The sequence below is a fragment of the Culex pipiens genome, chromosome 2, assembly GCF_016801865.2.
Source record: "Culex pipiens pallens isolate TS chromosome 2, TS_CPP_V2, whole genome shotgun sequence".
Taxonomy (NCBI): Eukaryota; Metazoa; Arthropoda; class Insecta; order Diptera; family Culicidae; genus Culex; species Culex pipiens.
The window spans coordinates 45,740,967-45,813,055 of record NC_068938.1 but is presented as its reverse complement, the minus strand read 5'-3'; the positions used below and the strand labels follow the sequence as shown (position 1 = coordinate 45,813,055).

General features: G+C 38.7%; 2 protein-coding genes across 2 annotated transcripts; one reads left to right on the top strand and one right to left on the bottom strand.

Moving 5' to 3' along the window:
* Window positions 1–23,903: 23,903 nt before the first annotated feature.
* Window positions 23,904–49,038, top strand: LOC120416783 (uncharacterized). The gene is made up of 5 exons (XM_039578651.1): window positions 23,904–24,700; window positions 41,384–41,557; window positions 47,036–47,145; window positions 47,221–47,367; window positions 47,864–49,038. Exons 2-5 carry the CDS (start codon window positions 41,384–41,386, stop codon window positions 48,825–48,827), a joined length of 1,395 nt encoding a protein of 464 aa, XP_039434585.1. The 5' UTR covers window positions 23,904–24,700; the 3' UTR covers window positions 48,828–49,038.
* A 16,636-nt stretch (window positions 49,039–65,674) lies between these two features.
* LOC120416803 (uncharacterized) lies at window positions 65,675–67,014 on the bottom strand. Its single transcript, XM_039578679.1, has 2 exons — window positions 66,138–67,014; window positions 65,675–66,076 (listed from the first exon to the last, which is right to left on the bottom strand). Exons 1-2 carry the CDS (start codon window positions 66,951–66,953, stop codon window positions 65,813–65,815), a joined length of 1,080 nt encoding a protein of 359 aa, XP_039434613.1. The 5' UTR covers window positions 66,954–67,014; the 3' UTR covers window positions 65,675–65,812.
* Window positions 67,015–72,089: the final 5,075 nt, after the last annotated feature.

Sequence of the window (72,089 nt, the reverse complement as noted above, 5' to 3'; positions counted from 1 at the left end):
TATCAACTTATTATATTAATTAAATGTTTCATATACAGGAGAATGATTTTACAGAAAACTTATTTGAAATTCCCTATTCGATTGAGCACTAAACTGATTATAAAACAAATTGAAAACTAAACCCCGCAATGAAGCTTTTAAATGGCGTTTTCAGGTGAAATCAGGTAATAAATTATTTGGAAAATTGCGAATTGGTTGGGAGTAAAACCAAGTTCTTAACCAAAGTTGAAAGGTGGCAAAAAATTAAAAATACATCAATAAATTTAAAATACAAACCATGGTTTCAAAATTTGGATAAACTAAGTGTTTTAAAATGCATGGTACTCCAGTCCAGTTGTATTGCATTCATTGGTTTTCAAAATATCTAAGTATTCGAGGAATTTCACAAAATTTTCACACTCGAAATGTTTTCAACAAGCCCAAACATGATAAATATAATTATAAACGCTGGAAAACGCATTTTAAATCGTTTTATGATGATTGAACCTTTAATTCTATTAAAATTTGAAATATTTTAGAAAAAATATTTGTTTTTCCCTCTAATTTTCTGGCCGATTTTGAAAGGGGGTGACATAAATTTTGAAAAATATACGCAACGGCTTTAATTAAATTCTACCTTTTTTTATCTCAACAATTTTAATATTCTAAGTTTAAGTCTAAATATGCATAATTCCAAATTGTTTCGCAAAACGTATCAATCAATGCATTTAAAACAAAAAGCATTCCAGCCCGAAAATTAGGAACAAAAAACTGTAAAGAGGAAAACCAAAACAAGATCATCGCTCAAACACATTTTAAAGTTCGTTTAGCGTTTGCACAAAAAAAGGATGAAGCCAATCGTATAGTGCTTCTTGCTTTTGCATATTTGAACAGAAATGAGACTCGGTAGACAGACACAGAGGGAAGAAAAACAAAAACAAATTAAGCATTGCACGGCCATTATCACCCGCACACTCCCGCGCGCACAATTTGTCTTCTTCTTTTTTTGGGTATGTTTGCCTTTGTTTCAGCGGTTGAAAAAAATGCCAAATGTGTAGTTATGCGGACAATGTGTAGAAGGGCTTGGTTATTGTCTAAATGTTAGTTTTGTGTTTGTTTTTAAGGTTTGGCGTGGGTGCGTGTAAGTGTGTGTGCGCGTACGCGTAAAGTAGAAGAAATGTGAGTTGAGTAGAATGTGTGTTTCTGCCTCTGGTGATGATGTTTGTTGAAGGTACTGTTTCGTACTACTTTGCCTTGATTGGATGCGTCCGGTAGATTTACTTGGAACAGAGAAAGAGATCTTCTTGTTGTTGTAGTTGATGGATTTGACTTTAAACCTTAATGGATGGTTTCTTGATGATCTATTAGGCTGCTGAAAAATAATATTCGGAGAAAATTGGGGCACACGTGTATTCTTCAGAAACGAAAAGAGTCCATTTCTTCTGAATACTGAATATATCAAAATAAAGGGAGAGAATCAGCATATAGGAGGAAAATAAGGACCGAATCCTTAGCCTGCCAAACATACGAGAATTTCCCCTTAGTTTATCTAACAGTCCTAGAATTTGTAACTTTATCAGTTTATGAAAAAACGAGCGATGATCATTTCAGTAACCTTTTCAGGGTAAAACCAACGTAGGCTCTCCGCTTATATCTGTTAACGCATCTACGTAACGTGTCCAACCAACGCATCAACGCCACGTGTCGACCTTACAATTACCGTTTCCTTTGGAAGTTCACTTACCCGCAGAGACAACCGGAAAAATACATAAAAACAATCCTCAATCAACGCAGCCTACACCCAGCTTTATCTGAGGGCTGAAGTCTGCAGTCTGAGAAGTCTGTGACGGCTAAATTTGCGACAACGATCAATCGAAGTGCCTGGAACTCGTAGGCTGACTCCACAACTCCACATGGCTCTGGCGACAACATAATTGTACTGAACAACTCAACGCAGACCAGACTTCTTTTTTTGTTGTTGTGGCCGTTGTGGGGTCCCCATAAAACGGCCCCAGAAACGCCCTCACAAAGTGTCACGCCGAGCGGGTTGCGGAAGGTTCGGCAATGATCACCGTCAACCCCCGCTCCGCTCACTCATGATCACTCTTTCTGGAAGGTCTCATAACCACTGTTCTGTTTTTTTCACAACTCTGTTTTATATTTTCACCACCATTATTAATGAAAGCGTCATTTTCGTCGCCATAAATAATGTGGCAATAAAATGTATTAGAGACCGCCATCAGCGCGGCGGCGGCATCTCTCTTAGTTTGTTGTTGTTTTGATGCGCGCTCACACATAGACACAGTTTTGGATGAAAAAGTTTTGCTTTTAGCGCACTCCCACACGTGAGAGCACAACGCCAGAGAGCGCACGTGGTCGTTTTATTGATATGTTTTGGTGTTGCGGAAGTGATCACGAGGTTGTCTGTGGAGGAAGGAGTCGTAAATTGATCTCAGAGTTATAAATTGATCTCAGAGTTATAAATTTAACGATTTTTTGATTTTATTGAATAACTTTTAAAAAAATTGGTATCTTTGAAAATAGAGAGAATATATTTTTAATTTTTTGTGTATTATGAGTTTTTTCTTTTTTGTATTTTGTTTATCTGTATGAAACATTCTTTTTCTTTGTCACAACAAACATTTTTTTTCATGCAAGTTTCCATACGATTTTAAAGTCATAAGCACTTGTAAGAGAAAATTATCGAAAAAAGTGTTTTTATTTTTGTGATTTACAGACATTAAATGATGAACAGCAATATTGCAAAAAAAAAAACAGTTATTCAAAATACAGAGAAACCTCTTTTTACGCGGTGGCGTTACGCTTTTTATTCCGTCGATTTCTCATAAACCATACAATATTTTTGCCACCTTCATAAAGCGTTTTGTAGATCTGAACAAAACCTACAATTTTTTTTAAAATTAAAAGATTGCAAAAATGTTGCGTCGTTCCAGAGAAATCGACAAATTAGAAAAACGTAACGCGTCGCGTAAAAAGAGGTTTCACTGTAACTTAAAAATTGCTACAATTATCTTTTTATTAAAATGGTCTTTTACTAAATTTTTTATTTCCCAGTGTTACAAAATTAGTATTCATTTCTAAACAAACAATATCACGGCAAATTATTGTAAAAAAAAAATTCGGATTAATTGAAAACAATATTTTAATTAATATATTTTCAGTTTTCTTTTCATAAAAGGTTATATCAGCTGTTCAAATTGTTTTTCCTATGGTTGTTTTTCTTTCAACAATATTTAAAAAAAAAATCCAAAAAATAACTTATAAAAGTGCCTAAACAGTAAAAAATTTCAGCAATTTTAACAAATTTCAAGTTAGCTTCAATTACGACAACTACATATTGCATCAAAACTTTGATACTTAATTTAATAAAAATGAGTTAGAATCGGAAAACAATGTGCATTTTTTAATTCTTTAGAAGTTACACTAGGACAACTAAGAAAACATTATATTATATTATATTTTTATTTGGTATTCTTATGAAAAATCTGTTTCTGATGAATTCTCAGCAAAGAGTAAACTTACCGATTACAAAATTATCAAAAAGTTTTAGAAGTTCTGAAAGAATTCTTCAAGATAACTTCAGCTTAGCAGTTATCCAATAATTCAATACCTCTGTGCTCTCTTGTACTAAGCTTGCTGTGATTGCCACCAGTTAGCATAAGAGAACACAGAGGCATCGAATTGTTCACACAAAAGAAAAAATATTTTGTATGGAACTTGGAAAATCGCTTGAGTTCAGGACAGTGCAAAACTGGTCCCAGAGTTTCGAATTTTGAAAAATTGTGATTTTAGAAAAAAATAAAACAAACGTTCAGAAATCATTTTCAGCTTTCAAAATTTAGAGATATTACCAAAAAAAATTCAAAATACATTACAAAGTGTTTTCGTCCTTTTTATTCAGAAATTTCAAAATATTTTTTTTTTGGAAGTGCAGAAAATTTCACAAAAGCTTAATTTTTAACATTGCATATCAAATTTATAGTTTCCAAGATATCAGAAGTTAAAAAATTAGAGCTTTTTAGATAATAGTGATAAAATCTAATTTTTCACCAAATTTAAGCTTTACATAAGGCCGTTGCAAATTTTTTTCAAAATAGATGTCGCTACCCTCTTCAAAATCAGCCCCAAAAAAAAGGAAACAAAATATTGTTTTTTTAACTTCTAATTTTTATGGAATTATAGTAAAAATAGAGTAGTAGAGTAGTAGCTTAAAAACAATCTGCGTTAAAAATCATATTTTGCATGTTTGGGCTCGATAAACAATATTTTGAATTCATGTGAAATTTCGATGTACAGTAGCGCAAAAAGTTTTTTTGTCGCGAGGAATACTTTTTCATTGTACTTAAAATATTTTGAAAGCTACTGATTGCAAAACATTTGGCCAGCTATAATATGCATTTCAAAATATTTTTTTATTTAAATGTTAATAATATGCCTTGTAAATCAAATTATTATATATTTTTTAATTTCATCTGTTCAAATTTGACTTAAGTGGGGTCGCAATTCGAATTTGATGTTAAGAGTCAAAAAATAAAAAATAAAATATATTATAAATTTTTTTTTCATAATTCGATTATTTGAAGTCCCATATAAACCTTCGGATAAGGCTGGTACAAATATTTTTAAAAGTTGTTGTCACCTTTCGACCCCTTCCAGAGCCGAATGAAAAAAACACTTGAAAATTTTTTGCTTTGGCCTACAATCGAACTTCGAATAATCGAAACTTCGGATAATCGAATCTGGACATTGCAAATTTATGTTTTAGTGATTTAAAGTCAAATAAAAAAAATCATGATTCTTTTTTCCAGGTCCTTTTCGAGAAAAGTGCTAATCATAACTTACAATTTTGCCAAAGTCACCAAATCGATCAGAAAATCCTTTTCTTAAGATACAGATTTTCGAATATTCACAAATGATGGCTTCGTTTAACAAAAGAAAGGCATGGACAAAGGTTGATCTTAAATTTAAATCTCGAATAAATTTACAAAATTGTATAGAAAAACTATGTTGAGAAAATTAAAAATTGTAAATCTCATTCATTTTGTAGTGTTCATTATTTCTCTAGCGACATTAGAAAAGGGCGCATAAGCATTCTAAACAAACTTTAAAAAATATTTGCAAAGGCCTAAAATATAGAAAAAAATATAACATTTTCACCATGAACCCAACCCCAATATCACATGATCCAATTTCCTGACCCCTCCAACTAGCTTTATAAATCATCTTCTGCTTAAGCCCGAACCCCGTCGTTGCGCGTCGACCTGCACAACGTTTCGTAACCTTCCACCGGCAGACCCTCATTAAACCGATGGCCACCGCCAAAAACTTCATCTGGTTTAGGTTGAACTGAACCAGCCAGCAGCAGTGCGTTTTCAAAAGATCACCCCGACAATTTATCTTATAGCCAACGCAACTCCACGCAACACTGTTGATGCTGCTGTTGGTGCCCTCTAATCCGGCCGCCAAAACAATCCGCGCGACTTTGGAGTTGCTCGATAGAGAGGCGCACCGAATCGGAAATGTCGTCACTTTGGGGGTTTTTTGCTGATGTTACACTCAGTTTTTAGTTTAATTTTGGGTTTTAATTTGAAACTTTTGATTTCCTATATTTTTACTGAGTGTACGTTAAAGCAGATCTTCACGGTTTCATGAATGAAACCAGACCAGCTATAGTAGTCTACGTAGGAAGCACCTCTTCGAGCCGCGCATTACCTTAGCAGGGGCTTCGAGTGGGTCGTTGAAGTCGCGCGCGGGGGAGGCCTATGCTCAGAGTTGGCGCCTGTTCGTGAATTGCTAGTTAGTAATGCGAAGAAAAAATCGGTCCACCAACGCTGTCTACTGATCGATAACTAGGGTCTAACAGCAATTATGATTGATTTGCCCTACCGTCTGTGTTGGAGTTGACCTTGAAGGTCTCAAGTTAATTATTTAATCATCGGTTTTTCGGGGGAGGCTCTCAACGAGCTCTCGGTATGGAAGTTAGGTAGAGTAGGTGGTGTTTGCGTTGGTTGGTGATCCCACGATTGACCAGATTTCGCGCCAAAATGATTGAGCCTACCGATCACCATATGTGTGCGGTTTGTTGTATGCAAATGAAGTTAGTCCAAGTGCCGACACGTAGGTGGTCACACGGTGTGGGTTTCGTTCTTGAATGGAGCGGTTCTTGAAAAAAGACTTAATAAATTAGGCTGTATTATGTCATTCCAATTGTCGGGGTGATGAACTGAGATTTCAAAAATTGAGTTGAGATTCCTTGAGAAATTGAGTAATTCTCTAGAATCTTGCATTTTTGTATAATTTTAAATTTTGTGATTTTGCGAACATGTCATACAAAATAGGTTTTTGAAGATTCGAATATCTGTATCTTGAAAAAGGATTTCCTGATCGATTAGGTGTCTTCGGCAAAGTTGTAGGTTATGATTAGGATTAAAAAAAGGTGCAAAAATCATTTTTTTTTTATTTTACTTTTTATCACTAACAGTTGAATTGCCATAATACTTGTTTTTTCTTTGTTTTTTTTTCGATGGTGATGGAACCATAACTCAGCATTCATGAATCCAATTTTAATTTTTGTTGTGAAATTTTCCGATTTTTGATCTATTTTAAAATCAACCCCTAATGTTTGATATGGTTAAAAACGAATGTATTGGGTCTTTTCTAACAATGAGATTGATTTGAAAATTAAAAAAAAATCGAAAAATCGACAAAATTTCTCGATATTTTTATAACTTTGCATTCAAATGCTTTTTAAGATAATTTAATGGACATTTTCTGACCTTTTCAAATAAAATATATTCAGAGGTGGTCAAGCTTGGTCATGACTACTATAGAAAAAAAGTTACGTTTCCAACAAAAAAAATAATTGAATTAATTTTAGGTGGCTATAACTTTAAAACTGTTAGCAGTATAAAAATGTATGTAAAGTATTTTCCATTGTAAGTTCGATTATACATATAAATAACAAAAAAAATATTGAAAATTTTAACATCAAAACATCTATAACAACTCACGGAAAAATTATGCAATATGAAAATTAATTTCAAATTTTAAAATATTAATATACAATATCCAATGTTCTACATAGACATATACCTAAAATTACGGAAACTTATTTAAAGAGCTTGATTTGTACACTAATATTTCAACTATTTTCCTTAATTAGTCAAATTAATGCTTATATAACCAAATAAATTTTGCTTTAAATTCGCTTACAATTGATAAGCATTTTACTGTTTCAATGTTTTTTTACAACCAAATCTGTATTTCCAGATTAAAATTTTGTTTTTTTTTTCGGTTTTGGGAAAACTGGGACAACATTTAAAGAAATCCTACAATTCGGAAATTCCCGAAAATTCTGTCCCGGGAAATCCCGTAAGGGACGCACTAGTCATCTAACACATATCCAAAAGTAAGATTTCACGCAATACAATTTTTGTGAAAATTGTTGTATCAAGACTTGCTAGAACAGTGTTTCTCAACCGGTGAGGAATTCCCCCCTGGGGGGGAATTTTGACTTTCTTGGATGGGAATGAGGATGCAAATAAAATTCAAAGTTATTGACGTGTTTGCAAAAATAAATCATGTTCTGATATCAGAGAGAAGGGATACTTTATAAGCAATCTTTCATGTTTTCATTAAAAAATATCAGCTCTTATATTTTTCAAAAAGATTTATTTTTTACAGAAATCTGAAATTTTTCTTGCAGTTTGTCGATCATTAACATTTATATTAATAAATTTCATTTTGCAGTCGTTTCATCTCAGCTGCTCTTAAAAAAAACTGTAGAATTTTTTTTAGAGTTCTCGAATTTATTTTTTTAAGAGCTTTGGTGTAATTTTATGTTGAAACAAGAACAGTAAAAAGTTTTCTCATTCAAATAAAACCATAAAATTATATTTTTGTTGACAAACAGTTTTTTATTAAAAAATAAAAATGAAAATTTGAATATCTAAAAATAATTTATGTAAGATTGGATCCTGCAAAATCTGAATTTTTTTTTTAAATATATGTGATCGTTGTTGTGGTCTTTCTATTAACAAAGACTTTTTTAGTCTCGCAAATAAAATAACCAATCTCTTATTTTTTCCGTTCAGCTCTTTTTTAAATTATAATGTCGTTAATTTCTTCTACAGATATCTTCTTTTTCAATTATTTTAGGTTGAATCAGACAAATTGAAAAGAAAAAAAAATTTATTTCGCGATCACAAGTTCAAAATATTCTGAAAATATGATGAAAACATGATTTTAAAACATCAATCTTTTATCGAACAGTAAATCTAAAGTTATGCTATATATAATTTTTACCAAAATTAGTTTAAGATAAGGGAGGTGGAATCAAGGTCTTGCAAATACACCAAGGGGGAATGCAACGTAAAAGGTTGAGAACCACTGTGCTAGAATAACCAATGATGTAGAATGACTTCTTTGGTCGTAAAAAAAGTGCACACAAATAAGAAAAAAATACAAAAACTATTTGCTCCATAGTGAATCATCATTCAGTTATTTATGAACAAGCAATTTTGTAAAATGACGCAAAAACGATATCGTTTATTTTTTTATTACTAGTGACGTAACGTCAAAAACCCTTATCATCAGGTCACAACTCAACCCCCAACATTGCTCACTTTTGGTCCACATCATAAAACCGTTACTTTCATCCTACGTCACACACATCATGCCCGAACGAACATTGTTCAGTAACCCAGCCATAAAAGTACACGTCTCCTTCCAGTGCAGTAAACAATCACTTTTGGCAAAAACCTTTTTTGTTCGTTTTGCTGTTATGTTTTTCTATGCTAATTTGCATGAAAGTCCCTTTTTTCGTACGAGGTCGCTCCTCGGGCAGCAAAGCACACAAAACTATAAATCTCGTTCAGGCCGTTTACTCCCTCGACAAAGTTCAACCAACCATAGGAAGAAGACAAAAAAAGATGATGATGATGATCGTTTGTAGACCTCTTGTAAAGTTCGGTCATCCCTTGGATAAGGCCGCTGACTTGCGCTTGTTCCCCCACATAGTGAGAGGAATTTGATTTATGGTCAACCCCAGCACAGCACAGCACTGTGTATCGCAAATTTCTTATTCATCGTTTTTATCACATTCTTGCGTCATACAAAAACATGAACAAAACGTCCCGACATGAATCGACGTTGTCCAGACAATCTATGCAGTCTGACTAAGTGTACACAGTTTATGCAAAAGCAATGCAACACATGCCGAACAAGCTGCCATATTAAGTCGAGGAAGAGTGATATCATCTCCTCTCTTCTCCGATATGGTGAGGGAGGCAAGAATGAGGAATGTTCTGGCTGAACTTTATAGCCCAGGCAATTTCTTAAATCTTTAACGACTTGAACCAGATAATAGGAACGCGATTAGTGGCTGCAACTAGCCACATCGACAAGTGGTTTAAAGACTTGGGGAGGCGATCTGTTCCGAGTTCCAATTGTGTCATAAATCTTCCGGGCTGTGAATTATGTATTCGCGGTGTGGTGAACTCCAGACCCTATCTGAAAAAACTTATCTTCATAACAAAACTTTATCCAAGAAAATCATCAACTTGAGCCCAACGAACCGTATTGGCCACATGATACGAGCTGGGATAGCTTCTGGCGGCCTCTTCGGAGGCCACACGCTAATGGGGCTCGAATTGCTTGCTCTTCCCCCTTAAAGTCCTTCTCTCGGAGGAGTCGGAGTCGGTTCCACATGGTGCTCCAAGAAGTTGAAGGGTGATGAATTACCTTATGGTGAACCGTGGCCAATTCGGAAACTGCCACTGGTTGGTACTTCTGATACGTTGTGGAGTCACTGTTTTCCGTGTTCTGGAAAAAAGCTTATGGGTAAATAAACGTGTATTTTAGGTGCATTTTAAATGATTTTAATTTTGAAAAACGTCTTAATTAGCTGCAAGAGTTTATTATAAGAAGAGTTAACATTATTTTTTTGTCAGTTCTAAAAACACATCCATAATCGAAAACAAAATTAAAAAAAAACTAAAATGTAGATTCTACTCGAGACAAACTGCCAAATTTCGTCATATTAACGAGTATTTTGATATTTTTCTGAAAAAAGAGCATTTTCATCTATTTGTATATATATTCAATGAATGTGAATATTTCAAAAAAGGATGGAAGTTGTTTCAAATCGAACTAAAAAGATTGCTCAATATGATAAAAAAGATTTTTAGAAAAAAAACAATGAGCTAAAGTTAATACATTTAAACCGATGCAAATATTTTTTTAAGGTGTCCCTTGACTCTGGCCACATAATCGCACAAAAAACATAAAAATTTAAAAATTTAAATTATAAGTCATGGGTTGATCATTTCAATGCAAAAAGTATTGCATACTTAGTTTTATACAAATAATGCAAAAAGTCTTGACGAACATTAGTTTTGCTAAAAAATCAAACTTTTTAAGGTACTGTGCTTTGGAATTCCACAAAAAAATATGGAGTTTTTAATCGATTCAACAGTGCTAAAAATAATGTATTGAATATTGTTGAAAATTGTGTTTAGCTGATTGCACGTCTAGTATTCGAATTTTGAGATTTTTTTGCATTAAAATTGTGTTTCTCCTTGGTTTTCCCGAGCAATAAACTTAAAGCAACTAAAATATTCGCTAAATAGCAGTTCTCTACGGAATCGGTCTCCTTCCTTCGGTATGCCCAAAGAAGCCATTTTGCATCATTAGTTCGTCCATATAATTTTCCATACAAATTTCACAGCTGTCCATACAAAAATGATATGTGAAAATTCAAAAATCTGTATCTTTTGAAGGAATTTTTTGATCGATTTGGTGTCTTGGGCAAAGTTGTAGGTATGGATATGGACTACACTGAAAAAAAAATGATACACGGTAAAAAAAATTTGGTGATTTTAAATTTAACTTTTTGTCACTAAAATTTGATTTGCAAAAAAACACTATTTTTCATTTTTTTTATTTTTTGATATGTTTTAGAGGACATAAAATGCCAACTTTTCAGAAATTTTCAGAATGGGCAAAAAATCTTTGACCGAGTTATGATTTTTTGAATCAATACAGAATTTTTCAAAAAAATCGAAATATTGGTCGCAAAAAATTTTCAACTTCATTTTTCGATGTAAAATCGAATTTGTAATCAATAAGTATATTAGTAAACTTCTGATAAAGTGCACCGTTTTCAAGTTATAACCATTTTAAGGCAACTTTTTTGAAAATAGTTGCAATTTTTATTTTTTTTAGATTAGTGCCCATGTTTGCCCACCAGGAAAATTGATATTTTCGAAGTCTCACCCAAACAATCCACCATTTTCTAATGTCTATATCTCAGCAACTATAGGTCCGATTTAAAATGTTAAAATATGAAACATTTGTGAAATTTTCCGATCTTTTCGAAAAAAATATTTTGAAAAATTTCAAATCAAGACTAACATTTCAAACGGGCCAAACATTCACTATTACGCCCATTTGAAATGTTAGTCTTGATTTTAAATCTTTGAAATTTTTTTTTCGAAAAGATCGGAAATTCACGTACGTTTCATATTTTATCATTGTAAATCGGAACTATAGTTACTGAGATATAGACATTAGAAAATGGTGGGTTGTTTGGGTGAGACTTAGAAAACATCAATTTTCCTGTTTTTTAACCTTTGCATGGCAATATCCCAGCAACTAAGGGTCGTTTTAACAAAGTTTAATAAAGCAAAATATAGAGAATTTTCTCAGCTTTTCAAAAATATTTTTTCCAAAGGTGGGCAAACATGGGCACTAATTTAAAAAAAATTAAAACTGCGACTATTTTCAAAAAAGTTGCCTGAAAATGGTAATAACTTGAAAACGGTGCACTTTATCAGAAATTCACTAAAGTACTTTTTGATTGCAAATTCGATTTCACATCGAAAAATGAAGTTAAAAAATTTTTGCGACCAATATTTCGATTTTTTGATAAAATCTGTATTGATTCAAGAATTCATAACTCGGTCAAAGAATTTTTGCCCATTCTGAAAATTTCTGAAAAGTTGGCATTTTATGTCCTCTAAAACATATCAAAAAAAAAAAAAAAAAAATAGTGTTTTTTTTGCAAATTAAGTTTTAGTGACAAAAAGTTAAATTAAAAATCACCAAAAAAAATTTACCGTGTATCATTTTTTTTCAGTGTAGTCCATATCCATACCTACAACTTTGCCGAAGACACCGAATCGATCAAAAAATTCTTTCAAAAGATACAGATTTTTGAATTTTCACATATCATTTTTGTATGGACAGCTGCGAAATTTGTATGAAAATTATATGGACGAACTAATGATGCAAAATGGCTTCTTTGGGCATACCGAAGGCACCAAAAAAGTTTCAGCTGGATTAAAAAATACAAAAAAAAAATCGGATGACCGAAATCTCAGAGAATTGCTCTAAAGTATCACTTACAGGAAAAAATTATAACTTTTTCAATTGATAAATTCTGTAGAATTCACTAAAATCCGCAAATTTTCAGCCAGTAAAAGTAAGCTAAAATTTTAGCAAAACGTTCCAGAAGTTTAATGAAAAGTGTTCTGTAACAGAGAATAAAATCTTATTTTTGTATTTTGTCATGCTCTGAAAACAAAATTTCAAATTGATATGAACAATTCTCCTGACAATATTTTTTTTTAGAAATATTCTAAAATCTATTTATTGAGAATGGAAATTTGTGTAGTCTTGTAAACTCAGTTTCACTCAAAAATGCAGATATTTTGCTTTTCAAATGATTTACACAAGTTTCGCCGTAATTTTTTTTGAAAATTGTATTAATAGTTTAAACCATAGTGTATATTTAAAAATGTGGACTGAAACATTCATTTGAAATGTATTCTGTACTGGGTTTGTACACGAAAAGCAATCAGTTCTTTGTTGCATTATTTATCACTTAAAGTTGAATTCCCAAAATATGTACACTTTTGTTTTTTTATCACTTAAGTAGCCTCAATCTATTATTTTAATAAGCAATTTCTTAGCCATTATTATTTTTAAAACGAAACTAATATGATTTTTAGTTTTTGTTCAATTAAAATGCATCAATATCATAAAAATCAAGCAAACAATTAGTTTCAAACATTTTTAAATTGCAGTCTTCAGTAAAAAAAACAATAAAATATCATTGGTGAATTGAACATTCTCTTGATGCAAAATTAGTCTAAGCTACTTTCAAAAGACACTTATGAGAAATTTAATAAACATTCCATTTCTAAAATGAGATTAATGGCCCATCGAAAAATGTCTAAGGTATCGCTTTTTTAATGTTGTACTTGAAATTCCTATTTTTTGTAACAAAATTTCTAATAAAAATTCTGAAAATTTGGCAACTTATTTGTATTGTTCCAAGTTTATTTTCAAGTACCGAGATTTTTATGTCCCAATCTCACCCATAACTACAGATTTTTTTCATTCAGCAATAAAAATCCTTAAGGAGCTATTACACTATCGCAAACAAACTCGCACTTTTTCGTATTTAACAGTTTACCAAGCTCACAAACTTGTTTGCGACAAACTCAGGCAAAATGTATGCAGGCTGACGTTTGAACAAACAAATCCAGGCAAACAAATAAAGCAGGCAAACTGTCAAAAAGTAAGAGTTTGTGTGTTTGTTTGCTGTAGTGTAATAGCTACTTTAAATTGTTTTAAAACATAATTTAATTGAAACTAAATACTCAGCATTTCGTCGCTATTGTCACGAGATAGCACATTTACGATTCAACAAATAATCTGATCTATTATATAGAATTACACTGCAAATATTTTTTTAGAAAATCAACTTTTGCGATTTTAAAGAAATTATTAAAAAGATCATTTCGCTTTTTGAAGCATTGGAAAGCTGTGGAAATTTCCAATAAGTTACCTTTGAAATTAGCTGTGACTGTTTTTTTTTTTTTTTTTTCATCCAAAAGTTGACTACACTGAAATAAAAAAAAGTATCAAATTCCTAAATTCTAGGTATTTTGGCTCCTTTCCTTATTTAGTAGTCGGGTTTTTTGGAATACTTAATAAGAAAAGGAGGCAAAATTCCTAGAATTTAGGAATTTGGTTTTTTTTTTTTTTTTGATTTCAGTTTATATGATATTCATAAACAATGCAATTTTTAGCTGTTTTTTTTTTCAAAATCTGTTTATTATTTAAGAAATTTGGCGATGAACAGGTTCGAAATGTTTGCAATCAGTGAAATTGTGCCCCGCCCTACCAAAAACCAACAAAGTCCTCAACGGTCAAGTACTAGCCGAGATAGGTCACGTTCAGTGCTCTCCGACTACTTGCCGGTACACTGCTGGAAGTGTGGCTGCCTGATGGTGTCTGCTAATATTTGCTACAGTTTGCTAATCACTTCTCAGCGCAGCTCTTGCCACTCCCTCCGAAGCCAGCAACAGGTGGCCAACAAATGTCGTTTGCTTTTTTTGCCCTGGACCGCCAACCAACTTTTGTTTTCTTTACACATCAACAACACGACATCAGCCAGCCAGCGGACATCAGAGAGGACAGATCGCTTATGCTTTTCCCAGTATTGTGTGGTTTACTTTTAATGGGAGTTTTTTTTTTGTTCATTTTTTCTTCTCTTTTTAATTTATTTATTGTACTTTTTGAAGCTGTGTTGGCAACTGTTTTGTGCTTTGCCTTAAGTGTCGGACTAAATTGGAACAAATTAACCAACTCCTGGGTTGATGAACGATGGCCAGCTTGATTGATGATCGTTTGTTGAGGTTTACTTTGGAAGTGATGTAATTTTAGTGACGAAAAAGATTAAATACATATGAGTAATTCTCGCTGAAAGTGGACCACTATTTACACAAGGTGCTCAAAAATCAAAAGCAATATACTTTTCCAATAGCCCCCACCAAGTTATGAAAGAAACCATGTTTGGTTGCTTAAATTTGTCCTCACCTCGGCGCCACGAAGCTAAAACATTTTTTCAAATTGGTAATTTTGTGCCTTAGGCGCGTCTACAAAATTGCTAATAACTTTGCAAAACTTCAACGAACCCTTGATGTTTAGGGGTGTTTTGGAAAGGAAATGAGCAGAGCTTTCGAATGCACTTGTCAGAAAAATACCGTTCCATACATTTTTTAGCCACAAAACACCAATGTATTTTTAAAAGTCATTTTTGAAGGCCGGCGCCCCGCTTTATCGAAAAACTGACAAATCCATTCGAAAGCTGAGACGATTTCACATAAAGGACCAATATATCTAAGGTGTATATTCCTCCTATCTTTTTTAATCCAATTTTGAATCTGCGAGCGCAGCGCTCCGTTCGCATTTCGGGCACCCAAAATGTTGCAATTTGCTTGCCCCATTTTAAGGTTTTGTCAAAAAATATAGGTGCTCACTTTTTAAACGATAGTTTATTGTCCAAGGATCAAAATGCACTTTCGATAATTGACCAATATTTTTGATTTTGGGTTCTTCCAGGTAATTTAATGTCAAAAACTTGTTTTTTTCACTTTTTTTTTGTAAAATGCTCACTTACAATTGATCGGACATTTTTTCAGTAAAACGAATGAATGTAGCATGTAGGAAATTTCACCACGAACATTTTTCTCTAAAAGAAAACGTAATTTCGATACTCCAGTGCCAAGATATTTTAATTTTAGTGAGAAAAATAGTGCAAACTTTACAAATTTCTCAGAATTAGCAAGCACGGCCTATTATTTACATGCGGCATATATTTTGGAGGCCAGAGTATGGTTTTTATAGGGGTAATTCTCCGCCAACTCACACAGCAGTTGCCCCGACCCCTCTTCGATTTGCGTGAAACTTTGTCCTAAGGGGTAACTTTTGTCCCTGATCACGAATCCGAGGTCCGTTTTTTGATATCTCGTGACGGAGGGGCGGTACGACCCCTTCCATTTTTGAACATGCGAAAAAAGAGGTGTTTTTCAATAATTTGCAGCCTGAAACGGTGATGACATAGAAATTTGGTGTCAAAGGGACTTTTATGTAAAATTAGACGCCCGATTTGATGGCGTACTCAGAATTCCGAAAAAACGTATTTTTCATCGAAAAAAACACTAAAAAAGTTTTAAAAATTCTCCCATTTTTCGTTACTCGACTGTAAAAAATTTTGGAACATGTCATTTTATGGGAAATTTAATGTACTTTTCGAATCTACATTGTCCCAGAAGGGTCATTTTTTCATTTAGAACAAAATTTTTCATTTTAAAATTTCGTGTTTTTTCTAACTTTGCAGGGTTATTTTTTAGAGTGTAACAATGTTCTACAAAGTTGTAGAACAGACAATTACAAAAATTTTGATATATAGACATAAGGGGTTTGCTTATAAACATCACGAGTTATCGCGATTTTACGAAAAAAAGTTTTGAAAAAGTTGGTCGTCATCGATCATGGCCGTTCATGGTCACCCGCGACAGACACGGACGACGAAACAAAGAGAAACGCAAAAAGTAACTTTTTCAAAACTTTTTTTCGTAAAATCGCGATAACTCGTGATGTTTATAAGCAAACCCCTTATGTCTATATATCAAAATTTTTGTAATTGTCTGCTCTACAACTTTGTAGAACATTGTTACACTCTAAAAAATAACCCTGCAAAGTTAGAAAAAACACGAAATTTTAAAATGAAAAATTTTGTTCTAAATGAAAAAATGACCCTTCTGGGACAATGTAGATTCGAAAAGTACATTAAATTTCCCATAAAATGACATGTTCCAAAATTTTTTACAGTCGAGTAACGGAAAATGGGAGAATTTTTTAAACTTTTTTAGTGTTTTTTTCGATGAAAAATACGTTTTTTCGGAATTCTGAGTACGCCATCAAATCGGGCGTCTAATTTTACATAAAAGTCCCTTTGACACCAAATTTCTATCTCATCACCGTTTCAGGCTGCAAATTATTGAAAAACACCTCTTTTTTCGCATGTTCAAAAATGGAAGGGGTCGTACCGCCCCTCCGTCACGAGATATCAAAAAACGGACCTCGGATTCGTGATCAGGGACAAAAGTTACCCCTTAGGACAAAGTTTCACGCAAATCGAAGAGGGGTCGGGGCAACTTTTCCCGATTTCGTGTGAGTTGGTAGAGAATTACCCATAGTTATTTTGGTCACTGAATTCGGATCTGGAATCAAATTACAGATAAACAGTTAAATTTAAATCGCCCAAAAGTTTTTGCGGAAATAGGCTGCAATTTTATTCGCTAGTGAATTCGGACATATTTCATCTTTCGCTCGCCTTTAATTGATATTTTACTCACGGAATTTTTTATGCAGAATGTTTTGTTTATCTTCTGATTGTTTTGAGAATGTCAGAAAACCTCGTTTTGTAATTTGGCTGGTTTCAATGTTAATTTAAAAATAAATGAAAACTTTTGATTTTTTAGGAAAAAAAAATATATGATTTTGTGGTACGATTGTTTACGTCTAAGTTGATTAATGATTGATTAACGATGATTTCCATAACTTTGCAAGGAATAGGAAAATCGCTCCCAACCATTTTCACTACACGCAAATAACATTTGAGCGTGGCTAAAATATCACTGTTCACTGTTTATCTGAAATTTGATTCCAGATCCGAATTCAGCGACCAAAATAACTATAAAAACCATACTCTGGCCTCCAAAATATATGCCGCATGTAAATAATAGGCCGTGCTTGTTAATTCTGAGAAATTATTAAAGTTTGCACTATTTTTCTCACTAAAATTAAAATATCTTTGCACTGGAGTATCAAAATTACGATTTCTTTTAGAGAAAAATGTTCGTGGTGAAATTTCCTACATGCTACATTCATTCGTTTCCTGACAAAATGTCCGACCAATTGTAAGTGAGCATTTTACAAAAAAAAAAAAGTAAAAAAAAAACAAGTTTTCGACATTTAATTACCTGGAAGAACCCAAAATCAAAAATATTGGTCAATTATCGAAAGTGCATTTTGATCCTTGGACAATAAACTATCGTTTAAAAAGTGAGTACCTATATTTTTTGACAAAACCTTAAAATGGGGCAAGCAAATTGCAACATTTTGGGTGCCCGAAATGCGAACGGAGCGCTGCGCTCGCAGATTCAAAATTGGATTAAAAAAGATAGGAGGAATATACACCTTAGATATATTGGTCCTTTATGTGAAATCGTCTCAGCTTTCGAATGGATTTGTCAGTTTTTCGATAAAGCGGGGCGCCGGCCTTCAAAAATGACTTTTAAAAATACATTGGTGTTTTGTGGCTAAAAAATGTATGGAACGGTATTTTTCTGACAAGTGCATTCGAAAGCTCTGCTCATTTCCTTTCCAAAACACCCCTAAACATTAAGGGTTCGTTGAAGTTTTGCAAAGTTATTAGCAATTTTGTAGACGCGCCTAAGGCACAAAATTACCAATTTGAAAAAATGTTTTAGCTTCGTGGCGCCGAGGTGAGGACAAATTTAAGCAACCAAACATGGTTTCTTTCATAACTTGGTGGGGGCTATTGGAAAAGTATATTGCTTTTGATTTTTGAGCACCTTGTGTAAATAGTGGTCCACTTTCAGCGAGAATTACTCATATAATACCTAGAGAAATTATAGAAACTGAAAGATGGTAGATTAAAATGTTGAATCAATTTTAAAGTTGCTTCAAAATATCTTACTTACCTTGGTCGACCTTCCAGTTGTGACCAGTTCTTAAAGCAAGTACCATTTCAAGAATTTGGTTCCCTGGTTAAGGTCAACAAGATATTGATTCCATTTTGCATGTCTACCCGTCTGAGCTGGTGCTGGCTGGTACCTCGAGAGCTCGAAAGGCAAATTTCCTGCGGTTTTCCGCAAGAATAAAGGCAGCTACCACCACCGGATGGTGACGGGTTGGGGGATCAATTTAAGTACATCCGTGCTAGGCTGATTGTTTTTTTAAGAGTCTTTGTTCCAAAAATTTAACTTTTCTTAATTTTAATTTCTTTTAACTCAACAAAAAACAGAGATATTTGAAAATTTGAATGCAATTCATAAATACAATAAGCAAATTTGAAGATATTGCATTAATTCCTTCAATTGCAGCATTCCAAAACAATGTCTGGCCTTTAAAAGGAAGTGGTTACCGGCTCGATGATCCCTGATCCCATATTTAGGACCTCCTTTTCTCCCATCAGTACATGGAAAACCCAATCGAAATTTTTGTGGTAAGCAATTTTTTGCTCCTCCATACAAGCGATTCAGACCAGATTTTCGTGCGAATGAGCCTACAAGGATCTCAAACCTGAAAAGACAAAAAAAAAGAATCAAAAATTCACATCACCTTCACGCAAGCCCAATTCGCCGTCCTCTCAAAAGTGCCACCACAAATTGCCCCCCTTCCCTTAACCCTACCTCAGCCAATCTTGTCTTCTTCCCCAGGGGGCCTTGGCCAGAGAGGAATTTCTCATGCTTGGCTGCCACTTTGACGTTGGATGCTGCGTCTTGGCATATCATCTGCTCCAGCAGCAGCAAAAAAGAGCCCATTTAATTCGCTTTTGATTAGGTTTTTGTCGCGAGAAGAGCGCGCGAATACTCCGCTGCTGAGCGAGCGATCTGAACCGTTGATGATGCTCTACTTGAGTGGTTCCTTTCCTTCCGACCGTTGCTTCATGTTGACGACAATGTTGTCCATTGGCATGCACTCTTGAGAGCGGCAAGAAGCATCTGCTGGGTATTGGTTGATAATGATGCTAGTTTGAAATTTTTGTAGAGTGAATAACAGTTATTTCATAAATTATTTCTGAAAAAAGGGTTGAAATAACTGTAGAGCAAAAATCAGTAAATTTATTAGTTACTGGTTTTTTTCTCGAGAATAAAAAAACCGTCTTTGCCAAAGTTTGTATGATAAACTGGTTTGGAACATCAAACGGCTTTTAACACATTTATATATCCCATTCCCCAGGATAGACCACTTACCAGAATGCCATACCCCAGAAATCCTTTTGCTGAGGTGTCCCATTCCTCAGAATAAAACATGCCTTGTTAATGTTTTTTTTTCTTAAAAAGTGTTGATTTTATTGAGAATTAAAAATAAAACTCAAAGATTATCTTTTTTTGGTTTATTCAAATATTCAAATAGGGGAGATATACCCATTTTAATCACTCTAAGCCGTTCGACCAATTCTTATCACTTTTGCAGATTTTGGCTACTAAATCAACATTTTTTGATACATCAACAATGGAGAGTTGCTTGCTCACTTTTATTTGAGCTATTTGTTACTTTGAAACAATCAAAAACACTTTATGAAAGCTGTAATTCATGATCAAAGTGCTGATAGGCCGATAATAGAAATAGGCTGAGAAAGGGTATATTTCCCCTACTTAAATTTACCCTTCTTTTTATATTTTGTCTTCAAATTTCAAAAACAAAAACAAAAACAAAAACAAAAACAAAAACAAAAACAAAAACAAAAACAAAAACAAAAACAAAAACAAAAACAAAAACAAAAACAAAAACAAAAACAAAAACAAAAACAAAAACAAAAACAAAAACAAAAACAAAAACAAAAACAAAAACAAAAACAAAAACAAAAACAAAAACAAAAACAAAAACAAAAACAAAAACAAAACCAAAACCAAAACCAAAACCAAAACCAAAACCAAAACCAAAACCAAAACCAAAACCAAAACCAAAACCAAAACCAAAACCAAAACCAAAACCAAAACCAAAACCAAAACCAAAACCAAAACCAAAACCAAAACCAAAACCAAAACCAAAACCAAAACCAAAACCAAAACCAAAACCAAAACCAAAACCAAAACCAAAACCAAAACCAAAACCAAAACCAAAACCAAAACCAAAACCAAAACCAAAACCAAAACCAAAACCAAAACCAAAACCAAAACCAAAACCAAAACCAAAACCAAAACCAAAACCAAAACCAAAACCAAAACCAAAACCAAAACCAAAACCAAAACCAAAACCAAAACCAAAACCAAAACCAAAACCAAAACCAAAACCAAAACCAAAACCAAAACCAAAACCAAAACCAAAACCAAAACCAAAACCAAAACCAAAACCAAAACCAAAACCAAAACCAAAACCAAAACCAAAACCAAAACCAAAACCAAAACCAAAACCAAAACCAAAACCAAAACCAAAACCAAAACCAAAACCAAAACCAAAACCAAAACCAAAACCAAAACCAAAACCAAAACCAAAACCAAAACCAAAACCAAAACCAAAACCAAAACCAAAACCAAAACCAAAACCAAAACCAAAACCAAAACCAAAACCAAAACCAAAACCAAAACCAAAACCAAAACCAAAACCAAAACCAAAACCAAAACCAAAACCAAAACCAAAACCAAAACCAAAACCAAAACCAAAACCAAAACCAAAACCAAAACCAAAACCAAAACCAAAACCAAAACCAAAACCAAAACCAAAACCAAAACCAAAACCAAAACCAAAACCAAAACCAAATCCGCAAAACTTTTTTTTCCACAAAAAAGGTGGAACGGTAACTTCAACTCGCTGGTTCTCGGGCATTACTCAACCAATCGGGACGATTCTTGTTTCCAGTTATTTGTAAGAATGTCTAGATGATCCTGAAATTTTGCAGAACTTGATTTGAACAAATCTATAATTTCTGCGACCGAAAACATCGTTCCACCTTTTTTTAAAACGACTGCCTCCGCGGAATTTTTGGCGATTTTTTTTTTACACGCGAATAAAAAAGTTGAAACGATGTTTTTAATTGCAAAAAATACAGATTTGATCAAATTAAGTTCTGCAAAGTTCTAGAATCATCTAGACATTTTTACAAATAACTGGAAACAAGAATCGTCCCGATTGGCTGAGTAATGCCCGAGAACCAGCGAGTTGAAGTTACCGTTCCAACTTTTTTGGAGCCTTGGGCGTTGGAATGTGAATGTAGTTTTAGTTTAAAAAGTTGGATTTTACCAAATTTCGCGCGCGGTGCATCGAAAAAAAACCAAATTTTATTTATAACAATCGTATCTCTGACTCCTGTTAATGAAAATACATCATTTGTTAATATGTTATGTAAAATTTTCCGATTTAAAACATTTTCAGGCATGGGCTTTTTGGTCCCGAGACCATCAAAACAGCATTTTAAGTTTTCATACAATTCTTTAAAAATTTGGTCAAGATTTCAAAAAAAAATATGAAATTTATGTAAATTGTCTGATTGGATTCATAAAAAGCTCAGTAGGCGGTTTTATCATGTCAAAGGGAATTAAATTCAGAAATTTTGGAGAAAGTGACTTTTTATTTTACTATATTTTATATACGAAAATCTAAAAAAAGGTCAAAGTAACTCTACTCAACGGTGCATCTTTTGCCCTCTATCGTCAACTACCATAAATGAACAATTTTTCATCAAAATCGGCTTACATTGTCCCCAAGCATCATCATCACCACCACCATCACGATCATCATCTTCAGCCCCGTTGGCCGTTCAGTTTGATCACGGGACATTTGGCCCTGCCAGCACACACGTATTCTACTGGTGACCGCGAAATTCGGCGATTTCGGCGAATTCGCCCCGACCTTGCCGCGTGCATTAGTTCCCATCATCGGTCCCAACTCTGAGTGCGGGGAGCTCTCAGGGGGCTGATATCAGTACGAATGACATGATGCATTTAGATTTTAGTTCAGCGCTGATGGTATTTTCCCGGTGGCCAACGGGGAAACTGCAACGACCGTGGACGTGGGATAGCCGTCATCGGTTGGCAGACAGCAGATGATGCATTATCGTCGGGCGTTCCTGGTCATTTCGGACCGGGCAATGAATCTGGCTGCTAGTGGGCACTCACTGTCCGCGGAATAGAGATTTCACGCGATTTGGACGAATGATTTTTTCATTTGACGGAGCTTTCATGGCGTCGTAATAAATCAAGGACAACGTGGACGTGGAATTCTTGGCGGGAAATGGATTTCCAAACCTGGGTTTACGATTTCTGGGAAAAGTGTGCAAACATAAAACATATTTTTATTAAAAAAAATGTTTTTATAATTAAAATTGTCTTTGATGGTAATGCTAAAGGCTTTAAATTTCAATTGAAAACACTTGCAACTTGCAACTTCTCAAACAAAAACTCCCATACAGCTCAATCTGATGTTTAAATTACTATGCAGCAAATTTATCTGTCGATCTGTCAACATCATTCAAGAACCGCACCCGTCTGACTCCAAACTCCATCACAAACAGGGTGTAGATTTCGATCTTTTGCACTTAAAAAGTCACAGAGTTCAAGGAAGAACACTGCGGTGAAGGGCGACTTTCTGACCCTCCAGAGATTGCAATCTCTCAAGGGTGTCTCTCCACCAACATATCCCGGATAATTAATTTCGTTAAAACGTATACTTTCATGGTTACGCACGACAAAATACGACATATTCCCCCAATTTAACACCTCAGAAAGGGGGGAAAAGAACCCTGGAACGCATTACGACGCAGCAAAAAAAGAAGGTGAACCCATTTTTTGCCATTCCCCGACTTCGTAAAACCACTTCGCAAACATCAATCTTCCTGCTACTAAACCTCCGTACCCGGACAATGTTTACCCAAAGCAGCGGCCCCCTCTCGTTCTACATGTGTTCCAGACTTGCTCCGCGTACACTCCAGCGTGTTCAGCGGTGCGTTCCCTTCAATCCAAACTCCACACGGTTGTACAGCCGAGTAACAACATCAACGACAACTCCCGAGCCGTATAGTTTCGGGTTATGCATAACTGTCTGGCCTCTGTCAACCCGGAGAGCTTCCAGCACGCAACTCCGTCTGTACGATCGTCGCTGAACAAACTCAAGAGCACTGAAGGAGCTCCGCGAGAGAGCGAAGAGGTTCGCTTCTGTTGAACAATCAAGTCTACTGAAGCAGTCGATCAACAGAGAGAATCGATCAAGCGGCGAACGAGCGAGAATGGCAAATTCCGCGAGGAGAAGAGAGGGAAGCGCCGCTTAAGCCTCGGCTGAGTCCGATGCCGCAAGTTAGTGCAGCTTAAACCGTACACGAGAGTGGAAGTATTGTGCGCGTGATTCTTGTCGAACGCCGAGGTGACAACAAGTGAAGCGCGAGCTGTGTGTTTGTCAACGCGAAGAAGCTTCCAGGCGGAGCAGTGTTTACAGAGAACATCGACGGGATTTACCGACCGGATGGACGGCGCGTCGGTCCTCAACAACGGTCAGCATTGTGAATGAAGGAGTACGTTCTAAGAGGGGAATACAGTGTGTGACGTCCGTGAAGAAGACGTTGAAGAAGCGACTGCGCTGATAACACTCTGTTTTGATTAGTTCAGCGTGTACAACTATTGGGAACAGACGAGGTCTTGGAGCCGCGTATCAGTAACGTTCCGGGCATTGTTGTGAAGAGGCAGAGTGAGTGCGGCTTCGCTATTTCTGGATTGCGTGTTTCGCGAGCGTAACCTACTGATACCATGGGAATGTGGCGGCACTTTAAGTGAGTTCTGCGAAAAGAAGCAAGTGATTGTTGTGGAGACAGCTTAACCGTAAGCGAAGAGAGATAAGGGGATTTGCTGAAATCAGTGAAGTGAAGGAAGAAATTTGGAGCTCAAAACAGTGGATTATTTGTGTGTGCAGAGCTACGGCCTGTTGCAACTGTCAGGAAGATGATTTAACGAACAAATTGTTTCGCCGATTGCCCACGGAACACCAACGGAGTCTGTGCGCCTGTTCACCGAACCGGAAACGCGCTCGGAGATAACCTTTTCTTGGATTGAATCAACGACAGCCGCTGAGGCATAACAGAGACAGAGACCCGAGCTACTACATCAAGGTGAGTAATCGCGCGCCCTTTTCTCGAACTCCACCGAGTGACACATCGCGCGAGCGTCACCAAGTTCCAGGAATGACCAACAGGTTGAGCCCCGTCCGCTAATTATTCGACATTCTTCACCTCGTCTAGGCGATAAACAAGCGCGAGCCCTAGAAACGTGCTCATCTGTGTAATTTATGGGTAATTTATACGCGCGGAGCAACCTCTTCGTCGAGTCTTGAGTTCACGCTCGAGCGGAGTTGTAGGTGAGCGCACCCGCGCGCCTCCTAGAACCTCGCGCGTAATCTCCGGATGTTACGCTCCAGCGCTAGCGCTGGCGCTCCGACATTTCTCGAGTTGGGAATTCTAATCCAAAGGCGCTGGGACGGCCCTGCGGGTAGGGTTACCAGAAGGTCGGCGGTTCGCCGCCGAAGAACCGCTTAATCACAGAGGGCGAATCTTTTTCAGCGAATGAAGAGGCAAAGGGCGGCAACTAATTGATTGGAGGTTTCGGCAAGCGAAAAGAGAGCGAAGATCGTGAAGATCTTCGCCAGAAGCGCGCGTTGGTTTTTGCGCTCTCCTCTCGTTATCGCTGCCAATTTCGGGAGTTCTTCTGGGCGGTTGCGTGTTGACGGGTTCGCGATCCAGATGTGGCTTGCCTACTCTTGGGCGGACAGCTGGTTGATTCGGTTGTATGGTCGAATTAGCCGTGCCCGGTTAATTTGAGGGTGAACCCCCCGAGCACAGTGTATTGACAGCACAATTGACTGATTGACAGAAGTTTTGTACTTACCCGGTGACTTCAGCTGAACACCTGCTCCCTGAACGCTTTTAGATCGAGTGATCTCACTTTGTACTTACCTGACTACACCGCAGAAATTCGTCGAGTCAGGTTGAGGTACCTCAATGTTGAAGTCCGTAATAGAACGATCAGAATTGTTCTGTCAGCAATTAACTGCCAAATTTGATAATTTCGACTAATTGTGAAGCCTCAGTCTTTCGAAAACCCCAGTTTGGCCAACGACCCGTCACTAATCGCTCCCTTTGGACGCCCTGGAACTCAAATACAATGTAATTCCCCCAATTGAAACCCACTCGATAATCGCTCTCAGTTCATAAACCCTTTTGCTAATTATCGTAATAGTTTACTGTCGATGAGCAGCCACTACCAGCACTAAAGACAATGGAGCCCAAGACAATTTGCCTCATAAACACTTTCGCCGTCCGCCGTCTCGCCACAGCCAATTGCTGGAATTCGACGGATCCTCCCTTCGAGTCATCTAATCGTCTTCTAAACGTCTCTCCGGTCATTCCAAGAGCACATAATTTTCCACTAAAAATAGAGATTTCCTCCTCCTCCGAGTTCAAACTTAAACTTCAAGCTGGAGAAAAACAGAAAGCAAGAAACATCGGAATTTTTTAATAATTACCTTTGTTTTTCCTTCTATTTTCTTAAATAATTGATCTCTCTCGCTCTCGGAGGCGGTGAGTAATGGGGGCCTCAATCGCTGGATCGAACTCCGGCGAGATTAGAATCCAACTTTGACTTGGTTGTTCGGCACGAACGCCGGAGAAATAGAAGAACTTAGAACATCGCGGTGGGGAGGTTAATTATGGCCGCGGCTCGAACTTTTGGATTTTTGGGGGGAGAGCAATTTGTAAATTCTTTCGGATTACCGGTTTCGAGAGCGCGCGGCCCCGTCCTTGGGGTCAAGCTTTCGCGATGTTGCTGGAAAAATGCCAAATGTGGAGATGTTCTGAACTGATGATTGTTCCCTCACTAATTGGACGGAATTAATGAGGGTGAACTTGAGCGTCGTTGGAGTTACATTGAAAACAGTCGTGTAACGCCAGCGGCGTTGTTTTGACAGATTGACAGATGTTGGGTAAACTCTTTTTATCGTTTCTCGATTTTTCAAATTATCGACAAATTGCGTAAAAAGAGGTTTCACTGTAGCGTACTTACCGACAACTGGAACATCTGCAACTCTGCTGACTGTACTTACCCGTGACGGAATAACCTGGAACACTTACCTGCTAGCAGACGTCACGAGTCTTGTTAGCACTAGCTTCAGGTTGACGTCCGTATTAGAAGTGCAACTTCTTAGTTCAGCTGTAGTGTTGAATCACTCGCTGAGTTCGACCATTTCACGGAAATAACAATTCACTAAAGTGCCATTCACTAAATCCGTTCGACCGGACACTCCGATTGCCCCCCGAGGGCATCTTTCTCCCCGCGGAATTGTCCCCTGTCTTCAAGAGGACCATTTTGATAAATAGTCAAATATCGGCTTCCTCTCGCTCGCAAAACTAGACTATGGGACCCGAAAAAGGTTACCGTAACGTAAGCAAATTTCACGAAATGATAAATTTTGGCCGCCCCTTATGGTCATTTCAGCGCCAGTCGATTTCACCACCGGCATCCGCCGCCATTAACTTCCGGCACGACCCCTCTTCGATTGCAAATCCCCTCGAAGACCCCGGAGCGACCGCGGAGTTTGTGAATAAATCATACACGTTCCATAAAGCCGCGTTTAATCTGAGAATAATGAGACATTCTAATCGGGTTTGATTAATCATCTTTCCAGGCGTACCTTTCACCAAATCTCGCTTTTCAGCTGGAAGTGCAGCTTTCGATGCGGAGAAAGGTCAGAATTCCGAGCGCGGTACAGTTATCTAGTTCGGAAGCCGCAACCTCGCGAATCGCGCAGATCGCATATTTTCCCCCAATCGAACGCAGAAATCCATTAAACTAATGTGCTCATTTGTGTTGAAAGCACGGTCCGAATTCAACGACGCAGAACTTGAGGTTAGGCTCTGGCAAACAAAACCTACCTCCGAGGGTAATTATTATCATCATCGGCTTCTCATCGTCCATAATTCGCTTCCTCCAGAAGGTTCAACGCCGAGATCTCCAGGTTCTCCGAAAAACTCCAACTCGAAGGTAGCGCATCATCCGAGGGAGAGTGTTGCCAGAAATGGCCCCCATAAAGTTGTAAACGTGCCCAGTTCGATAAATTTAAAGTTCTCTCTTCTTTGTTGTAAGCTGCGTGTCTTGGACGACCTAGCCTAGCATTCCCGGGATAGATTTCAAACGACACACACAGAAAATGGGTTCCGTAATGGGTTCGTCTCGAGAAGAAGGGGGACAGGAAGTTTCAATTTATAATTTACATTCGCTTGCGTTGTCTGGAGGCAGCAAGGGGGATCTCTTGCGCGAATAAAAGTTACCTTAAGTAGCACAGCATCAGCGCGCAGAGTACATCACTGAGTGCAAATAAGTGATGTGAGGCGGATGGATGGGTGATGTTTTCTAACGGTGAGTTTGCGTAGCAGCGGCTATGACATAAAAGCAACATGTACTACTTGACTTGGGTTGAGCATAGTTGAATAATAGGTCACCCGAGACTCATCTCACTGATGGGGTATGATTTCATCGTTGAGATTGATTTGTTTTTTTTTGGGGAGGCTCGCCGAGCCCCCTAATTGGGACGGTCGTCGTTTTACGATGGGAATAAATGCGGTGGAATGTGGCGTTTCCTGTGATTGCACAGGGCTGGTGCACGTTTCAGCGAAAACAGTCGTGAAACGTGACACCGGGCTGGTGTTTGACAGTTTGACAGAGTTGACTGAGATTTGTACTTACCAGATATCCGGATGCTGCAACCACTTACCTGCACGTCAGCTAGTTCACACTAGAACCTTCACAGTACATGATTCTGACGTCCGTAATTGAGAAGCACTTCAATTTTAAAACATATCTCACCAGGTTGGTCAAATGTGAAGTCCGTTTTTGAAATGTCAATTTTCAAATTCTTCGAAAAACTCAATGTCTACGTCCGCATTAGAGCAAACCTCGAATTTGCCCCCAAAAAGCGGCTTAAGAATGCAATCCGTCTTGACGACAAACCCTTCCGAGAACTTGTACCCGGCTTAACCGCTACCCAAGCAAATCCGCACCAGCGTTTTATTGTTCATCATCATCAATTCAGCACAAAAACGACATTCAAGCGGTCGAATCGAAAACAAAAGCTCGAGGACAGAAAAAAGAAGGCACAAAACCGCAGCGCGAGGCCAATTTTGAATACCAAATACCTTCGTTGTTGTGTTGGACGTGGTCATTTTTGCTGAGCTTGCTGCAAAAATAAAAACAAAAATAATAAAAATATAATTACCATTCTCATTACAGCGGTGGGGCTCTGGAAAGCCGTTGCGCGGTTGTCATTTGTGTGGTTTGCAGGAAGCATTAAGTTGAGTGGATTTCCGGCGCGCACATCAACGTGACAAAAAACACTGGGGAGTTAATCTCCGCAGAACTTGAGCCCCGGGGAAAATTACCGCCACTTTGCATGGTGGAACCCAAGGTCACACACGCGAAATCCTACTTAGCTGGAAAAGTTGACAACCGGGTGTCAACGGCCTGAACCACGCCACCGTTACAAACTGCGCGACAAATGGAATAAAGATGTTCGATTTGTCACTTGCAGTAGCCAAAAAAAGTGGAGAAGCAATCCTCGGAGATCCGAAATTGGCACCAGGGAGCTAGCTAGCATTTATCACAATTTGGAGCCTGGATTTCGACTGCTGACGACACTGACAGGACATGTCCTCCCAGCTCCATCTTGCGTTGACACACGTCTGCCAATCGGCGAACCCCTTTTCCTCGAAACATACATCATTCACGTACGATGACACAATACGAATTCGATTTCAAGCTTGAAGCTCAGCGACACTCCTGGCGGAAATTAGAACCATATTACGTGGAATAAAACCCATCCTTCCGGTTCTTTCAGGAGGCGAGATTCTTCGGTACGGGAGGCGAAACATAATCCGACGCAACATCGGGGTGTGTAAAATTATGATTGAATCGAAAGTATAAACCATTGTCAGCGTCGTTCCCTATGGGTCTTTCAACGGGAAGGGTGCCGCCTACGAAAATCTGCTTTATTAGGGTGGCTCGGAAAAGGGACGAACCCGTTCTAGGCAGAAATTAATTGTAGACGTATCAGCCAAACAGGACAAACATTTTAAGGAAATTGCTGCGCCAAGTTGGACAAATATTTAACCTTCCAATCGATGCTCCAGAAAGGCTAGAGTTGCATATGTTATCGCATATTTTCTCCCTCTTCTAGGAAGAGACTCTAGCGCCAATCGCCCACACACACTCGGTGACGTGCCTGTTGCATCGTCGGACGATGTTGTTGTGAGTTCTTAGCTTGCAGTTTTTTGCCACATCCTCTGGTTTTACGAAACGAGAGCAGTGATGCGAAAACTACAACTTAAAAAACACAAATTGGTTGACGTTTCAGCGAAAACAGTCGTGAAACGTGAAACCAAATTTGACAGCTTTTGACAGAGCGTTGACAGATTACTTTGTACTTACCAGATTCACGAAAACTGGAACAAACACTTCGAACCTACCTGCTTAAAATATGCACGAAAACCGGAACAAACACTTCGAACTTACCTGCTTCGCACCACTCAGTGCTTGATTTTGAAGTCCGTACTTGAAAGGTCAAACATTTTTTCATTTTCGCTTAATACTAAGTTGTTACGTCCGTGTTTGGGAATCTCACCAATTTCAAGATATCTCACAAGTAATTTTGTTTGGCAACTATCCAAGACCTTTTTGATTTGTAGTGGAGAAAATGCAAAGGTTTGTGTCTTGGATAATAAGCTTTTAATCAATTCAAAATACTAAAAACGTTCATTTAAGTGAACTTAGACTAAGTTAAAATTGAAGAAGTAGAGTTTGACCCAAGTTTGACCTTTCTAGTACGGACTTCAGAATCAAGCACTGAGATCAGCCAATCAAGTATTTTTGAAGTGTTTGTTTCGGTCTTCGTGCATTTGGTAAGTACAAGTTATCTGTCAACGCTCTGTCAATGCTGTCAAATTTGGTTTGACATTTCACGACTGTTCGCTAAATCGTCAACCTTTTATAACTTGTAAACCAAGTTCCAAAGACACGAACCTTTAGATTTTTGTCAACTGCCAAAAATCGAAAAGGTGTGAATCTTGGTTCCTTAAATGAGTTTTTCGTTAAAAATTCCCCAACCCTGCACTCAACCGATAAAAGTTGCACTTTTGTTTCACGTCAGGACTCCTGCTGTGTAAGGATGATGAACATGATGCTGGTAGAGACTCCCACTCCGATGACGAGCATCCTCTTCTCCATCAAGAAAAGATGAAAAATGATCCGCCCGAGAGAGGAGTTGATCCTAATGGATGCGTTTAATTGAATACCGCTTTCGAAGTTCCGTTCTCGGGGCTGAAAAGTGGAAAAAAAGGACCAGGAAAAAAATAATCTCCTCTGGTGGCGTGCGATAATGGTGGCGATCGAGATAATTGTCGGAATGCCACCCACGAGAGCGCCGGAGGTGTGATGACGGCGACACAGGAAACCGGATCCTGGAGATAAGCCGCTTAGACGGTTACAAATGGGTGCTTAAAAGGCGGAAATTAAATGGAATTTTCACGAATTATGAGGGAAATTTGTTGAAAGAAATAGTACGAACTATCAATAGTGATAATTCATTGCAGACATCAAGTACCTCATCAACGAGTTTATTATGTCGAGCAGCACTCAATCTCCCCAAATATCGAGAATTACCGTTTTTGTACACGTGATTTACGTCCTATGGCGTAGCACTACCAAAAGTGAACAGTTAAGCCATTGTTTGCGGAAGACCCATTGTACGTTTTGGGGTGAAAAATTGCTGTCTTGTCTTGTTAGCTACTAGTAATGCACGCTGATAAAGCGGAACACCGATCAATCACGGCCCTGCCGGAAAACTAGGGCACCTCCGTGCGGGCAATCGGGCACCCAATTTGGACGCAGCCGGTTCCAATCAACACAATACAACTCCCGACAACGATGATTGATGGTGAAGAAACAACGTGTATCGTAGTTCAATGAGCTATCGAAATTGGAACAATTCAACCAAACGCAATCTTTAAGGAGTAGGTCAACAAACCTTCGGACCACCCACGTGGTTCCGAACGTGACTTCAGCCCAAAATCTTCAACTGTCACTCATCCGTGTCAACGCGGACATTTTGCACGCCCGAATAGCACAGTTGATGAGCGGCAGTATAATCGTCGTCGTCAGTCAATCACTTCCCACAGCGCTCATCGATTATGAAATCGAAAAATTTCCTGTTCTATTTACATTCTCTCGAGCACGAACAAAAGAAACACAAATCGCTATGAGTTTGATGAAACTCTCCCGAACCCCGGGATTAGCCTCCCATTGGCATTCCGGGCACGCAAGGTCCGTGACAAATCGGAACGCCCGGCAGGGGGCGTCTTCTCGATTTCGTCTTCCCCCGGATTAAGTTGTAAAAACTCGCGCGCGCTCTATGCTGTGATGGGCGATTATGATCGTTGGACGAGTCAATCGCAACAGCAGGAAATTGGGACGGCGGCGCGCCTTATCAGTCGGTGTTGATGAACTCCGCTCGGTCAACGAATTCGGTTTGCTAACAAGGGGTTCGAGGGGGGAATGTGTCCCCGCAGGCTTGGCGTTGCAGCGAAAACAGAGTCGTGCAACGCGAAGCGCTGCCAAGCGTGACAGATTGACAGAGTTTCACTGTGTTGGGTACTTACCGAAATGATGGAACTGGAACAACTGCTACGTTACACACTGGGGTACTTACCGGAAGCTGGTACAACTCGAACTGCTGCGCAGTTCGCAGGGGGTACCTCGACTTTGACGTCCGTAATCGAGATGCGCGACTTACCTGATTTGAAGAATTTTCGTTCGAGCCATGGAGTATCTCAATTCTGAAGTCTGTAATTGAAGCGTCAACAATTCTAAGCCCCACAAACTCATAATTGCGCAACAAGGTTGCGCCCTTTCGCCTCGGACCGCGTCGAAAGTGTAATTCCAGCACTGAAAGCATCACAATTGAGGCTTAATCAGCTACGCGAGCCCCACCGGCATCCGACCAGCGGCCAGATAAATGAAGCCGAACTAACGCGATTGCGCGCGAGATAATCGGGCTCGTGAAAGCTCGTAACCTCAAGTTATGTAACGATTCCTGGGACTCGACGGAAGCTCGGGGAGCTCTCGCACATTTAAATGCGAGCAGGAGTAGCAGTGTTCGGTTGGATGAACAGGTGATTGCGAAGGAATTCGCAGGAAACTAAAGACCCTTGAGAAATGAGGCACCCCCTGGAAGGCAGGGTGCATGACGAGAGGGTGTCAAGAAATGTGGGAACCTGCCGCAGCAAGTAGCCTTGCTGAAATGCAATAATATGTGTGGGAATTTCTTTTCCTTCCCCTGTTCTGTACACACATTCGCTTGGGATCCTTTTTGCCCTTCGTCATGGTAGCGCAGGTTCAGCCTCACCATATGGTGAGGCTGCACCCACATCACGTCTTCGCTCGGGATATCCGCAATGAAATTTCATCTCCGTGTTTGCACTCGTTTTTCCTGAATCACGGATGCTGCTCTACAAGACTGCTGTTTGTTCCGTTTTTTTCAATATCTCTTTGCTGAATTGTGTTTAAAGGTTCGTCGCTTCCGTCGAGTCTCCCAACTAAACGAGAAACGATGCTCAATAAATTTGCTTCGATTGGGTCTTCACAGGGCGAAATTGTCTTCCGCTGGAAGACAAAGACTCCGACGAATTGGACATGGCAAAAAAACAGTACGACAAACTGCAGCCGGCTGCAGCGCGCAGTGAATTATTATCGTTTTATGGACGCTCATCCAAGCGTGATTCCCGGCATGCCGACAGTTTTGCTCTGTTTTGCCGCCATGAATGCCATGATGGAAATCCAAGCGATTTCGTAACCATGCTCGGCGGGAAAGTATGACTGCCTAGAATGCCATCGTATTGCCAGCCAATAAAAGCATAACATTTTCACACTGGACAAACAGTCGTAAAATTCTCCCCCAATCGATGAAAGTGGTGAGGATTTCAACATTCAGCTCAGCCGATTTCCGCGTGATTGTTCTGACCCGATAGAGATATTCTGGAGTCGACGTGCAACTTTAAGCTGTTGATTGATTTGATTTATTAACGCGCTTCGATGGTGGATCTTGCGCAGTCCATATATATGCAAATACGTCGCGTTACTCCGTTGAATTTGAAATATGGCACCCACCCGTCGAAACCATATTTTCATTACATTTTCTGCCTCGGTAGCTCTTGGAGGGCTGGCAAAAATCTGGGGAACCGCAGCGAGAGGATGGTTTGCTGGAAGCCCACATGAGCAATTTATGTGCATATTAAAGTAAAAACATTTTACAATATGAATAATTAATTCATTGAAGCCCCGGCTTCTGCTCGCGGGAGTCTTAGCTTGGCTCCACTTAGAGCCCAACGTCGGGGACGAACTCGTTCCCGCTCTCGTGGGGATATTACGCAGACATGTGAGCCAGGATTTATGGTCTGGCGGTGGCACAAAGGCAGCCTTGTTTGCTCCTCGTTTGCGTCGTGATAAGAACCCGTCGTGCAAATACGAGGCCCGGTTGTACACTCCTGCGACAGGATTACACCGGATAATCCACTTTGGAGCGGGATTCTTGACGTGCGCCGGGAAGCAAACTGGAGCGCCTGGCGTTGCAGCGAAAACAGTCGTGCAACGCTAGTGCCTTTGTTGACAGATGACAATTGACAGATTGACTGGTACTTACCGGATTTTGCTGCTCTGGAAACCACTGTTTTTGCACACTTGTACCACTGATTTTCACTGCACACTTGTACTTACCTGAGAACATCGAATTTTGAGACTGACGCAAAGGGGTACCTCAATGTTGAAGTCCGTGATTGGGAAATGCCAAAATTTTCACACAACTTCGTTCTTACCTGATCTTAAGCAGTTTATCAATATTGATTTGAAGTCCGTATTTGAAATGCAAATCCGCTCAATTCCAACGCTGCGTGGGAAATCCAACTCCGGACGTTTCACCGCCCAAAACCCGGTAAATCTCACACGATCCACATTGGGCGATATGCTAATCCCAAACTTCCCCCTTCACTACTGGTTGTGGTGCGTGCTTCCGGCAAAAAGGGAAACTCTTTGTATTCATCGACCAAACCTCACCTCACTTTCCGAGTGGGACTTCCGTTCTCCAAATCCTCTAACCAGCCAGCCACATGTAATGGAATGTAAACATAAACAAAACACCCGGACCTGTCTGGCGTGTCGTTCTCTGGACATAGGCAACACTCGGTGCGGGGGAATTTTCATAAATTCAATCACAACGAGTGATTTGATTAAGGGGCCGTTCTAACTCCGGTTTCCGGTAGCTGTTGTTTTTGAGCTCTTGCGCTCTCTTTTATGTAGAACTCATTGTAAACAATCATCACGCTAGCACAGTTCCGGAGTTTGACGGGCTTTTTGGGTGCGATGCCGACACAATAACAATAACAAACCAGCCGTGATCATATTTCGCCACAACCAAAAAAGGGCCCCGCGCGTAATGCAATAAACAACAAGACCCCGTCATAAATATCAATAAAACGCATCGCGTAGTCGGTTCCGGCTTAATTGCCGCTCGGGCGATTGCGCTGATAACCCTTTCCGGCCCTACCAAGAACCGGGCGAGGCTGACCGGAGGATGACGGGAAGGCCAATTTAAAATGGTCCACTTTTTATTGTCGTCAACGAGGCGTTGAGTGGCGCGAGCCGTTTCCTCCCGAGCATCCGTCAGACAGACATATGTGCTCAGAACGTGGAGTTCTAGTGAAAAACTCCGACAGGAAGACGGAGCGAAATGGGGAGGGAAAACGTGAATTCTTTCATCTTCTGCGGTGGGTGCACTGAGAAAAATGTTGTTTGAAAGAAGATTTAAACTAACGTGGTTTCAAAATCTCAGTAGCATCCAAAGAAGCTATCTTAATGTTGAAATCGCTAAGCAGAGCATTGCATTTCATCGAAAACAGTCGTGAAATGCAATGGACTGTTTACTTTGACAGATTGACAGACTTACTTACCAGATATTATTTTAGAAGCGCCAACTTCACTTCACAAGACTTTCCTGTAGAATTATTACACACTTTGATCACTTACCTGCTTCAGCTTACTAAACAATTTGAAGACCTACCTTCAGTCTGAAGTCCGTAATAGAAGAGCAATTCAAAGCGCAACTTCTTTCCGTGTACCTGGCGTGCGCCAAACTGGTTACCACTGGCAACATCTTAATGTTGCCGGCAAGTGCCGCTGGCCAGCATCCGCCGCGTGACTTTGCAAGGCCAGCCGCTTTAAAGGGCTCAAAACGGGATCAAGCTGTTATGTTGCTCACATTCTTTGCCGTAATGTTTTCTTTCTGGAGTCGCTTGGAGGCCTTCCTGCCAAGAAGATGGCACATCGCTGATACACGCTGCCAGCACAGGATGTCAACCGGTTGTGTCCCGTGGCGTACTAATCTGCCTGCGAACATCTCGATGACCTGGAATGCGTGCAGATTTTTTTTTCTGGGGCGCCAAGATCCAAATTAACGTCCGGGAAGCATAAATTTGGCGCGCATTTAAAAGCTCATAACATATTTTCGGCGGTCCCGAAAAACTTTTCTCCAACGACCACAATTGCATGCCAGCAGTTCATTGGAATTGCTTTCGAAACTTTTCCCGGGCCCGAAACACAAAACTTTTTTATTAAATGTCGTTCCTCAGCCCCGAACAAACAGTCGCAGTCAACGGAGAGAGAAAAATAAAGTCCCATAAAAGCGAAGCGGATGTCCCTTTGTCACCCGCGCGTTGTACTCCCACAGTCCCAAATCAACCCTAGACAAAAACAACAGGAAACTGCTGGCCAGCGCGCCTGAAAAGTCCTATTCAAGCTGAACTTTGACTTTCCGTTTTGACGTGGAAAAAGTCGAAACTCACACTGTCATCGTCGCTTTTCACTCTCCCCTCCCGAAAATTCAAATCAAACTGTTTGCCCTTTTTTGCTTTTAAAATTGTTTTGCAGTGAAAGCGATTGACCCGCGCGAGTTGCTCGGGAAATTGATTTTTGCATCGCTTTTTTTTGCAACTGGTGTCAATTTAGAGAGAAGTGGTTTTGCAGCTGTTTGCGCGGGAAGTTTTCCATCATTAAGACTCTAGATCGATCGGTAGCGATGCACAGGCCGTGTAACGTGATGTTAATTACGCGCGGACATGTGCGGAACGTGTGGTGTAAATTGAGCGATTTCCGATTAGTACACTCAAAACAGCTGGTGGAGAACTTGTGCGCGTGACGCACTGTTTTTTCGACTACTTTTTGAGCGTAGTTGACAGTTTTGACAGATTGACAGAATGTACTTACCGATTCGATTGATTTACACTTTTCACTAGCACTGAGTACTTACCGATGTTCCTGGATCAACACCTCAACTTTTCCAATCAGATCTTCTGAGGTACCTCAATTCTGACGTCCATGTTAGAGAAATGCACTTTTTACTTGCACTTACCAGAATTCCTGGAACAAAACTTCAACTTCAGTATTCTGATCCTGTGAGGTACCTCGATTCTGACGTCCGTGTTAGGGAAGTGCTAAAAGTTTTACAGTTTTCAGCTATAATCTAAATGAAGTCGGTGACATCAAGCGCTCTTATTAGGAAAACTTGAGACATACAAGGACAAAGTGACGTAACCACCATCATTTAACAAAGTAACGTACGTACAAGTTCAACTCAATGCTCAAGTCCAATCCCAAATTGGTAACTGACGACACAGCTTCACCGTTTCCGGTTATCCATCACCATTGTTCCAGGCGGCCTGACAAATGACTTTCGTTGACGAAACCAACGCAATCTTGCAACATCGCTTTTCATCGCGCCACAACAAACGAACCAAAGGGAAAGTAATTAGACCGAATTATGTGGTGCTTCTCTCGCAGCTGAGATCCGAACCCTTTTTTTTTCGCGCCAAATTCAGCGGCATTGTTCAGTTACGGTCCCCGACCACCGACTGCTGTTTTGGGCTAATTTGAATTCATCATATTTGTTTTCCGCGCCACGGTTATTTGTAGCCTTTGTGAAGGGACTGCCGTCGGCGGCGGCTTACCCAACAAGCCGTATCGAAACAGCCGCTGGGAACCGCGGGTGTCCAAACTCTTTGTCGACGCGTGACTTACCTGCTTTACGTCACAATATCTCATCTGGAGGTGGCTTCCGCCATCTTTTCTTGTTGTTGTCTGAGATTGCGAGTTTGGGTGACGCGGATTTTCCCAGGGAAAAACAACAATGGCCACCGACGAGAGATGACCATGGGATGGCACCGAAAGCGACTTCCAAAAGTGCAACTCACGCGCCAGGGCGCGCGCACACGCGATATGACTTTTGAGATTTGTCGAGAGGAACATGAGCTTTTTGTACGATTGAGTACGATTTTCGCACGTAAATTAGCATTGGACGGGGGTCGTCGCGGGCACGCGAACGGTGGCCAAAGTGCTTGGGAAGTCGAGATTAATTGGGGTTGATAAACAGAGCCAGCAGAACGGCGGTTTGTTCTCATTTTGCTGGGATGGTTGACTGACGTGGGGGCATTAGGGGTGTCAAAATCTAAGAATCTTGCTAGGTATCTTAGTTTTGACATCGCTAAGCAGACGTTGATTGCATTTCAACGAAAACAGTCGAGAAATGCAATGAACTTTTGAACTTTGACAGATTGACAGACGTACTTACCGCACATTATTCACTACACTTAGCTGGACATCAACCTACACTTTTCACGAAATCACATGTACTTACCTCTTTGGCTTTGGTTATGGTCTCAAAGACCTACCTAGAATTTGACGTCCGTAATTGAAGTGACACTCTGACACTTTCACGAGATCAAATGAACTTACCTCTTCGATTTCAGTAATGGTCTCGAAGACCTACCTAGAATCTGAAGTCCGTAATTGAGGTGAATTGTGAGAAAAGTGTCGACGTCATTTTTTGCACTGATTGCATCACCAATCAATCTTCGCCTTCATCCCAAAACCCATCGAGTGTCGCAACGACCATGTAACCGACTCTAAAATTGGACGGAAATTATGTTCGAAGACCTTTCCCGTCGCACACTAAACTGTCATCAAAAACCGAATGATTCGGCGCCACTGATTGACCATTGTGGCTTCAGGTGAAAGAACGCTCGTCTTAGATAACCCACAGCGGAGTGCTTCCGTAGATCATCAGAGGAAGTCGGTCCACCGTCGAAAGACAACGCAAATTCAGCGCGTTGCGCTGAGGAGAGTGAGGTTATATTACGCGACATTAAAATTAATTAAAATACTTCATCATCGTGAGGTTGGCGGAGTGGTGGACGGGGAGGTCTCCATTATAGTCACTTGCACCATTGACGGTGTTGACGCTGATGGATTTCGGTTTACGAGCGCCCTCTCGCATTCCTGCGTTGGATCCGTTTCCGAAAAAGAATTTGTTCTTGTTCCGAGAATGTTCGTGGTGCAAGAATTTCATTGATGCTTTCTCGCTTTTCTCGGGGGAGATTTCTCCTGGGAATGGGATGGACATCGGTCATCCCGCCGAACCTTGGGTGAAGCAACCTTAAAATAATGCCCCAATCTCGGTGAGCCATCAACGACCAGCCGAACGACCTTTGAAGGAATTTCAACACTCCCAGACCCTAATCTACGCCGTATCACGCCGCGTTCGATGCGGCCAACCCGACGTGTTCCTCCCACGGCGACGAATGTGTCCAGCTTCATTAGTGAATGATCAAATCACCTCCGCCGTCGTCGTCTTCTCCAAAAACCCGAGGTCGTAAAACGCGCTACACGAGGCCACAAATAAAACCCGTCGTTACAATTCCAAACAGCTTCCTCCTTTGATGGTCTCTCACTAGGGTTCATTCGTCTAGATTAGACCACATTCTTTCGGCTAGTTTGCCTTTGCCCCCTTTCCATTCACAATTTTTTCTCTCTTCTTCAAGTCTTCGGAACCCCACGAAAAACCCCGGGACAGTGGCCATGTTTTTCTTGCCCAAAACTCGCGTTCCCTTTAAAGTTTTCAAACTCTCTCTCTCTGTTTTGACAACGGGTCGAAAGAATGTTTCGGTTTCCTCGCGTAACGGGCCCTGCTATAGCTGTCCGGATGCAGCATCCGCTCACGCGTTGTAATCTACACACACTCGGCTGATTCGCGTGTTAATTTGCATAGAATTTCGACGACCTGGCGATACGGTTGCGGTTCAGTCACCTTTGCCGACCCAGTTCCAGGTGGAAATTGGATCGCAATGTGAACCGACAGCGCCGCCAACAACAGTGCGACGGAATGTCTACAGATGTGGTTTTGCGGTCTCACACCGGTTGGAGGTTTGTTTGTTTGCGCTGTCATTCTTTCTCACCACCAGCAGATATGCAAATCACACTCGCTAGTCAGAATTTCGAAATGATCTACGACTCGGCATTGTGGGTGGTGGCTACCGGAATGACTGTCATTGTGGCCCTAATGAACTGTTGTTTGGATGTATTGTGTTTCAGCGAAAACAGTCGTGAAACACAATAGACATCTGGGTGGATTGACTGTGACCGATTGTGATCGTACTTACCTGGGCGGAGTTACACGTTCTGGAGCTTACACTGAGTACTTACCGATTTAGACTGAGTTATTCTATTCACCACTTCCACAAATTAACACTGAGTACTTACCGTATGAAGTCCATGGCTTCTGTATTGAAGACCTACCTTGAATCTGAAGTCCGTAACCGAAACCTGAACTCTCTCGACCTCTTTCGTAACTGAAGTCCGCAATAGTAATGCTATCCGCTCAACCAATCGTCCAATGACCCCTCGTTTGACTCCACAATGTCCGCTGAACAAACCCGTCGCCGGAAAATTTGCCCAACCATTCACAAATCAATTAAATTTCACCAAAACGCACCAGACTTCCTGCCCTTTTCTAGTTTTGCGTGCGCGCGCGACATGCCGGAAGACAACTGGCCACCGGAATAAATCACCAAATTCCGGAAGATACGCGTTGGGGTTTTCCACGCGCGCAAACCCAGAGGAAACAATAAAACCGCTGCTGCTACTGGAACTTAAAACTGTGGGAATCGGACTCCGCAAAGGGAAGAGAGGGCGCCACGGCGAACTCGCTGGAACGTTGCCTAATTTAATTAATCTACCGGGAAGCTGAGAATGGAATGTAGCGGGAGAATAAATCATCACCTTTGGCTCAGCCGAGCGACCTCCTAAAAGGCGTAATTACTCATTCATGTAGCTGCTCATCTCCAAGTGTTCTCGAGCCGAGCGAGTGCGCCCTCTCGAGAAGTGCGCTGCTCTCGAGCACCCTCGATGAAGTGGCCATTTGAATGGTTTGGAATTTTTAATTCCAATTTAAAGTTCAAGCCCGGGTAGAATCGGTTGGACACGGGTCGTGGAGGGCGTCAATGGGCTCTGCTGACATTGTGAGTTAATTAAGAGCTGGAAGCGTTCCGATGCACCATATTGTGCAGCAGCAGCATCGGAGTGATAACTCCAGGAAAACCAGGCCACTCTCGTCACACACAACACTCTCGGTGAATGAACGCTCGCGAGAGCGGAAAACGATCCGGTTTCCGTAATTGGTCAATTAGCTACCGCTCGCGAAGTCGTCGTAGACGACGACGTCACCCGGGAATGTCTTGGCGGAGTTTGTCACGGTACCGCTGGCGTGCAAACCCAATAAATTATGCCTCATTAGCTGATACCGCGAGGGTTGGACCCTCCGGGATTCGGACGTTTGAACTTGAAAGTTACTAAATTTCTTCTTTTTTTCTTTTCAGATGCTGAAACACGTGCAGGTCTCGCCGATGCGCAGCCGGTCCGACTCGCTGTCGATGCGTTCGTCGACCTCGTGCGCGTCCTCCCTGTGCGGAAGTCCCGAACCGCCCAACGAGCAGCTGCGAAGCCACTCGCGAGCGTCCAGCTACTCGAGCCTGAACGAAACCATACCGCAGGTAGGTCACCAACATTTTTGTTCTTCAAATCAGTTTTCCCAAAATCAAAATCTTGAAATGTTTCGCCCCTTAATTACTGCCTCCGAAAAGCTTTCCAATTAGTCACACAAAGAAAGGCAAATTTCGGCGTTTTGCTAAAAGACAATGAAGCTGTTGATTTTGGCTGAGAGCACTTCACCTTAATGAGCCGTCAGTTGTCAGCGTCCTTCGTGCCAGGACGCCATCTACCGGTAGTGCACCAAATCACAACGTTGCTTCTGCATAAAATTATCTTCCACAATTATCTATTGTTGGTTGCAATCAAGAATTTTTGAAGAGTGGAGGCGGACCTTAATTATTCCGTGCTTCACAGCGCGACCTCATAACTCTTCGTATTTGTGAGGTTCGCTCCCTAGCAAACAATTGAAAACGAAACGCTTCGCACAATGTGTTTATGTATGAGTTCTGTTGCGGTTTTCCAGTGCGCACACACATTACACATTTAGCGCCATCTCGCTGGTTTCGACAGAATAAAACGTATATTTATCATATTTTTACCACGAGCGTGCCCGCAGCATCCAATATGGTGGCGCTCCGCGTGCGCACACACACCAGTCAATCTTTTGTTTTCGCACAATATTTTAATTAAAAAACGAGCTTCATTTACGCTTTCTGGTCTGGCTTCATTCTGCGCTTTTTGCCGCAGCTCCCAGACCATAATTGCAAAATATGACTAATTAAATCTCACTCACTGGTAGGTCTTTTTGTGCAGTCTCCTCAGTTGGTTGCGGATTTGAACACTGCAATTTTATCATCTTACCCGCCTGCCCACACAACTCTGTCTTATCGCAATCTCCAGTAGTAGCGCCAGCACAGAAGCTCTCAGTACGGCACGGCGGTTGATTTCCCAGGCCGAGTATCGGGCAGGAATCTGTGCCCCAAATAGCCAGCCAGAAAGCAACAGCAACTTTTTTTTAGCGAGCCGGTACGGTTGAAAATCGAAAGTTGAACTTCCGGTGCGAGCAAAAAGTTGCTGCTGCGTTTCAGCTATTTGGAAAATCTGACTCCAAGGTTGACCGGTGAGAAGGACGTTCCAGCGGGCTAAAACAGTCGCCGTGGAACGTCGAGCTCAGCGTGGTTGACAGGGTTGGGTACTTACCGCGTTGCGGGGTTGCTGCTGGAACGCTGGATCTATCACTGGTACTTACCTGAAGATGCTTCAAATTGACACCTCGGTTGATATTTGGTATATCAATGTTGAAGTCCGTAGTTGAGGTATCAACTACAATCAAACACTGATTTAACTCTAGAACTTACCTGAAGATGTTCTCAAATTGATGCCATGATTGATATTTGGTATATCAATGGTGAAGTCCGTAATAGAGGTGTCAATTTCAGAATAAACATGATATTAAGTTTATTGACTCTGAAGTCGTTGCTTGGAAGGACGTTGCAGCGAAAACAGTCGTTAAACGTCGATAACTTGCTCGGGTTGACATATTGACAGGGTTGTGTGTACTTATTGATTGGGAACTGCAGCTGGATCAAACACTGGTTTTATCAATAGTACTTACCTGAAGACACCTCAAATTGACACTGTAATGTCAATTTGGTGTATCGCTGTTGAAGTCCGTAATAGAAACATTAATAACACACAATTAGCTTGCTTCAACGATTCAATTTTCGGTACATCAACGCTGAAGTCCGTAATAGAGGTGGAAGCCACAACTTCCAGCGACCTCAGCCGATTCCGGTGTTTGTACCTGCTCGAAACGCGCTCGTCTATCGGAATAAATTACGCTCCAAGCTTGATGTCCCGTAAATCGTTCCGCACCGCGAGTGCATTGTTTTCCCCAAAAACCATCCACCACAGAACGAGAGAACCCTTTGGGCCATAATTTCCCCGCAAACATCCGGCCATGTGTGCGCACCAGCTCGGAAAGAAGGTTCTACTAGGCGCGCACGTGCTCAAAACTCATCAACAACAATCGCAGTTTAACGCCCCCCTCGCTCTCGCGAGGTAGTTCTCGTATTACCATCCCAAAGACCATAAACGCGCTGCGCTTTTCCCATTCAGTGACTTCCTTCCAGAGACTTAACCCGGCATCACCGGAAGGACGGTTCTTTTCAATTTTAATATTTTCCAGTTGTTGTTCTACGACCCGCCAAAGAGTTACGCGCTGGCGGTTCTTCAAAATCTGATTACGGTTTGGAGCGGGGGGAGGGGTCTCTCTACGCTGTCATTCGGAATAATTGTAAACATGCACGATTTAGCAGATGGCGCACGTGGCCGTCGTCGATGGTTGAATGGCTTGCGTGGCGCACGCCAAAAAAGCGGCAGCGATTGTCATTCCAGCGGGGGTCATGCTGGGTGGTCATTAGGGGCTTGCGTCCAAAATTGAACGCTACAGTGAATAGCGGTAGATGGTTATCTCCAGGGGGGCTTCTCATTTCTGGCAGCGGACCAAACTGTGCTGGAATCTGTTGCGGTATCCAACATCCCGACGGATGGAAGTCCTGGTCTTCAACGACTGCTTTAATAAAGCGACTTTAACGCAATGGCGCAACAGCTGCTGTCTCGCAGATCGCAATCGTTTGTTCGCAAAAACGTCCTTTGTTTACCCCCCAGACGAAAACAACAAAACAAAAACCTTCAACATTTTCCCAGCGCCAACCAGCTTCCCATAGTTCCTCGTTGGCCAACTAATAAATTACTCGAGCCCAAAACAAAAAAAGTTACACACACTTTGTTCAAACGCCCAAGTTGCTCGGCAAAATTTGCTGGAATTTCCCACGCCACCGCGCAACTCGGTGGAAACTGGAGCCACCCACCCAGCCTAAAACAATAACCGGCGTCAATGTGGGGGGAGAAACAAATTACGAAAAAAAGCGATCACGAGCGATTTTTCTCGCGCTTTCTCTCGCCACCTTCAGCTGATGAAAAGTTCACGCTTTTCACGATTAAAGATTCGATGGCTGGGCTGATAAACGATTCTCAGCTCATCTGCACATGGTTGGGTAATTAATTGCATGCGGGCGAATGAAAGTGAACGCGCCTCACGCGATTAGATAATGGCGCGAACTTTCCCTTTCAAGGTGTGGTGGATCCCTTTAAGGGGGATTGACCTCCAAACGGAAACAGCCGATTGGAATCTTGAAAGGGTTTGACAGATTGACAGAACAGATTGTGTACTTACCAGAATATGATTGACTTACACTCATCACTTGTACTTACCTGATTCAATCACTTGACACTCTTACTTATTTCGTACTTACCTGTGTTCTTCAAATCGCTTGAATTCTCACTTTACATTCCAATGTTGACGTCTGTAATAGAGATCAGCATCGCAAGATGCCCTAACGTAAGAAACTTCACTAATTTGTATCACCAGTACTTACCATGAACTTCAACAAGACTGAATCTTCACAGCAGGTACTTTGATAATGAAGTCCGTAATAGAGGTGCTAATCTTGCCAAAATGCCCGAGTGTAGCTACGCAAAACTTTGTCGTTCCACTCAAATGAACAAACCTCGTTCTTAAGCATCTCCAACGACCCCAAAAACCCAAGATAATGTCCAAGAAAGTGCTTCCTAATTAGAACGTAACACCCGTCCAGAAACCAAAGCCATGTAATCTCAAACTACCCTCTCCCTCGAAAAAGTCCGCCAACTTCCCGTGCCGTGTCATTTGCATTCCTCGCGATGACAGGGCCGAAGGCCCGCGTCTGGAAAGTTTACGCCATAAATCTTTATTAGGCGCAAGGGTTCGAGGCCGCGGCACATCTTCCCGCACTAATTACCCCGTCATTTTACGACCCCGCGAGTCCGGCAGCAGCCTCGCCACTACAAATTAGATTTAATACGATAGGGACCGCGGCCGCTCGGCCGCGATGGTTCCGCGTTCGAAAATTAGCTGTTATCAAACAGCAATTTGGTCACCTGGGCCTCCTCGCTAGGGGTGGTCCGCGGCACATCAACAATGGTCGGTACTTCCGCTCGGTTGGTGTGGAAAGTGAAATTGAATCACGGTATCGGATTGCGGTGAACCCTTAGCTTAGATGATCGCCCCCTGAGGGGTGGAATTTCCAAACAATGGGGCCCAACCTGGCTGGGCAATTAATCGAGACCGATACGGCTCCGATTGCGGACATTATTGGGCTTCACACGGACGCGATGGGCGCGGAGGAAGTGGTGAAATTCATTGTTGGTTGATTGATTTGAACACCACTCGAAAGGTTGGGTGGTGAGTGGATTTGAATAGCTGAGAAGGACGTTCCAGCGAAAACGGTCGTGGAACGTCGAGCTCATTAGCGTTGACAGATTGACAGATTTTGGGTACTTACCGGTTGCTGGTTCAGAACACTTATTCACTCGTACTTACCTGATTAAAACATCTTAACTCAAACACTTGCACTTACCTGATCAGATTTTCTCAAAAGAGCAGGTGGTATATCGATGTTGAAGTCCGTAATCGAGACGTTGATATAAATGTTAAAGTTCGCAGAACACCCAAACCTGTATCTGTAATTATTATCTCAAAGAGTAAGAACTCATTTCCTCTGACCGTCAACTGTGCCATCTGGCTGATGGGTCGCTCAATCCCACGTAACAGGAGGCAATCCCAGCCGGAAGGGTCTCCCGTGTCCCCACCGCCACACCTCCCCTAGGACCCTAATTATGGCGACGCGAACTCCGTATGGCCACAACAGCATCCGCATCGCAGCCGAAAAGGGAAAACATCTGCGCTTCTCGGCTTACACTTTCCGCACGTCCTGACCGTCCTAAAGGCGAAGGAGGATTCCGCCCGTGATGAAATGCGATGAAGAGAAATAAATCAACACTCTCACCCTCGGTCCAGTTTGATCCCTCAGGGCACGGTATCCTTTCGTGAAATTCGCTTTTGCTTCGCAATTCGCGCACTGGACCTCGGTCTGGACGATGGAAGAAATTTTAAAAATTGCGTCTTTCTCCCCAAGTCGCCGACAGCTGGGCCAACTTCAAGCTGCATTCCAGGTTCTGAAATTGGAGCTCGATAAACAAGTCGAGGGGCCATTTCTTCGTTGTTTTGCGACGAGTTGTGGTGGCCATCGGAGTGGAAAATTTTTGCGGTCCGCGCCAGCGGTTCCGCTTGAAGAACTCAACCGACTAGACTCCGCGCTTTGTTTGGCTCTAAACTCTAAATGCCATTGCGGCGGCGGCGGCGTCTATGCTAATGGCACGTCTCAAAAAACCCGGGATATCGGGTGTTGGATTTCTTCGTTTAAAGGGATTGAGTTACGCCCGCGCTAGACGGTTCCTGGACGGCAGATGTTCTTTCCCAGTTTCTTCCTTGAAATTTGTTGGGCAGTCCTCCTACGCGCAATTTGTAAACAGACTCGGTAATTTCGACAATTTGTCACGCCCCCCTCAACAGGTTGAGGCGAAAGTAGCAGGTGCCGATGATAATCGCACCCTGATTAACCATTATCTGACTAACAATTTTCTCCTCCCTTTTCCAGACCACCATCAAAATCTACACCGCCTGTCTGCGCCAGGACATCGAGTACAAAACGTTGGGAATCTCGTACGACGCCACCAGCAAGAGTGTCGTGCAGCAGTTGCTGCGACGGTAAGTCCTGACCTCAGTCTGACCTTGAAGACCGCACGCTAACCTTCAAATTGTTTCTTTTCTTTTGTGCTTCAGATGCAAAATGCGACACCGAGACCCCCGGCTGTTCTACCTGACGATGGAGGTGACCGTGCGCCGACCGGGTGTCAAATCCGTACTGGAGCTCGACGACGAAGCCCGGCCGGCGCTGCTGCAGGCGTGCCATCCCAAGGGGGACTCCAGGTAGGAATCTTGACAATTGTTATTGCTAATTTGATAGATTTTGACTGTTGACAGAAGTACTTACCAATGTTTGAGCTTTAATCAGCGGATTACCGGAAGATTACACTTGTAATTACACGATTTGCATCACTTGTACTTACCTGAAGTTGGGTTCGACTTTGAAATCGGATTCCCACTAGGTATATCAAGTCTGACGTCGGTAATCGGGAAGGGCTTGAAAAAATAAATTTCTGCACCAGTCCCTTTTCAGAATGGTTTGGAATATAACAAAATTGACAGTTGACAGCAAACTTACCGGATGTTGACTCTCGAACTGAATTGTTAACACAAATCACTTCACATGTACTTACCGGAGCTCTGATCTTTTCGAACTTTGAACTTAAATAAATCACATGCACTTACCTTCATTCATTTTGACTATGACTTGATTAGATGTCATCGAATCTGAAGTCCGTAATAGAGAAGTCATAAATTGAACTGTTTTTTCTCCTTCCAGATTTTGCCTCCAGCAAAAACCTGGCGGTCTGATCCGGGTGCACACGTCCGCCCTCCAGCCCAACTCGCAGTACAAGTCGCTGCTCATCTCCGAGGACACCACCTCGGACGAGCTGCTCTCGCTGCTCCTCTCCTGCTACAACTCCATCGAACCCGTCGAGCAGTTCTCCCTGTACGAGGTGTGCCCCGGCCAGGAGTACCAGCGCAAGCTCCACCCGGACGACCTCCCCCTCAAGACCCAACTCCAGCGCCAGCAGAAGAATGAAATCATGCACTTTCTGGTGCGGAGGAACCCGAACTACCCCCGACGGCGCCAAATGCTCGCTCCAATCTCCGAATCCACCAAGCACTTTATCATCAGCCCGAACGGCCACCACCGGTTATCGCTGCACTCGACGACCTTCCCGCTGAGCGCCGTTACGACCCCCACCAACACGCTCATCTCGGACATCGTGGACGGAGTGTCCTCGCTGAACACGCTGCCCAAAGGTCGACTAGCATTACGCGAGTCCTGCCTGTCCAGCTCGTCCTCCAGCTCATCCTCCTCAACGACCTCCTCCTCCTCTTCCTGCTCGTCAAGTTCCGCCAGCACCTCGTCCCTCGAGGACAACAACAACGACGACCGAACGAGCTGTGCGGACGCCCAGTGCCACCGGGACGAACCTCCCGCCATCAAGTCCAAGAACCTGGACCGGTCCGTCCAGGCTCCGCCCCGCCCCTCCAAAGCCTCCCTCCTCCCCTCGCTGCTGACCGCCCCGAACGCGCCCTCCTACAACCCCGTATACAACATCCGGGAAATTCGAACCGTTTGCAACTCCTTCTCCGCGCTCGGAATCGACAAAAAGCTGGTGGACATCAGCGGAACGACACCGGGCTCGACCGCCCCAATCGTGCGCAGTGCCATCGTCAAGGAGGCCGTCAACACGGACCCGATGAAGGGGGTGGGAAATTTCATCTACATTTGAGCGACCATCCCGCCCCGGGGGAAATCGAGACAAAGAGAGCAGAGTTCTATTATTATATATTTTGTTTCATCCTAGTCAAAGTTATTAATGTTATTAAATCGATTTTATTTGATGTTTTTTTTCTGCTGCGAAAAAATATAATTCTGTTTCGTGGTCCTGCGAGAGTAAGCTTCGCACAAAGCGATCAAAGAAATGATGAGACTCGAAGTGTGGTCTCACAACATAAATCACGGAAGAAGATGTAATTCAAGCCAAAATGGAGAAAACGAACCCCCTCGTAACTGCTAAGGTGTAAAATTCTAATTTTTGTACTCAACTTCGTAATCGAATCTGTAAAGTTAGTTAAGAGAAAGAAAGCAAATAACCCAAATCGCCCTAATCCCACGTGTCGTCAGCTTTGTGACAGCTTGTCATACAATTTTGACGTTTCACAAAAATGTAAACAAAAACAAATGATGCTTCGATACTTTGTATGACAAGATGTCACAACGTTGACAAATACACCGCTGCTAGAAGAATAGAAGAGAAAAGTTAGTTTATTTTTTTCGGAAACGAGCGCTAGATGCCAAAGAAATCAACCGTTAGCGTGTGTTAGTATGTTTTGAGCAAAGTCTCTTTTCAAAGCGAATCAATAGAACCAAATATACACAAATTCTCAGTTAAAAACACTTAAGCAAACCTCCAATGAAAGTCAATCGAGCTATATTATCGTACAGGTGAAAATATATAAAATAATCTCAGAGCGTAGTCAACGATGGTATTGAATTTGCTAAACTCTTTTTTTTGCTAGTTATGAAGTTTTTTTTGTAAACCCACACAGAAACACATACTCCACGAACACACACAAACACGCAAGCTTGTATAATGTAAATGATTATTTAGCTTCTAAGACGAGCAAACCCCGTCCAAGGTTTGCGCCAACCTGCCCAAAATAAAGTACGACGACAACGAAGAAATATCGTTGATTGAGTGAAAATTAAAACGTGCCTTGAATTTTGCCAAAACATACCGAAAATTGAATCCATTTCCCACTTTCGTCCAAAAAAAAAAAACGCTGGTTTGTGAATCCTTTTCTGTGGGTGAGATTATCTTTCTCCTTTTCCCCTAAGATTGTTCATCGAGGTGTAAAGATCCCAAAAAGATTGGATCGAGAGAGAAAAAAATCGGAAAAGGGTGGGGCGCGTCTTGATGGAATTTTTATGCTGTGACAAAAAGCACACTGGGAGGCGGCGGAAAGTTTCAAATTTTCACCCAACTTGGAAGCTTGGCGATGTTGTTTTGCACCCCAAAGGGAATTATAATTAAAGACAGGTTGGGTCTTTAAGCATTTTTATTTGAGCCGTGTTCGCTCCGCTTAAGAGGTAGTTACAGACTGGTGGCTTATTTCTAAAACTTATCCTAGCTAGCTAGTTGGAAGGATTTCAGGTAGACAAATCCTTCCTAGCCAGGTGAGCCTAAATCAACAAGCTTGGGCTTGTTGGGAAAGAGCAACAGAGAGTCCGATAATGATCATGTTATCGGGCTCGGTTTGTTGGTGAAAGGAAAACAGAGAGTCTGATAATGATCGCGTTATCGGACTTGCTTCGGAACATAATTCCTCCGGGGGGTGAAAAAGCATGTCCTCATGCGTTATAATATAAATGTGTTTCTGTTATTAACGCCTAAATAATTAAGATGTTTTTATGAAAAAAAAAAAAAATAATAATTAAGATGTGTTTTTGATTATAGTTTTGCTCAGTAACATAAGCGATCCTCATATATGTGGATTTGAATTATAATTCAAAATATTTTCATAATTTTAAAAATTATCTGTTTAACTTTGTGTTCCTGGCTATCTATTTTTGTTTGAAGAGTTAATAGATTAAATGTTACATGAAATAACTGAGTAATTATACATTTTTTATTCATGGTTTGCTTCTTGATTTTTTTTTTGTTTCTTTTTTTTTTTGAAAATGAACACAAGTGGATGTGTTTTCATTATAATATTTCAAATATACATTTTTTTTGTAATTATTGTTTGTTTTTTTCAACCAGTTAACACAATATTTGAGATACTTTTTTACAACAGTTTTATTGGTTTTAGAACTGAATTTATGCTAATTAGCCTTTTTGGCATCAAGGTTATTTTGTACTACATTTTTTTTATTGCTTATAACTGTCCGATTTAATTTATGTAATTTTTATTATTATTATCCTTAACGTTATCGTTTGTTGAGAATTCATTAGTTGTAATAGTTTTTGAACTCATGTGTGGTCTTTACCGCTTGCAACGATTTTTATGCATAACAAGCTAACCCCGACAAACTTCGTCTTGTCATTTTTTCACTTCTTGACGTTTTTAGCCTCCTGTGATCAAAATCTGATTTTACGCAACTTTTCCCATACAATCTGCAGATCTTCCGGAATCGGTTCTGGAGTGGCCAAAGTTGTCACTCTTTAGCGTAAGAACCTTCCTTGGGCTTATACAAACCCAACGCAGCAAAGAGCACTCCGATCCGACTTTCCGTTATCAACTGATGCGCGTTCGAACAAAACCGTCGAAATTTTTTATATATATAAGATTTTGTGATTCAAATCTTCATCTATTTCTCACTGTAAAATGATCCAATGTATTCCGATGTTTTAGTTATACATGGCAGTGTTTTGTTTTTTTTTTACCTAAATTAAGTTCAGTTACTTGTTTTAAGACAACATAGTCATATTTTTTATAACGTTTTCTGATTTTGAAAGTTAGTATGATTAAATTCCTATTCTTTTATATTTTGTCAAAGGAAAAATATGTTCCTAATGTTTTTTCTGTACTTAAGATTTCATTGAATTGAAAAATAAAACTATTTTTAATTAATTGTTTTAGTTAACTTTGAATCATATTGAACACTTTTAACCTTTTTATGATTATTTTTGTTTTGTTGCGAGAGTCATGAGTTATAATGTACCGTCAGAATGAAATTTAATTGAGTAATTTTTTATTAGTTGACACACACTATTTGAATCATTTTATTTGCAATCTTATATTTTGTGATGTAAACAAAAGTTTAAAGGTGTATTCACCCTATATTTTAACGTATTACGATTATAAGTACATTTTGATTCATTGATTTTAGCTTTAGGTACTAATAGATTTTTAAATATATTGGTATATTTATAACCATTGATTTTTTTGCATTTGGGAGAAGAAAAAAAAACTTTTCAAAGTTCTTTTGCAAATTTTTCTATCTTGTCTATGATTATGTGGTATATCATATATTGAATTTCTATCCACTCTCACAAAAAAAAATATATACTAAATTTCTTTTAGGCATTTTGAAACCTTTTCTTCATTGTTAATGTTGTATTGTCCGAACACTGTTGTTTTCAGTATCGTTTAATTTTTCTTGATAAAATCCTAAAAATATATCTGGACTTGTCAGGATTGGTTTTTGAACACTGGTCTTTTTTTTTTCTTTTTTTGAGGAAATACAGTTTTTTTTATCAAATAAGCATACAAAACAAATACTTTTAATCACAGAAAAGCTGAGACTATTTTTTATCTGTATTTTGCTTTAAATTTTTTAGTTTTTAAATATTTGAAAGTAGTAAGAAAGCACTTTTTTTTCAATTTAAATCATAATTCGTTTTAAACTCAATGTTAATCGGTCAAAGTTTTTGAATTACAGTTTGTGTGTGCTTTTTTTGTTTTTAATTGTAACATTCATTTTTCTGAATTGATACTGTGTTGTTTGGACACATATTATTATTCACAATATGATGACAAAATGTCAATATGTGGGTGGTTTAATTTTTCTATCATCAAAATCTCAGAGTACCAAAAACTCTAAAATATTCGTGGTAGGTTTATTTTCCGTATTATATTCGTATGCCGTACAATTGCTGTTGATTTTTTTTTATTTTGAAATTTAGAAGTCTATATAGATTTTTTTTTTTGCTAGCTGCTTACATTTTTTTTATTCATCAAGATTTCTCTGAATGATATGAATCGTAGAGTAAAATTACTTCTGATAGTTTTCAGTTGTGGCAAAATGATTTTCTTTTTAAAATTTAAGCTTTTTATCAGCTTATTTAGAAGCCTTTGACTTAAAAAAACCATTGTTGAATGTTTTCTTCATTATTATTTTTATAGTATCTAATTTATTAATTAAATTTGTGTTTATTTTTTTTCACATCTTGTAATAAATGTTAGGGACATTTATTTCTGAATAACTTCTGAAATTATCGTTATAATTTTAGTTTATTGAACACAATTCACAAATGCTTGTTGGTCTACGCCAATCGATTGTTTGTTTTACACAGCAAACACTATTTTGTTATGTTTGCATTGAACTTCAGATAAAAAAAATATTGATATTAAATTCAAAGCAACATTCGAAACAGATAAAAAAAATGTTTTAGTGTACATTATATCTGTTTGAGCTAATATATGCATTGTTCTTTTATATCTTTCTGTTGTGAATACTACAGCAATCTTGAAATTTCCTTGTACTTGGTTTTGTACAACACATTTTTTTTGTTGATTTTTTTTTTATATCAAAATAAAAAAAAACGTATTAAGTACTCATATGATTGAGATTACGGTTTTTTTTTACTTTCAAATAACTGCTACTATCATGTTCGCATGACTCTTTAAAACATTTTTTTTTATATTTGTTTGTGATTTTGCTACATAAAAATTAGTATTGTGTCAAAATAGAAACAATCTTAATAATGATTGGCACAACAAAAAAAAAAAAAACATTTTTTTTCTGGGCAAAATATTTTTGCAGCTTTTGATTGGATATTGTTTTATCTATTTGAATTTTAGTTATCAAGCAATTTAGATGCGATCAATAACTGTCTCTTCAGTTTTATTTTGTTTAATTGTCGTTATATCATGAAAAAAAATCAAATCAAATTATTCGCTCTACAGCATTGCCTTGGCGTTCTCGATTGCGAGATTCCTACTCGAAACTAGGTGTTCGAAGGCTTGATTGTTGAGGCAATTGCAAACCTCTTTTTACACCTTAGCTTCCATCCACCACGGGATTCGAACTGACGACCTTTGGATTGTTAGTCCAACTGCCTACCAGCGACTCCACCGAGGCAGGACCCAGGGAGACGACTCCTACACCTGGACTGAGCTAACGACCTAACCTTTTTTTAGGTTAGTCCGGGACCAACATTCACTTCCCTTCCGACGGAAGGCGTGATCAGACAAATCTCGTCTCGAAAAATGCCACCGGGACCGTCTGGGATCGAACCCAGGCCGACTGGGTGAGAGGCAATCACGCTTACCCCTACACCACGGTCCCGGCCCAATATCATGAAAATCATTTAAAAAAACATGTGTCTTTGACATTCGATAACAGCTTCTTAAAAGCGTATTTCACGATGTCTAGATATGGAGTGAGCAGTTTTACTTCAAAAATTTTGCAAAATATTTTGTTAATATAGTTAACAGAAGTCTTGCCATTTTGATTTGAATCGGTCTGAATCACTGATCTGTCACCTACGATGTTTTTACTTGTTATATGAATGTTTTTTTTTTTTTTTACCCCGATCGTAAAAGCGGTTTTGCAATTTATAATTTTGAAATTGGCCTACTATCTTACATGGTAAAACATATTTATGGGGTGTTGATTTGTATTTCCACTTTCTAGTTAAAAGATCAATTCTAGATTAAATTTTCAAAACAACCTATCCCTCATGGGTTTCCTATGCAGATAGGACCTTTTGAAAATTTAATCGAGAATTGACAACTTTTTACCCCTATCGTAAAGCTTTTGATTTGACAAAATTTTGGAATTTGTATCTACGAACTTATCTTTATATGTTAACACATACCTATTCGATGACATGCAATTCGTTGACTTGAAGTTCCGTTGATTTCTAGATAACTTGTTGTTCCCTTGGTTTTTGTTGGCTTCGCTGATTCTTGATCCATCCGTTGATTTTTTTGTTCCGATTGAACTTTTTGTTGACGTGTTGTTTGCTGGATTGTTGGTCCGTATCATGCGATGTTGACGTTGAAATATGTTTCTTGTCCTTTTTGTAAATTTGTTTTTCGAACTGGTGAACTTTTTACGTTCTGCAATTAAGATAACGTTGCTTGGCGATTCTTCTTGAAGATTGTTTATTTGTTTGTTGTCCGTTTGAGTTGATCTATTCTGACTTGTCATTTCAATCAAACACTTTGGACTGTTTTCAAACATCAATCCCGGTAGTTGGCTCCTTGCCTTCTGCTGATTCTTTATCCTTATATCCATCAATTCACTTGATGTTGATTCGTTGATTGTATGATTAGTACATTTTCGTACTATGTTCAAATTATATTGAACGTTTTTGACATCTGACTCCCCAAGGAGGCCAATTTTTGCACCCCATTTTAACAGGGCACTCAGGTCTTTTATAAGAGAAGAGGATATATTTCCATCTTCTATATCATGATTGAGTCTTGTTTTTAGCTCAAGAACTCTTTTTAATAAAATTTGTTGGAACTGTGGTTCCATATTTACGAACTGGTACATTTTTTCCAGTCGTTTTTCTTCACTTCACTTCTACTCTTCTCTTTTGATTCTCACTGAGTCATCCTCTTGATGCGACGTATGGCGGGATGGCTCTCAAATCAATTAAGTTGCTAGTCGTGGTGGTCCTCGTCGAGTACTGCTCCTCAGGTTCCTCTGTTGGCGGTGTCCTCAATTCCGATGTTCCGATGATGCTCGAATACTCCGGTGACGTTCGGGATTAATTCCGTATTTGTCCGGGAACACACTTCGCGAATGGTTATTAATCACACGCATGCACTATTTGATTCTGCTCTGAGGTTGATCGACGCCGACCGGCTGCGCCAATTATAATTAAAGACAGGTTGGGTCTTTAAGCATTTTTATTTGAGCCGTGTTCGCTCCGCTTAAGAGGTAGTTACAGACTGGTGGCTTATTTCTAAAACTTATCCTAGCTAGCTAGTTGGAAGGATTTCAGGTAGACAAATCCTTCCTAGCCAGGTGAGCCTAAATCAACAAGCTTGGGCTTGTTGGGAAAGAGCAACAGAGAGTCCGATAATGATCATGTTATCGGGCTCGGTTTGTTGGTGAAAGGAAAACAGAGAGTCTGATAATGATCGCGTTATCGGACTTGCTTCGGAACATAATTAGGGTAGCAGCTCCGGCGATGAACCGTTAACGGCGACGCGCTGGTTTAGCATGAAAAAAAGGAAAGGTTTGAAGAGGAAAGGGTTTTGTTCTCGGGAAAGGATGCTTCAGTGCGCGGGATAAGCTCTTGGTTAACTGTTCTCGAATTTCGATGGATTTTTTTGTGATTCAGTTAGGAACTAGGACGTGAAACTAATTGTTTTGAAAAAAATTGTTAATGCACCTTGTAGTGGCTGAGGCCTTCCAAATCCCAGAGCACAGAAGTTTAGGACCAATACGCACTTCCTGAGAAAAGGGGTCCACCAAAGAAAAACGTTTTTTTTTGTTTAGCTTGGTATTTCCAGTAGTGCAACCACTAGGTGAGCATAAATTTCGAAATAGGTTGGTGTCGTTAAGGAAAATAAATGCTTCAGGAATATGCAGAATTTTTTGTCCTTTTGGTCGCACCTCACGATCAACGGGGGAGGGATTTGATGGTTGGATACCCTATAGAGATGCCTAAGAACTTAGACGACCTCCAAGATATCCGGATTTGGATGGAAAAAGTTCAAGAGTTTTTTTTTCTTTAAAAATTATAAAAAACTATATTGATCAATTCCGGCAAAAAAAACTGAACCCAGCCAACAAGGCTTTAGATTTTTGAGATTTCTTTTCCCTATAAGAATTTTTATTTTGGAAAATATTTAACAATTCGATGCCTCTGTGCTCTCTTGTACTAAGCTTGCTGATTTTCCTATTTTCTAGTTAGCATTAGAGAGCACAGAGGCATCGAATTGTTTGAATTAGTGGACAAGAAAAATAAATTTCAAACTAAAAACCTCCAGAAAAATTTACAGTTATGCTACTGTCAAAAATTAGCATTATTTTTTCAAAACACATTGAAATAATCTTGAAAGTGTCCCATTTGATTAACACTCAAATGCTCGGGTAGTCATTTGACCCCTATTTTTTTTTTTTTCTAAAAAATCTCATAACTTTTGGTAGAATTGACCAATTTGGATGCTTCCGGTTGCAGAAGATCCAGATTTGTCTATATTTTGAACTGTCAGATGGGGGACAAATATGGTCCACTTTTACCGGAGATATTCTGGATTCCCTTGGGGTACCTCGGCCCTCCTATTTGGGGTTTTGTTCAATAGAGCAATAACCATTTCACAGAACAATGCCGGAAATGTGGCAAAACTACAAGGCATCATTCTAATACATTATCCAGCAAAAATAATTGACATGGTGTTAGGTCCTACGGGGTACCGGAGCTGGTTCCATTTGGGCACCAATCGACATCAACTCAGTGAACCGTTTCCGGTTGGAACCTGTTTCGGTGCCCGAAGGTTTTGACCATGCCATGTATCTATGCAGGATGATGTATTCGAATGATGCCTTGAAGTTTTGCATAATTTCCGGCATTATTCTGCGAAATGGTTTTTGTTCTATTGACCAAAACCCCAAAAAGAAGGGCCGAGGTACCCCAAGAGAAACCGGAATATCTCCGGTATAAGTGGACCATATTTGTCCCCCATCTGACAGTTCAAAATATAGACAAATCTGGATCTTTTGCAACCGGAAGCATCCAAATTGGGCAATTCTACCAAAAGTTATTAGAATTTTTAGAAAAAATAGGGGTCAAATGACTACCCGAGCGTTTGAGTGTTAAGGGGTTACATACATGTCAATCGGCAAAAATGTAAAGGGTTGCTATTCAAAAACTTTTATACGTTTTTCATAAATAAATCATCAGGTTTTAATTTATTTTTATTTTTAAATCAAAATTTCAAAATCGGGTACACAATATATATGTCTTGAGAGTCTTCACCCGACATTTCAATAAATTTGGTCCACACAATCCCGAGATATCGTGGCGTCCATAAATCAATTCGGTGTTTTAAGAAAAACGCTAAGAAAATATTTTTTTGAAGCTCAGTACTGCGCATGATTGTCCCATGTCATTTTTGGTCGATTCCGACTTTTTGTCTTTTTTAGGTTTAGTTTAACGTTTACTTTTCGAAAAACGCATAAAATCTAGTACTATGTTCGGAAACTCATTGAAAACAACACCAAGTCTGTTTGTCCCATCGTTGTACTTCTACGCATTATTGTCCCAAGTATTTTCTTTCAAGAAATTATCAGTTCTACGAACTATTGTGTCTAGTTTACCTATTGTATAGCAAGAGGATTACAAATGAGAGTGATAAACTGCTAACTGTGATGACTACGATGATTACCCACGGGACAATTATGCGTAGAAACACAAAAAACGGTCGAAAAATTTCAATCGCGTATTTCTCAGCTGCACTTTTTTGAACATGGGACAATTATGCGTAGAACGGTAAAGTAAGAAATGCAAAAAAAAAACAGATAGAACTTGAAATTTTAAAATGAAAAATGGACCTTTCTGGGTTTTTGCGGATTCGAAATGTGACACGTCTCAAAACATTTGCAACTGAGCAACGAATAATGGCAGAGGTTTTAAACCTATTTTTGTATTTTTTAATCGGTGAAACACACGCATGGATTTTTGAGTATGCCATTTAATTGAACGCCAATTTTCACATAAACATCCTTTGACACCAAATTTTCAAAACATGACGATTCGTGCTGCAAATTATTGAAACCACTTTTTTTTACGAAAGTTTAAAAATGAAAGGGGTCGTACCACCCCTCCGTCACGAGTTATCGAAAAATAAACCTCTAATTCGTGACCATAGACCAGAATTACTACTCAGGAAAAAGTTTCTCGCAAATCGAAGAGGGGTCGGGACAACTTTTTCCGATTTCTTGTGAGTTGGCAAAGAATGACTACTCTTAACTAAGGCTACCAACTCTTGCTAAGCAAAAATCCGTACACTTTGCCGATATGACCCCATGGTATAGTAAAAACACTGTTAAGGAATTGTTTAGATAAGTTTTGGACTTGAACATATAAACTGTGTCGTATTTTACAAAAGTTTACAAATTATATTTTGCTGTCAGCGTGCTTAAGACTTCGGCCTGTAAAAAATTCGCGATGTGTGTCAAAAATCCGTATGGTAATGAAAAAAATCCGTATAGTTGGTAGCCTTACTCTTAACCTATATTGTTTCTCATTTTTATATTTTAAGAGATTGTTCCTTAAAAGTAAAACCAGTAACTTCAAACGTATGGTTTTTAAATGATGAGAACCTTGCTCGTTGTTTACAGTGGACCTACATTTTCTTCACTTTCCACAGTTAAAAACTATGCATCACAGTAGCATCAGCTCATCGTAATGAATCATACTTAAGCCCTTCAAACTCGAGTGCACCCCGCCTTAAGTTGTCAAAATCCACTTAATGAAGCGCAAAAGCGAATCTCCCAAAAGCTGACAACTCTTGCCCTGCCAGGCGTAACTGCCATCGTCACGTGCATCCAATCAATCCTTTTTCACAGACATCCTGCAGAGATAAAGTTGTTACTCTTGTAGTTGGCCCTTTTCGAGAAACAGAGCCTTGCAGCAGATGGTGACACCTGCTAAAATTGTCTTTCCTAAAGGGATTGAACATAAAAGGGAAATTGTACATTTTTGGCTGTAAAGGATAACGAAGACATAACTTAATTTAGGGCACACGCTTGGAAATATCTCAAATCTTGCTTGCTCTTGTAAGCTGCAAGTCTATTTTAGTTTTGAAATATATTCATCTCTGGTGTCGTTGGTCCACAAGTACTGCAAACGTGTAGTGTCGTGCGCAAAAAAGGACATTCCCTCAAGAAGTTTGTACACTTTTGGGAAAAACATCACCCACTTGAAGTAACACACACAAATTTAGTCTCCTTGGCAGGACATGTGCGTCCTTCGACGGATTATCCCTGCTGTTGAAGGCTTGTCAAACATTTGCAATGTTTTTTTTTTGAACTTAGCTTCACAAAATAATCTTTAATTTAAGGCAGTTTTACCCAAAGTGGGTACTGGGCCCAGTAGTGGAGCCAAAAATGTTTGGGAATCAGTGATGTATGTTTATGTATGCAATTGCAATTTCACAAAACGAATCCTATTTGTAAGTTCGCTATACTAACATAATGCTGAAAATTATAACTTGAAATCATAGTCAAATCTGTATTGGCAAACAAATCGTAAAATACAAACTGTTTATGCCTAAACAAACAATACATTTACTTGAGCAGCATTATTTTCCACGACATCATCAAGGACATCCAGCTCATCTGTAGTGCAAACAACCAGCCAGGACCCTTCGTCCGTAACTCATCGTAGTCATAACTTATGAAACTCCAAACACACGCACCATCGCATCGTTCGAAATGATTTATTTTCCCTCGCTGAACCATTCCCAAGCAATGCACAGCACTGCAAGGCTTCAATAATGTAAACCTAATTAGGAATGAAGGCGATTTACACTCCTTGATATAATTCGATGCACCAGCCCCGGACTTTGTCAACAAACTATATCGGATGAAGGATTGTTTACGTCGAGTCGTCGTCGGGCGCCAACAAGGATATCACCCGGAATCCTTGCGATTTATGTTTGCCTTTGGCACTTGACAGCAGGGCTGGAAACTGTCTTGCCAGTCTCAACAACGAGTTTGGGTGGCTGTGTGTTTGTTGAGCTGGAAAAAAAGTATTTAGAGCATTTAGAAACAGAAGAAGGAAATGGGTTGTAATCGGTGCCAGAGCAATTGCTCCACATTTTGAACTACAATTTTCAAGAAAACTGTATAAAGTTTTATGGATCGATCATCACATCAGTTGCCCTAGAATTGCTCTGGTGAAACTTTATCGTCAATGATGGAAGTAAGCAAGCGAATGAAAGTTTCTGTATTCTAACGCAAACCAGCTCCCCGAACTTTCGATTCTTACCAGAAGTTTGGTGAACAGCTTAAGAGCGAGTTTTTCACCAATGTGTAACAGGTCGTATCGAGGTGCTCCGATTTGGATGAAACTTTCAGCGTTTGTTTGTCTATACATGAGATGAATCTCGCAAATATGAGCCCTCTACGACAAAGGGAAGTGGGGTAAAACGGGCTTTGAAGTTTGAGGTCCAAAAAACCTAAAAAATCTTAAAATTGCTCGCATTTCCGTAAAACTTCATCAATTCCAACTCTCTTAGATGCATTCGAAAGGTCTTTTGAAGCACTTCAAAATGTGCCATATACATCCAGGATTGGTTCGACTTTTTCTCTTAGCTTTTGCAAATTACTGTCAAAAATGGATTTTTTTAAAACCTTAATATCTTTTTGCAACAGCCTCCAACATCCATACTCCCATAGGTCAAAAGATAGGTAATTACATGGACTATAAGCCTATGGTACTAACTTTTTGGCTAGTCGCAGTTTTTCTCATAGTTTTTCAATTTTTCTAGAACAAACATTTTACAACGTTAGTTTTTGCCCTGTAGGCCGCCATAGCGGCACTTTTTGGTCTCAATTTTGTCATATTCGGAATCCTTGGACAATTTCACGTAAGTTAGAAGTATTGGAATTGTAAATTTGATTTTGAAAAATAATTAAATAAAACATTTTTGAAAAAAAAGTTAGATTTGGTTTATTCTGTGATCAATGCGTCAAATGCTGTATCAAGTAGGCGAATATATGTTTTACCCCTAATCCGACAAAATGTTAAAAAATATTTTAAATAATTCTAAATGGCATTTTTTCCAATCAAATTTACAATTCCAATACTTCTAACTTACGTGAAATTGTCCGAGGATTCCGAATATGACAAAATTGAGACCAAAAAGTGCCGCTATGACGGCCTACAGGGCAAAAACTAACGTTGTAAAATGTTTGTTCTAGAAAAATCGAAAAACTATGAGAAAAACTGGGATTGGCCAAAAAGTTAACACCGTAGGCTTATAGTCCATGTAATTACCTATCTTTTGACCTATGGGAGTATGGGTGTTGGAGGCTGTTGCAAAAAGATATTAAGGTTTTAAAAAAATCAATTTTTGACAGTAATTTGCAAAAGCTAAGAGAAAAAGTCGAACCAATCCTGGGTGTCTATGGCACATTTTGAAGTGCTTCAAAAGACCTTTCGAATGCATCAAAGAGAGTTGGAATTGATGAAGTTTTACGGAAATGCGAGCAATTTTAAGATTTTTTAGGTTTTTTGGACCTCAAACTTCAAAGCCCGTTTTACCCCAAAGCCCGTTTTTTGGCATGAGTTCATCTCATGTATAGACAAACAAACGCTGAAAGTTTCATCCAAATCGGAGCACCTCGATACGACCTCTAGAGCAAACCGAGCAATATTTACAACTACTGCCTCTTAATTACACGTTTTAGGATTGAAATGCTGCGTTTTGAACGGTGAATTTAATTTGTTCATTGGTGAAAATACATTGGAAACAGATATGTTTTATTTTCCATGCAGTTAGTTATGGATTTTTAACAGATACTGTTATTGCCTAGTGTTATTTAAAATATGAATTGATAATCATACACTGTGAGAAAAGGCTGTTGAATATCACAACAAATTTAGTGCCGGATACACGAAATAATTTTCGTAAAATTGAATAAAAAATTATACTAATTATTACAATCAAAGTATGTATTTTTATGTTTTCGTTGAATTTATTTTTAAAAATCTGTGCGTCTAAATAATAGACCTAGACCGAGCCACGTAGCCTAGTGGTAACGCTCCCGCTTCGTAAGCGGTAGATCGGGGTTCAAATCCCGGCTCGGACCAACACAACTGGTGATCGTTTCTCTTCTGGATACGATTGCTTAGTAAAGGGAAGGTACACAGAAAAAAAAAGTTGAATTTTGGAATGTTGAAAAATTGAAAATATTACCTCTTTTTTTGAATAATATTTCATAAAAAATGTGTAAAAATTTGAATCTGATATATATTTATCAAAAACTGATGAAAATTCATCTTTTTCTGGGGTAAAATCAATCATTTTTTTGACACAAAATCTGTCACCATTTCCTGATGAATATTACCATAATTTTTTTTCTGTGTAGTGTATCGTCACAAACTGGACCTTATCACAACACCTTAGGAAGGCGACCTATGGAACTTTAACATTAACATTAACATGTTAACATTAAGTTGAGAATGAAATTACCACTGAATCCGCTTTGTAAATGCCGGCCCCGATACTCTTCAAGGGTGTTCCCCTCAGGAACTGAGAAAGATTTACTTTACAAATAGTAGATTTAAAGCCCCTGTGAAATTTTAGTCCTCTTTTCAAATTCTGGTAATTTCATAAAGAATTATGACCCTTTATGACATTGAAATTCAGATCAAAAGTCTCCTATACACATAAAAAATGGTTTTATTCATCAGGGAATGATGACAGATTTTGTGCACACAAAATTTGCAATATTGCATTAAGAATTGATGAATTTTCATCAGTTTCACACAAAATAGAAGAAATTTTTAAACAACCAAATTTTAATCCTTCTATAAAAATTCAACTTTTTTCTGTCGTCGAAAGATAGTTAGTTGGCACTCAAAAACTATTTTCTCTTAATTAGTTTTTGAAAATTATATTATCTTTAAAAGTTCTTTTCATCCAGTTTTAATTAAAAAAATGTTCATGGAACACAGAAAAAAAGTTATGTTTTGGAAGGTTGAAATTACCTCTTTTTTGTGTAATTTTACCTAAAAAATGTGTAAATATGTTCACCTGATGAAAATTCATTAGAATCTGATGAATATCCACCAATTCTTGATGTAATATAACACTTTTTTTTTACACAAAATCTGTCACCATTCCCTAATGTTTATTACCATTCTGTGAAGTTTCACCAAAACTTTACACAAAAGACTATTTATTTGAAAATGAATGAAATAAAAACTTCTGTCACTAATGATTAAAAGTTGGCACTTTTAATCCACACAGAAAACACTTGAACGACGAAATAGCCTACTTTTCTGTACCAAAAATAACAGAATCGAATAGCAACACTTTTCAAAATAAATGCTGAAAAGTTCTACTTTTCAGCACTGAAACGAGTGCTGAAAAGTTGAACTTTTCAGCACTTGTTTCGAAAAGTAACACTTTTCAACATTTTTTTGATTCAAACGATTTATTGACAAAATACATGAAAATTTGACATAAAATTTCACTCAATGGGTGTTTTTCGGAATTGCAAAAAATGTTGTATGGAACTCGTTGCAAAACTTGATTTTTTCAGCACTCTTCGTATTTATCCAACTCGGTGAACCTCGTTGGATAAATGTACGACTCGTGCTGAAAAAATCCTCTTTTTGCAACTTGTTGCATAAACTACTATTAATTTATTTTTGAGAGTTACACATTGATTTGAACTCAATGTTTTTTTTGTAAATTAAATAGTTGTTAATGTTACAAGACTCTGCTTCTGAAATTATTCAAATCAAGAATGAATTTTGATAGATTTTTAAAAAGTTTAAGCGATTTAAATATTTATTGCTCAACAGAAAAGAATCTCAAAAAAAAATCCAGAAATAAAAAAAATAAAAAATAAACAATTTCATAACACACCAGGCATATGTTAAGTAATTTTATTATTCAAAAAAAATATTTGAATGTGATTGAAAATAGCAAATTTCGTAAAAAAATCATGAAGCATTTTTGGATTTGGGTTATATAATGTTCAAATTTGACTATGTATTTGTACTATGTCGTATGGGTTACGAATCAAATTCAAACATTCACATAGTTATAGAACTACCTTTGGAACATGATTTTTATTTTAACTGCTAACTTTCAAATCCTACAACTATAGAAGCAGTAAAATACATTATTCCAACCAACTTTTTCCACCGCCGTTAGTCAAATCTCCAAACATAAATCGCTCGGTCCCGAGCAAGTCCGGAATAATCTTTCAATTTGCAAAAAAAAACAAGAAGATCCACGCCGGTCGGTCTTGCCCCAACAATGTGACTACGACCCGTTGAAATATAGGAAAATCGGTTGCAAATGGCTTCGCTGAAATCTGCGCGGACCACCACCAGAGGGTGAAAATCCCCGTGGAGATCGCTGATTTATTATCGCTGCGAATTGATTTCTCTACGCGGGAACGGACAATAAATCGCAATTTTTCTTTTATTGATTTTTTGGAATGGCGAAAGAGATCTTTTAGTGCTGAAAAAGGTTGACATTCTGAAATTAATTTTATTGAATTAAATCGCTAAAATTTCTGCGAGACAAATCTCTGGACGTTTGTAATGCCTTCCCAGGACACAATTTGGCAAACAAAGCTCGGTAAAGTCTGGGAAATTTTCCTGAAGTTTTCCCAGGATTACGGCCTCCACCACATCACTAATGGCCGCCACAAAAGGACGCGCGTACTCGAAAAGGACCCTAAACCGACCGAAGCTGATTTGTGTGCTGTTCTGTTTCCTCATCATTATCGTCGTCCCATGGGTAAAATCAATTGAAAATAAACAAGACCGACGACCAGTCTCTCTTTGACGAGGCTCGGCGGTTTCTTAAGTCCAATTTTTTTGTGTTTCTTCTCTAAGGTCTGATGATGGACGGATGGTTGATTTTCCTGATCACTTGAGTGACCTTCGAGATTCGGGATTCAAATCATTTGGCCTTTTTTTTATGCTGGTCTGGCCGGAGTTTTTTCTTTTTTGTTCTTCAATCATTCCGGGCCAAATCTTTGACAAATCTCCGTTGGAAGCAACCAGCACAGCGCAAACAAGAGGGCAAATTAGTTGAAAAGCAGAGATTTGGAATTGATTCTGTGGGACGCGGATGAACGCAGAAGAAAGGTCCAGAACTTGAAAATTGGAGCGATATCATGGAGATGACCGAATTTCTTCCAGGAAATTAATGTTTTATTGACTTTTGTATGACCATCAAATTGTTATCTCATTTGTACTTTATGAACGCATAGTGCAAATCTATCCAATATTACGTCCAAGAAAATTGCTTGACTCTTCCTGGCCCCCTCCTATTGCCCATCGAGCATCGCGTCCCGGTACGGTTTCACCAGCCGAAGCAGCGCCGTAAACGGAAACTGCCGTGCCGTATCTCCGCCGAGCCGGTCCAGCAGGTCCCGCAGGGCACCGTGGTAGTGCTGCAGAAGCTCGTCCAGGTGCTCCCGCCGGAACTGGCCACTGGTGCAGATGAAGAAAAAGTAGCCCAAATCGAGCAGTGGACTCGCGTATCGCGACGCCTGCCAGTCGGTCAAGATTACACTTTTGGCCGCGTTGTCCTAAAAAGGAAAAGGAGATTAGACAACTTATAACGAAACATTGCTGGGGTTGGCCAATTACCTCGTCATGAGTGAAGATAAGATTATTGATCCAACAGTCGCCGTGGCTGACGACACAGTACGGTTCCGATTTGTCCGGGTTGCCACAGTCGGTCAGCTGCTGAAACACGACATCCTTTATCCGCTGAATTTTGTCCTGATCCGCCGCGAAGCGAGTCCTCATGGTGGTCAACGCCCGGTCGAACGACTCCTTCATCAGCGTAACCAGATCATTGTTCTCCACCAGCACGTCTTTGGCGTGGAACTTGCTGAACATCTCCGGCTTCTGTTCCTTCATAGCGAAAGAGATCGCGTGCAACCTGCCCAACTGTTCCATCAACAGCTTCGAGTGCTCCACATTGATCGGCTCAAACTTGTCCCAGTCCCACCGTTCGTAGTTCTCGTCGTACTCCAAAATAATAGCCGCCTCACTTTCCTCCTTCTCCGTATCACAATGCGCAAGATAACACCTCGGTGCACTGTAAAACCCAGCCTCCCCCGGCTGCTGCTGTTCCTCTCCGAGTCCCTTTTCCGCCTGGAACTCGTAGAACGCTGGCAACACTTCGCGGTAGAAGAACACCTCGCGCTTAAAAAGAGCCAACGACCGCGGGTCATCATTCGGAGGGACCTTGCACCACAGCACAAACTCCCGATCGTCCCCGTTGATTATCGCCTTGAACACGAAACTCACAAACCCATCGCACTCCAGACAGGTCTCCTCGTCAAAGTCCACCGAAAACAGTTCCGGCGTGAAGCCCTGCTCGACGGCGATCCTCTTGATGGCCTCGTACAGGAAGTCGTTGAACATCGGAGTGATCTTCTTGCGCTGACCGGACATCTCTAAGGCTGGGGAAGCTGCGGTGTATACTTCTGATTGGGTGGAGTTCACTCAGCGGACTGGTTTAATCGGCTGGACGGTCCGTGAATGGACTTTAATAGCTTTCATCACCAATACATGCGACGATAAATCGTGACGCTTGATATCTTATCAGTGCGCACGACTCGAGCATTGTACACATACTGTTAGGGGCTTGTTGAATGGTGTTACAAGAGAGAATTTGTGCTGAGGATGGTCAAAATTGTTTTAGAACATTTACTCTGACAAAAAAAATCAATAACGTTCAAATATAGATTAGATAAAATTACGACTACATGGCAATTTTTGACAATTGCATAAGATTGGGCTCAGTGGTGAAATTAGAGGCAGACATCGTTATCAACTGGGTTAACGACAATTGAACATATCCCCCAATGGGGATAGCCAAGATAAGTCGAATCTAATCAAAGGCTTCTCGCAATTTGCAACACGATAACTGAAACATGTTTTTCCAGATGCAAGTCTACAATACATTTTGACATGAAACTAAATTGATTCATAGATCATAATGACTTAAATAATTAATAAATACTTAATGCCAGAGAGTCAGAGCAAAAACGCCACGTAAATGTCATAGTTTATCAAAAAATCTCAACAAAACAACTCTCAACCTGTCAGCGCGAACGCGGTAATGGTGGCAGCTGACTGCCCTTTTCTTAGCATTATGCAATCTGCTCCACTCCAGGATGTTTCACGGAGCTTCCGGTCCGGGCACGGACCACGAACTTCCTGCAGTAGCCAGTTACCGGCAGCAGGTGCTGCTCGCCTCCGAGAGCAAAAGTGACGGATGGACCCTTTGTATGCGCGCCTTTGCTTATGCTGCCTTTTTTAGAACAGGCAAAAATTCATGATTTTTTTCTCTCTCTCGCTCGTATTTTATTACGGAAGGGACTTGGCCATAATAATAAAAAAATACGCTTTAAACGACGTTTAATTTTTTTCGTGTTTGCCTGGTTCTGGCGCGTTACACTGCGTTTATTCCACACGATTTAAGCGGAAATCTGTTGTTTCTGGAAAAGAAAAAAAAATCCTCCAAGGGACTTCAAGCAACCGACATAGAGTTGCGTTCGTCGGACTCAGGACACGTGCTGAACAATCTGTTCCCAACTTCCTGTCCGTAGGGCTTCTCGGCGGGCTTCTGCTTTGCGTTTCGTTTCGTTCTTCTGCCTTCTGAAATGGATTAGCTGCATTGTGCACTGAAAACTCGAAGGGGGCTTGGTTTGATGTTTGTTTTGGAAATCCTCTTCATCGTCTGATCCTAATCCTCAATTATTTCAGGAAAGTAGATTTACTGGAACCAAAATCTTTCAAGTGCCAGATGTGTCGGGGTGAGTTGAGAAAATCTTGATTAGGGAAGTAAACAGTTTGAAGTAAACATGTTGGATAAAATCTCGACAGATTTTCAAAAAAAAATATTTTTGTTCGTTTTGTAATTTTAACAATATATTATTTTTCATTCAAAACTTACAAATTACAAATTATAAATAACAAATTACAAATTACAAATTACAAATTACAAATTACCAATTACAAATTACAAATTGCAAATTACAAATTTCAAATAACAAATAACAAATAACAAATAACAAATAACAAATAACAAATAACAAATAACAAATTACAAATTACAAATTACAAATTACAAATAACAAATTACAAATTACAAATTACAAATTACAAATTACAAATTACAAATTACAAATTACAAATTACAAATTACAAATTACAAATTACAAATTACAAATTACAAATTACAAATTACAAATTACAAATTACAAATTACAAATTACAAATTACAAATTACAAATTACAAATTACAAATTACAAATTACAAATTACAAATTACAAATTACAAATTACAAATTACAAATTACAAATGACAAATTACAAATTACAAATTACAAATTACAAATTACAAATTACAAATTACAAATTACAAATTACAGATTACAAATTACAAATTACAAATTACAAATTACAAATTACAAATTACAAATTACAAATTACAAATTACAAATTACAAATTACAAATTACAAATAACAAATTACAAATTACAAATTACAAATTAAAAATTACCAATTACAAATTACAAATTGCAAATTACAAATTTCAAATAACAAATAACAAATAACAAATAACAAATAACAAATAACAAATAAATAATTACAAATTACAAATTACAAATTACAAATTACAAATTACAAATTACAAATTACAAATTACAAATTACAAATTACAAATCACAAATTACAAATTACAAATTACAAATTACAAATTACAAATTACAAATTACAAATTACAAATTACAAATTACAAATTACAAATTACAAATTACAAATTACAAATTACAAATCACAAATTACAAATTACAAATTACAAATTACAAATTACAAATTACAAATTACAAATTACAAATTACAAATTACAAATTACAAATTACAAATTACAAATTACAAATTACAAATTACAAATTACAAATTACAGATTACAAATTACAAATTACAAATTACAAATTACAAATTACAAATTACAAATTACAAATTACAAATTACAAATTACAAATTACAAATTACAAATTACAAATTACAAATTACAAATTACAAATTACAGATTACAAATTACAAATTACAAATTACAAATTACAAATTACAAATTACAAATTACAAATTACAAATTACAAATTACAAATTACAAATTACAAATTACAAATTACAAATTACAAATAACAAATTACAAATTACAAATTACAAATTACAAATTACAAATTACCAATTACAAATTACAAATTGCAAATTACAAATTTCAAATAACAAATAACAAATAACAAATAACAAATAACAAATAACAAATAACAAATAACAAATAACAAATTACAAATTACAAATTACAAATTACAAATTACAAATTACAAATTACAAATTACAAATTACAAATTACAAATTACAAATTACAAATAACAAATAACAAATTACAAATTACAAATTACAAATTAAAAATTACCAATTACAAATTACAAATTGCAAATTACAAATTTCAAATAACAAATAACAAATAACAAATAACAAATAACAAATAACAAATTACAAATTACAAATTACAAATTACAAATTACAAATTACAAATTACAAATTACAAATTACAAATTACAAATTACAAATTACAAATTACAAATTACAAATTACAAATTACAAATTACAAATTACAAATTACAAATTACAAATTACAAATTACAAATTACAAATTACAAATTACAAATTACAAATTACAAATTACAAATTACAAATTACAAATTACAAATTACAAATTACAAATTACAAATTACAAATTACAAATTACAAATTACAAATTACAAATTACAAATTACAAATTACAAATTACAAATTACAAATTACAAATTACAAATTACAAATTACAAATTACAAATTACAAATTACAAATTACAAATTACAAATTACAAATTACAAATTACAAATTACAAATTACAAATTACAAATTACAAATTACAAATTACAAATTACAAATTACAAATTACAAATTACAAATTACAAATTACAATTTACAAATTACAAATTACAAATTACAAATTACAAATTACAAATTACAAATTACAAATTACAAATTACAAATTACAAATTACAAATTACAAATTACAAATTACAAATTACAAATTACAAATTACAAATTACAAATTACAAATTACAAATTACAAATTACAGATTACAAATTACAAATTACAAATTACAAATTACAAATTACAAATTACAAATTACAAATTACAAATAACAAATTACAAATTACAAATTACAAATTACAAATTACAAATTACCAATTACAAATTACAAATTACAAATTTCAAATAACAAATAACAAATAACAAATAACAAATAACAAATAACAAATAACAAATAACAAATAACAAATTACAAATTACAAATTACAAATTACAAATTACAAATTACAAATTACAAATTACAAATTACAAATTACAAATTACAAATTACAAATTACAAATTTCAAATTACAAATTACAAATTACAAATTACAAATTACAAATTACAAATTACAAATTACAAATTACAAATTACAAATTACAAATTACAAATTACAAATTACAAATTACAAATTACAAATTACAAATTACAAATTACAAATTACAAATTACAAATTACAAATTACAAATTACAAATTACATATTTGTGTGCAGATAATCAAAATAACCGTAAATTCACATTCCAGTTGCAGAAAAAAATCGATTTTGAAAATTTGCTGATTTTTAACAAAATTTATTTTGATGTTTGATTAAACTTTTTAATTTAATGTTGCACATCAACCAGATCTTTTGCACCAAGATTTATGTTACAGAGATTTTAGTATTTTCGAAACTACGGGAACTTTCGACATATTTTTTTATTCATCCCCCAAAGTAATGTCTACTAAGGGATTTACAACAAAATTTGCCTATTTTTACAATCAGATTGTTGCAGGATTGGGTCCGTGAGTTTGTCAATTTTGGAATAAGAAGACAACAACTTCCTTGGTTGCTGTGCATCCTTAACTAGAGTTGGTTGATTTTAGAGGGGAAAATTTAGAAATTTAAACTTGATTTTTTTTATGGTTGAAAAATTTAGGTTTTATTTAAATTTCCCATTTCCAGTGCTCTCCCAACTAAAAGCATAATCCTTTCACCAAGTCCGATATTTATAGGTCATCTTCTCGGCCCAGCCTGAAAGCCACGCTCCCCCAAGGAAACCCTCCGAGTTCCGAGTTCCAAGTTCAACTTACAACAGAGCCGGCAAGGAAGAAAAAATCTGGCCCTCTGTTTATTTATACCACATGCGACCATGAGGCGCACACACACACAATGATGAAATTCCGTGGCCCAGGACAGGCTTCACCCAGGAATGCTAATTCGAATCCTTAGAAAGGACCTCCCAACAGGGACAAACAACTGGGGACCGAGAGGAACTCTAGTTGTGCCAGACTCAATCAGGATATTCAAATTAGTTTCGACTCTTGCACTAGGTTCGAGGTTTTTTTTTGAGTTTTTTTTTGTGGTTGAATGATTTTAGGAGTTATTTTACAAAATTATGTAAAGT

Coding starts and splice junctions, on each gene's coding strand:
- LOC120416783 (XM_039578651.1), top strand. CDS start 41,384: ATGCTGAAACACGTGCAGGTCTCGCCGATGCGCAGCCGGTCCGACTCG. Junction 41,558..47,035: donor TGAACGAAACCATACCGCAG/GTAGGTCACCAA, acceptor TCCCTTTTCCAG/ACCACCATCAAAATCTACAC. Junction 47,146..47,220: donor GTGCAGCAGTTGCTGCGACG/GTAAGTCCTGAC, acceptor TTTGTGCTTCAG/ATGCAAAATGCGACACCGAG.
- LOC120416803 (XM_039578679.1), bottom strand. CDS start 66,953: ATGTCCGGTCAGCGCAAGAAGATCACTCCGATGTTCAACGACTTCCTG. Junction 66,077..66,137: donor TTATCTTCACTCATGACGAG/GTAATTGGCCAA, acceptor TTTCCTTTTTAG/GACAACGCGGCCAAAAGTGT.